Genomic DNA, 68,766 nt, shown 5'->3' with positions numbered 1-68,766 from the left:
GTATTCTCTTGAATCTCTGAATGACAGCTGGCAGTGCATATTGACCATCTGCTGCAGTTTAAAGGCACCCATAGCATTATATGCTAGAATATATCATTGGCGACTGGTAAATAAATGGGCTCCGAGCAACAATGCGCTTTTCAAGATTTCACACTTTTATTAGTGTGAAACAACAAGTTATAGGAAGCTTATTGATTTCTACACTTTAAAGTATCTTTGGTCTCTCATTTTTGCTTATTTGTTGTTTGTCTTGGATGAAATTGGATTTTTTTTTGCTTTGAAATTGACATTTTTGGGGTATTTAAAAAAAACACACACAAAAAAGACATTATCAAAATTGCTTGGAGTGAAAATATCTAACAAGTTCATTCTTTCCCCACCCGCATAAGCCCCACGTGCCGGTCCATATGGTTTGCTTTGGTATTTTGTTGCAGATATTGAACACAACAGCTTTAAATCTTAAAGGGACATTTAAGCTTTAACAGGCCTTAAATCGCCTTCTTCGGACCGAAAACACCCGCATGTGAAAATGTGATCTAAAATGGCCAAATGGACAGATAATCCAGCCAAACTTAATGTATTTGTGCAATATGAATAGGAAGATAATAATATGCAAGAAAAACACATTTTATTCAGAACATATTTTTCCTTTAGGTTACAATATACTAAATCTTTTGGGAGTGCAATGCTATACTCTTTAAAAACCTGAACATCATTTATAAGAAGACACAATTGTCTGTGTGGGCACTTGCCATGACTTTATTTTAGAATGTTTCTTTGTGCATGTAGTAGGGAAAACATTGATGTTTAACAGAAATTCACTCATTTGCTTGAAGGTTAAAGACTACATGAGACTTTGACAGATGGCGGGAAACCCTCATCCACTGGTACGAACCCGGTAAATTGATGGCTGTAAAACAGTGACCGCTGATTCGCATCGAGTTCTTTCTTGCAAAACGCATGACCCCCCTTTTTTATTGTCTAAATCATTGCGGCTTGGAATGCTCTTTAAGAAAAGGTATGGTTATGGGGGTCTCTATGCGCAAAAGTTTGACTTTATTTTTTGTTGAAGTTATTGCTTTTACATTGAATTTGTGTAGGAAATCTTTTGGTATATTGTAACCTAAACTAGATTTAGGTAAAAATGAAATATCATCTGCAAGTGCAAAATATGACTGGGAAAGCTGATTTTTGGTCATTTCTAAACAAAAGTGAAGAAAATAAGTGCCTTAAATGCATGAATTCAGATGTTTTGACCTGGAATAGTTGTTTTTCAAGTTGACCCCCCCACCCTGATATAGCCAAATAAGGGCTAAATTGCTTTCCGACTTGAATTCAAAGGCATATTGGTTGACCGTGTAGCGTTAGTGTGCTACATGAAGTCAGAATTCAACACCAGGGACTCTGTGATTCAGTAACGCAACAATAGCTTGTGCATAAAGCATGAACATTCAAACAGAGCCCCATTTCACCGACATGGAATGGCGGACATTTTTACAGTTTGGACAGTGCAGCAGACACTTAATTGAGGCAGCCTTCATATTTAGTACAATCATGAACATAACAATGTATATTACTTCCTATTATTCATAGAAATACACTAAAAATACTTCAATGCATGTTTTTTGCCATTTTATATCTATTTTTTATTGGGAATTTTGACTTTTTCAGGTAGAGGAATGTCTGCGACTAAGCCGAGGGCTACTGGATAAGGGTTGTTAATGGCAAAACAGGTAATAATACTAAATTATTATCATGTGCACAAGCAAATAAGCATATTTATGATGCTTAAGGTGTGAAATACTGTCATAATCAGGTTTGTGGTCACTCAAACCCTTGCCGTCATGCAATTCCCCGTGCAGTTTGTATGGATAGTTCCGCGTCCTGACACGTAAAGCTTGTGCTTTGTTGGCAGCAGAAGTTGGCACTTAACAGGTTTATCCTTGTTCCTAAGCATGTATGCAGTGCATCTGAGTTGACATGCTACTTGTAACCCTACAATTAGCTTGTGTTTGGTATTGTTTCTCACAATATGCTTACAGTCATGGTCCCGGCTTGAAAGGATGTGGCGTCCGACTTAAACATAGGATTGTTGTAGCAAGTGTCCCCTTCATCTTTTACCTTAGAGGGATCTTTTCGCCAAAATGTGGCACTTTCAGCAACCAGTTTAGTTTTTATTTGGTACATGCTTCTCTCATTCAGTGATTTAAGGGAAGTATTGACCTTATTTGCTTGTCTTTGCATACAAAGGTGACATGGATCAATGATATTTGTTGTGTTGAGAATTCTGCGGGAAGCTGTGTCCCAAGAAGATGTACTAGAAACCTCTTTCAGGAAGCCTGCATTGATCTGAGCTGCCTTTCTGCCCCTGTTACTTCATAGAACTTCATTTCTTAGCTTATAATGCTCTCCAACATATATGTATCTTGTTTATTTTAACCTTTCCTTCCAGTCTAAACCCCCAAAATGAGCATTTTTGTCTATCGCTCAGTTATAAACGCCCATTTTGACCAGATTGCCACCATAAAAATAGTCAAAAGTACTTATTTTGTGGCCAAAATATGAAATTTGTATTCTCTTGAATCTCTGAATGACAGCTGGCAGTGCATATTGACCATCTGCTGCAGTTTAAAGGCACCCATAGCATTATATGCTAGAATATATCATTGGCGACTGGTAAATAAATGGGCTCCGAGCAACAATGCGCTTTCAAGATTTCACACTTTTATTAGTGTGAAACAACAAGTTATAGGAAGCTTATTGATTTCTACACTTTAAAGTATCTTTGGTCTCTCATTTTTGCTTATTTGTTGTTTGTCTTGGATGAAATTGGATTTTTTTTGCTTTGAAATTGACATTTTTGGGGGTATTTAAAAAAAACACACACAAAAAAGACATTATCAAAATTGCTTGGAGTGAAAATATCTAACAAGTTCATTCTTTCCCCACCCGCATAAGCCCCACGTGCCGGTCCATATGGTTTGCTTTGGTATTTTGTTGCAGATATTGAACACAACAGCTTTAAATCTTAAAGGGACATTTAAGCTTTAACAGGCCTTAAATCGCCTTCTTCGGACCGAAAACACCCGCATGTGAAAATGTGATCTAAAATGGCCAAATGGACAGATAATCCAGCCAAACTTAATGTATTTGTGCAATATGAATAGGAAGATAATAATATGCAAGAAAAACACATTTTATTCAGAACATATTTTTCCTTTAGGTTACAATATACTAAATCTTTTGGGAGTGCAATGCTATACTCTTTAAAAACCTGAACATCATTTATAAGAAGACACAATTGTCTGTGTGGGCACTTGCCATGACTTTATTTTAGAATGTTTCTTTGTGCATGTAGTAGGGAAAACATTGATGTTTAACAGAAATTCACTCATTTGCTTGAAGGTTAAAGACTACATGAGACTTTGACAGATGGCGGGAAACCCTCATCCACTGGTACGAACCCGGTAAATTGATGGCTGTAAAACAGTGACCGCTGATTCGCATCGAGTTCTTTCTTGCAAAACGCATGACCCCCCTTTTTTATTGTCTAAATCATTGCGGCTTGGAATGCTCTTTAAGAAAAGGTATGGTTATGGGGGTCTCTATGCGCAAAAGTTTGACTTTATTTTTTGTTGAAGTTATTGCTTTTACATTGAATTTGTGTAGGAAATCTTTTGGTATATTGTAACCTTTAAGCACTTTTAACAGAAAATAGCTGAAGAACAGTGACTAGAAAAATAAATTAACTTATCTCATTTGTAATCATCACTATAAATGACAAAATTGGTCGCAAATAACCATGTTACCTGGCTCTTTTATAATGGCTATGGCTCCATTACTAGTAGCCTAAACCCAAAGTACTTGGGTATTTGAGTTAAATACTTCATTTCCACGACTTGGCTATTAAAAAAGCGCCGTTGATCCACAGGCCGTGTCTACTATGGTCGCAAAGCTGGCTATTAACATTTCACCAGTGATCTCCACACCTTGTCGCACATGACCATAGCAGTTTGCTACGCTCATATGGGACCATGCGAAGAAAACGTTGGTGACATATAAAGAGCCTAATACTGCGGCCAAATGAAATTATTAGTAAAGATAAATGTTGCCATTCAATTGCCATCTACTGTGACCATATGAGACAATGCGTGGAAATCAGCCATTCATACAGCAAACTACTTTGACTGTATGCGACATGGTGTATATATCAACGGTAATATACAAGCATCCAACTGCTGTGACCACAGGGCCGTCGTCGGACTTTTCAAAGTGGTCAGGCTCTAAGTGCCGGAGGCCTGCGAGCGCCGAATGCGCTAAGCTACTAGGGGGGGGGGGGGGGTCTGGGAGCATGCATCCCCGGAATTTGTTTTGAAACATAAAGGCTAAATCTTTACACCTGGGAGGTTTTGAGGCCAAAGTGCACGATATTACTAAGTTACACGGCACCGCACCAGGCTCCATATTATTTGCAAATGCGATAAACTAGGGAAAATAGTCTGAAGAAATCCATTTCCTTCCACTCCAGTTGTTAATTGGCTTAGTTGCAGTGCTGTAACACCTTTAAATTGTCCAAATACACAGCTGCGCCTTTCTCCTCGAGCAACAAACTCCTCTGCAATTAAGTTACGTCAAGAGCGTCCATTCTTTGCTTATGAACGTGCAAAGCCATAAGGTTGTATAGTCTAGTTTAGGCCATTTTGCTTCTCAGATATGTCCTAATTCTCCGAAGCGCAGAGAACGTCCTGTCGCTTTTGGCATTTGTAGCTTGCATTGTCAGAAAGATTCGTATAAGTGCCTCAACATCTGAGTAGATCACCCGCAATGTAGGTGGAAGCTTGCGCATATAGTCAAGTACGTGTGACAGTCGGATCTGGCCATTGTGTTGTTTAGAAAAGTGTGTTCAAGTCAACCACAGTATTAAAATATGCCGTCATTTTCATGGATGGAAGCATCAATATTCCGAGGGAAAAACTTTGATAAAGAATTTGCACAGAGGGACAACAATGTATGCCACTAATGTTGAGGAAGGGAGCATATACTAGTATACATGTATAAACTAAAGATTTACCGTACACCCCTGTCTCCGGGCTCCCTTCGCTGAAATGGCAACGAATTTCACTAGATGATATAGATCTTAACTCATTTAGCCTCTTAATTTTGTTTGATATACCATGAACATGTATTGCTCAAATAAATCTTTTGGATTTCTTTAAGTTTTTCGTGTATGTTTATTCTTGGATTTGCAAAAGAAAATAACAAATACTATTAATTTCCTTCAATATGTGTACAAAGGGCATATAGCATTTTTCGTGTATTTTTATTATTGCAACATAGCGATGCTTATCATTGTACTCAGTTCGATGTATTTCCTCGTTTATTCGAAAAAAATCGTCTGCATCTTCCGGTATAAAAATCCGGGAAATATGGAGTGTACGGTGGCTCCTTTGAACCATCGGAAAACAGCGAAGTTAGAAAACAGATAGAACTACCGGGATTTTATCACTTTTGCAACAGCACCAGTTTTGTATTGACAATAGGCGGGTTTTTTAAATAAGGAAGCATGATAAAATATGTCTGACCCAGAGGAGATTAAGCAATTCATCTCCTACCTCAGTTTTCATTTCTTTTTTTTGTCAAATAGTGGTCAGGCTATAGCCTGACCGGCCGACGGCCCACGACGGCACTGGACCATAAGCGACCAGGCGTAGATTACATTGGTGATATTTAAAGAGCGAAATACGAACTGTGTTCATACGCAACCAGGCGTGGAGGTCAGTGCCGATCTGGCATGGGATCAATTAACATCCCGCCTGGAATACAATGGCTCCGCCCACTTAATCACTTGATATAGCGGTCAGATAACCTAGAAAAGCTTACAACAAAGTGTCGTCTATGCCTATATATTACGCGCCATTCTGGATGACCTGAATTTACATATTCTTATCCCTTGTAACACTGGTAAAAACAAGGGCTGTTTGTAAAACATGCATGCCCCCCATATGGGCTGTCCGTTGTAGTGGCAGCCATTGTGTGAATACTATTTTTGTCACTGTGACCTTGACCTTTGACCTAGTGACCTGAAAATCAATAAGGGTCATCTGCGAGTCACGATCAATGTACCTATGAAGTGTCATGATCCTAGGCAAAAGCGTTCTTGAGTTATCATCCAAAAATCATTTTACTATTTCGGGTCACCGTGACCTTGACCTTTGACCTTGTGACCTCAAAATCAATAGGGGTCATCTACGAGTCATGATCAATCTACCTATGAAGTGTCATGATCCTAGGCGTATGCGTTCTTGAGTTATCATCCAAAAACCATTTTACTATTACGGGTCACCGTGACCTTGACCTTCGACCTAGTGACCTCAAAATCAATAGGGGTCATCTGCGAGTCATTATCAATCTACCCATGAAGTTTCATGATCCTAGGCGTATGCGTTCTTGAGTAATCCGGAAACCATTTTACTATTTCGGGTCACCGTGACCTTGACCTTTGACCTAGTGACCTCAAAATCAATAGGGGTCATCTGGGAGTCATGATCAATCTACCCATGAAGTTTCATGATCCTAGGCGTATGCATTCTTGAGTTATCATCCGGAAACCATTTTACTATTTCGGGTCACCGTGACCTTGACCTTTGACATAGTTACCTCAAAATCAATAGGGGTCATCTGCAAGTCATGATCAATGTACCTATGAAGTTTCATGATCCTAGCCCCAAGCGTTCTTGAGTTATCATCCGGAAACCACCTGGTGGACGGACCGACCGACCGACAGTCCGACAGACCGACAGACCGACCGACCGACATGTGCAAAGCAATATACCCCCTCTTCTTCGAAGGGGGGCATAAAAAGTGTTCGTATCATTTATTGATTTGAAAATGCAAAAAAAGGATTAGTTTTAAATAACCTTAGCTAATATACCATGGGTATTTCGGTAAGTTAAATACGCTCTCAGACGCTTGTGCGGGTACCAAAATCCCCCATGTTACTAGGGTTTTGTTGGTATTAATAATTAATTACACTTTTAACCCAATCAAATAATCAAGGTATACAAACTGACATCATTATTATGGATTTTCGTAAGCATTCGATAAAGTACCCCACTAGCACCTCTAATACAAACTTAATACTTAGGAATTAATTCAATTGCTTTCTTCTGGATATCTGACTTCCTAACAAATAGACCTTTGGAGTCCCACATGACACTGTCTTTGGAAACATCTTATTTCTGATTTATTTATGACTGCTGATTGTATAAAACATAGCACTCTAAGACGTTTTGCAGATGATAGCATCGTCTACAAAAATATCAAATACCTCTTCGACATCCATTACCTCCAGTGGACATTTGTATAAATATGGATACATTTAGCCAATCCAAAAGATAACATTATTCCGATAAAGATAGCCTAAGTCAAATACCTTGGCTAAATCCTATCCCAAACTAAATAATAAAAAAACGTGCACCTCTTCGAATATCTATTTTTTTCATACAATCACTAACAAAAAAAAAGATGTCCTAAAATTGAAGATAACCAAAACTTATCCGCTAGATTAGAGTTATGCAGATTTGTACAATTGGCTACAGCTAGATATTGAAGCTGCTGGTCGGTGGGAGAAGGAATGGTTAAGGAAATTCCACCCAGAAAAATGCAACATCTTCAGCATTACTTAAAAAAGAAATCTTGTCATCTTTTCATAAAAATCTACATGAACATATCCTTGAAAAAGTATATCACGGCAAATATCTAGGTCTTACACTCAAAAGTAACCTCAAATGGGATTAACATATTAACTTAATCACTAATAATGCAAACATGGCACTATGATTTCTTCGCCGCAACTTAAAAATTTGCTAATCAAAAGTTAAAGTTCATTGTTAAAAAGCAATAGATAGGCCTTAATTAGAATACTCCTCCACTGTCTGGGACCCAACTACAAAAGCTCAAATAAATAAACGGGAAAAGTACAAAATTCGAAACAAACAGATATCACAACACAATCTCAGTAACTAATATGATTGACAACCTGAATTGACCCACTCTTAAAACACGCAGAACAAAATTCCGTCTCATCATGCTAAATAAAATTATCCACCATGCTGTTGTCACCACTTCTCGTGAAAATCTCCTTGTTCATGTTAACCGCCGATCAAGACTCAGTATGAACACTTGCTTTCGACAAAGACAAACCTCAAAAGACTTATACATTCTCATTCTACCCAAGAACTGGTATCAAATGGAACTCACTACCCCCCTCTATACACGAGGATGCCACTGTCCCCCTTATCCACCCGTAAGCAATTACAATTTAATTTTTTTTAAATTTACAACCAACTGAGCACATTTAATTTGTACAGGTATCACCCCTTCACCGGCATATTAATTTAGAAGGGGTGCTGTATCGGAAGAAGAGGAAAAAAAGAAGAAAAAACAAATAGAAGTTTCGTTGTCTACGGACTACTTTGACTTTCATTCGGTACCCCTCGCAGATTATCAATAATTCGATGTTTGACGGAAAGGGCCGAGAATGTGCGATTGTTTTTACTTTATTTTCGATAGAATCCATAGACACCGATTATGGCTAGACTTTGGAAAATAATCGAGTATGTTTAAAAATGGTGGATGCTGTTGGTCTTATTTCCGGCGTTGTAAAGCAGACGTGACATTTGTTAAATGCTCCTTTTAGAGAGTTTATTTCGATGGTGATTTTGTAAGTTATATATACTTAACACATATATATGTCAGTGCAACATGTTAAACTTAGAAGAACCGTTTTCAAGCCCATGATAAACCGGCATTGTCCACTCCCATTTATTCTCATAACAATTAGACATCGTATTCGAAATTAATTTACTGTCATGACAAATAAGAAAAGTGTATGCCGTTGGTCAGACAGAAAATTTATGACTGACAGGAGGACAATTTGTTTCGACTTGTTCAGCGTTTGAACGTGAAAGGATCCAGAAACTAAATCTAAAAATGTGATATTGTCAGATTGGGTATTTTGGATATATCATGGACGAACCATCTTTCGAACCTCTTAATTTTTGACATGTCAAGTTGACTCAAATATAATATTGAAATTAGTGAAACATATTAATGAGTACTCTATTTGATAAATAACTTGTTTCTACATGGCTGACAACTTTAATTGCTATGTAAATCCTCTTTTGATAACAGATTTTTGCAAGTTTCCAGCACATCCATATCATGTAAAACTATCAATGCTGCCAAAACAACGAGTACCTGCTTTTGAACCCTTCAGTGTACACCATTAAAAATAAATTAGTCACATGTTTCAGGCTTTTTCCGCTCCATTTTGGGAATACGCCACACTGGAATTTTGGGAATTTCGCGTCGTGAAAACCCCCATTTTGGGAAAAAAATTATTCGCAAAATTGGCTCAATTGGGAAAAATTATTGCATGTAAATAGTGTTTCTTATATTTCAAAGAAGCCGTTAACTGGTAAATAACGACTATTTTGATAACTTATTATTAAAATTTTACAAAGTATTATGAACATGTGAGATAACTGCAGGTTTTTTAATCTGAATTTGGGGAAAAGGCCTGGCCTTTTTTGAGGTGAAAAAATTCGTGCGAAGCGCCAGATTTTGAGGAAAATAAGGAAAGTCTTAAATAATAATAACATATTTTACAGTCTTTAAAACAAATTCAAGGCAACAGATTCTTAAATTATGCAACACTTTCTATTTTCTACACCGGATCAGGTTAACTTATATATTTTAAGTTAAAAAAAAAAAAAAAAAATTTTTTTTTTTTTTTTTTTTTTTGGAATTGGGAATTTTTTTTTCAATTGGGAAAAAAACTACCAGATTTGCATTGGGAATGGGGCCGAATTTCGGACCCGTGGCATGGGGCGGAAAAAGCCTGTGTTTAGACCATGGTCACGTGACTTATTGCAGCAGCCAAAATGTGTAAATTGTCAAGCAAAGTTGACAACAAAATTTAGACCATGTTTTTATTTTTTTTTTAGGAAAATCCTTATATATGTAAAAAGCATAAAGAAATACGATGATGTTTACTTGTTTTATGATAATTCTACTTATTCTAACTGTTTTGACGCATTTTTGTCGATTTGCCAATACATATGAGTCGTCGTAAACAAATTACATATACACAAAAAACGGTGACGTAGTGCGCATGCGGGTATGCGAATAAAATGTAAACAAATGAAGGGTTCCAAAAGAGGTGAGGTTCGAGAAGAGGTACTTTAACGTTAGGGGTATTTTCAACAATCACACATTTTCTGGGATAAATACATGTGTTGTGTATGCTCGGCATTAGTAACTTTTTATTTAATTTGCATACACACAGATAACGCTATTTAAATGTAACTGTTTTTCACTTAACAAATAAAACTACAAACTCACAAGTCACATTCGTACACTAGTCCATATAAACGGACTCCCAGAGCCTTTGATAATTTTTGCTATGGCGGCTCTGGCAGTCCATATGCACCCCTTCATAAACATGGGTGCAGTTCAGCGCAGCGAATCCGTGCGCTTCACTAAACAGACCTCGTTCAAGAAAAATTGAGGAAAATAATGAATAAACTTCATAAACATGTTAAATTACCTGAATGGCAACCTACGGATGTTATCCTTTGCATGCACCCTATAAAAACACGACGATGTTTCAACACACTTTTCTCGCTGACATGTTTATGTTTAAATTTGAAACAGTGTATTCTGTATCGAATACCACATCGTTATCGACTTTATAGGCTGGAGCCAACCCATGCGAAAGACGTCGGACCTCTGACATTTCCGATAAAATTTGCTGAGGTCCGGTATCTTTCCCTAAACTGGCGGTCCTCGTGTCCAAAACGAAAAAAACAATAAGTAAAACTTTGTTTTGGTTGGAAATGAAAATGAAACTATGAATATGTAAAAAAATACTGACTGGTATGAATCAATCTACTTTGATAGACGGTTTGACGATGAAATAAAAAGATTTGTTACAAACCAGTCGAACTTGCTATCTTTACTTGTAACGTAACAAACTCGTAGTGCTATTCTTTGAAAATGTCAAATATTGGCGTTGTTTTGTGACGTAAGCGACACAACAAATTTTTAGCCGGATTTTTTTTCGAAAAAATCTCGGCTTATAGATTGATGTTGTCGGGCGGGCGGGGGGGCGGGGGGGCGGGCGGGCGGGCGGGGTGCTCGAAAATGTTAAAGTTCTTATTTCATGGTATAACTTTGGTATGCTTGGACCTAGAGTCTTCAAACTTGACATGAAGGTTGGCCAGGATTAACAGATGACCACTGGTCATTTCAAGGTCATTCATTTGAAGGTCAAGGTCACTGTGACCTTCAATATAAAAAATGTTAAAGTTGTTATAACTTTGGTATGCTTGGACCTAGAGTCTTGAAACTTGACATGAAGGTTGGCCATAACTAGTTAGTAACCACTGGTCATTTCAAGGTCATTCATTTGAAGGTCAAGGTCACTGTGACCTTGAATGTAAAAATGTTAAAGTTCTTATTTCATGGTATAACTTTGGTATGCTTGGACCTAGAGTCTTCAAACTTGACATGAAGGTTGGCCAGGATTAACAGATGACCACTGGTCATTTCAAGGTCATTCATTTGAAGGTGAAGGTCACTGTGACCTTCAATATAAAAATGTTAAAGTTGTTATAACTTTGGTATGCTTGGACCTAGAGTCTTGAAACTTGACATGAAGGTTGGCCAGAACTAGTAAGTAACCACTGGACATTTCAAGGTCATTCATTTGAAGGTCAAGGTCACTGTGACCTTGAATGTAAAAATGTTAAAGTTGTTATAACTTTGGTATGCTTGGACCTAGAGTCTTGAAACTTGACATGAAGGTTGGCCAGAACTAGTAAGTAACCACTGGACATTTCAAGGTCATTCATTTGAAGGTCAAGGTCACTGTGACCTTGAATGTAAAAATGTTAAAGTTCTTATTTCATGTTATAACTTTGGTATGCTTGTACCTAGAGTCTTCAAACTTGAAATAAAGATTGGCCAGTACTAGAAGATGACCACTGGTCATTTCAATGTCATTCATTTGAAGGTCAAGGTCACTGTGACCTTAAATGTTAAAATGTTAAAATTGTTATAACTTTGGTATGCTTGGACATAGAGTCTTCAAACTTGACATGAAGGTTTGCAAGCACACTTAGATGACCACTGGTCATTTCAAGGTCATTCATTCTAAGGTCAAGGTCACTGTGACCTTGAATGTAAAAATGTTAAAGTTCTTATAACTTTGGTAGGTAAAAATGTTAAAGTTCTTATTCCATGTTATAACTTTGGTATGCTTGTACCTAGAGTCTTCAAACTTGACATAAAGGTTGGCCAGTACTAGAAGATCACCACTGCTCATTTCAATGTCATTCATTTGAAGGTCAAGGTCACTGTGACCTTCAATGTTAAAATGTTAAAATTGTTATAACTTTGGTATGCTTGGACCTAGAATCTCAAACTTGACGTAAAGGTTTGCAAGCACACTTAGATGACCACTGGTCATTTCAAGGTCATTCATTTGAAGGTCGAGGTCACTGTGACCTTGGATGTAAATATGTTAAAGTTGTTAATACTTTGGTATGCTTAGACCTAGAGTCTTCAAACTTGATATGAAGGTTGGCCAGAACTAGTAGATGACCACTGGTCATTTTAAGGTCAAGGTCACCGTGACCTTGAATGTAAAAATGTTAAAAAATAAAAAAATTGAGATCAAACTTTCCTAATTGTCAATTCAAGTTCATATTTGTGACCTTAAATGTTATTGTTGTTCATGTATATGCATGCATTCAAAACATAACACAAGGTTTGCTCATGCCTTGAAAAGTACTTACATTTCATTTTGACCTTTGAACAATATTTCAGTAATTTAAGTATTGCATTGACAAAAACACGAAAGGTACTTTCCTGTCATTTAAATCAAAAATCCGGCTTCAATGCGGTCATCTCCGACCGCGGAACTCTTGTTGATTGGTTGAAATGAATTTTACTGGTTTCAATCCTTGTGATGATCGTAAAGCGAAAGCGGGGAACCACACGACCTTTGCCTGTTCCGTGTCAACATTGAAAGCGAAAAAATCAGCACTTCAACCGGTTGCGAATACGTGTATTTTTTATCAGGTGATTTTGTTTCATATTGTATTTGTTTTACGTTTTTGCAATACCTTTTATTTGTGTAAAGTCTTAATCTATTTATTTCTGAGCCTGAATATTATTTTGTAACTAAACACTAAAACTAGCTGTAAAGTGTGTCACTGTCAGACTCATAATGTCATTTTCATTGCTACGTTATTTTGACGGGGCTAAGTCTGGCGAAAAAAGAAAAAGCCAGGTGAGTATTGACCAAAGAGCAGAGGAAAATAAAAAGAGGTGGAAGGCTTATGAAGTAGAAAAACATGACGAAAGAGGATTTCAAGAGGTTTGGAAAAAGGACAGGACATGGCTTCAATTTAATGATGTATTTTGAATTGTAAAACATTGTGAACGAAATAATGATACAAATAAACTCTATTAAAGGTATTCTCTGGTATTTGGTTAAAGAAGAACAAGGTCCGGTAAAATCTGGTGAGGTCCTGTAAATTTTAAATGTTATAGGACCTCATGTCCTGTAAGATTTTTTAACCAGGTTTTCCGAAGGAAAAAAATGGTTATTAGATTGGCGAATGCGGGCGGGCTGGCTGGCTGGCTGGCGGGCGGGCGGAACAAGCTTGTCCGGGCCATAACTATGTCGTTCATTGTCAGATTTTAAAATCATTTGGCACATTTGTTCACCATCATTGGACGGTGTGTCGCGCGAAATAATTACGTCGATATCTCCAAGGTCAAGGTCACACTTTGAGTTCAAAGGTCAAAAATGGCCATAAATGAGCTTGTCCTGGCCATAACTATGTCATTCATTGTGAGATTTTAAAATCATTTGGCACATTTGTTCACCATCATGGGACGGTGTGTCGCACGAAAGAATCACGTCAATATCTCCAATGTCAAGGTCGCCACGACTAAAAATAGATTTTTTTAAAAACAAACTTACAAAGGGGGTTAATTTTGTTTGTTCATTTCAAAAGTTCAGTTTGAGTTTTCTCCCTTTAGCAGATTTTTTTTTCACAATGAAAACCTGGTTTTGTGACAATTTTGTCCCTTGTTTGTCTTTCGCATGGGTTGCTGGAGCACATAACTCGACGTGCAAAATATTGGTGTACTGCAACCTAACCAATATTGGGTCAATTTTGCAATATGGCGGATACAGCGTACAAAACAAAACCTAAGTCAATAAAATCAATTATTTCTTGCTTTAATGGTACCATTTGGATGAGTTTGTGGTTTAGATAGGTAAACTTTAATAAGTTCTTGCAGTTTCAGTGTTCCTTAACCCTTGCATTTTTGATAACATTTTGCACCCATGGACAAGAGAGAGCACATTGCAACTTGAAGCAGCCCATTGGGCTATAAAGCTTACAGTTGAATTATTGCAACTCATTCGTACACAAAAGTTTTCATCCATTTTAACTAATCCCTGAGTATTTTAAGTCATTATTTAACATTTAAATATTTTATTTGGAATCAAAATGTTTTCATTTTGTCTGTTTAACACACAAGAACATCCCAGAATAGCTACATGAGATGACACATTTTTGTATACTCCGGTTACAGCGTATCAAGTGGTTAAAGAAACAAATAAAAGAATTACTGAATTAATGCAAACAATGCATCAAACAACAATTGACCTTAAAGATTTATGTATTTCTCTTTAAAACCATGTCAAAATTGTTTATTTACAGCATGTTTAACCATGCAAAGCCAATAATTCCATACACACCCACTATCGGTGATTTTTTTTGCTTTTATTTGTTACAGCCTGTGCCATTTTAATTGGGAAAATTAGTGTGATAAACCATGAAATTGGGAAAAATAATTTGATAAACCATGAAATTGGGAAAAAAAAAGCATTATAAATATGATTATACGTAACAGAATTAAAATTGTTTTTAAGTGCATGTCCAGGGGGTTTTCTAGCCATTTTGGAAAAAGGAGTCTGGTCAAATGGGATTGCTTTAATTGATAAAAGCGGCAAATTTGGGAATTATTTATTGACCAAAAGGACTAAATTAAAGTTATATATTTTGTAGGATGTTAAAATAAAAAGTTGAGATCTAGAGTAAAGAAATCAAAAGTCATAAGAGACTTCTTTCTTGAAAAAACAAAAATAATAATTATTTTGTTTGGAAATTGGGAATTTTTTGGGAAATTTTGGTCAGCCTTTGGGGAAAAAACGTTGATTTTTGCTTTTGGGAAGCTGCAGACCATCGGCAATAATTTTTAGCAAAAAAAATCACTGACTATGCTCGTGTTTACCTCGTATCAAGACTTCACACCAGAAAGGGAGAGTGCTTGATTGTATTACGCCAACTAAACTGAAAAATTTGATTCAGCCAACTATTTAAAAAAATTGATATAACAAACATCCTATTGGAACGGGGGTTTTAGCGTTTTTCCTCATCACTTTGGGAATGGTACCGGTACTGGTCAAATTGTGAAAATGAGCTTTGTTTTCATCCAAATTGGGAAATTTATACTTTATGCTGAAAACTTCTTAGAGCATTTACAAATAATAATAAGTTGCATTAAACAAACTCAAACAAAGAAACAGTTTACCATCTAGTTTATTTTATACATGGCTCAACAATCAATTTTATAGGTTAATGTCTGATCTTCAAGTTCCTTGAAATTTCCCCTAGGAAACAGGCACGGTGCCTATACTAGGTGACTTTTAAAGATCTGTGTTGGGAGAATAAAGCGCGACCCAGTTAACATTTTTAATGATGTCTTTTTAAATATTTAATCATTTTTAATGAGATGAAGTGGAGAGTCCGCTCATTTGTAAGAGTTTTCTATAGGTATCATGATCTTTTCAAACAAAAAAGTATTTTTTCAGTTATGTGCAACTGCGCTTTGTAATATGAAGTCCCCACACTGATCCGACATGTGTCTAACTGTTCAAACGCGCAGTTGCACTTTACTGAAAAAATACCTATTTGTTTGAAAAGATCATGGTTAACAATCACTGATTTGAGCTTCACTTGATTGTGGTAGCAAAGCAAAAGTGTAAATATCACCAATTTTTTTTCCTATGAATTGGGAATTTTTTACGTCAATTGGGAATTTTCAATCTTGTAATTGGGAAAAATGGTCGCATTGGGAATGGTGCCGTTTTCCAGTACCAACTTTATATAGAGGAAAAATGCTGGGGTTTTCCCACTGAACACGCGTATATGGCTCTTTTCTAGAATCATCTATGATTCCATGCAACATTTTCTGAAAATCAAGAGAAAGTGAAACTAATTAATTTGAAGTTGTGTTACTACTAGAGTAGTGCAGTCATCTGCTTCACTTTGTAATTTACCGTACATTCCTTTGTATAGCGCGCAGTTTTTAACCTCCAAATTTCAATTAAAAAGTTGATGGGTGTAATACATTGAAACAACGCTTTCCTTGCTATAAAATTGCGAATAATTCATTTCATAATCGTACATAATCATAAAATCCGCCATTTTTGTATTACAGAAAACAACACCCTATAATCTTACAGACTGAAGGGGCTGTTGTTGAAACAACAAAAAGTCGGTAATGGCAGATATGAACGGTGTCGCATTTGTTATTAACAATAAAATAAAATGTTGGAATAAAGTATGCGAACATTTATTTGTCTGTGTTTGTGCAATTCTACATTGGCAGCTTACCTTGAACTGGTAAAGGTATTTGGTCATTTTTGCAGGTAACCGTAGGTGTTAACAGGGACTTTTCAAGTGTTTTCTGGTTTGGACCAGGTTTTTAGCGCATTCATTGTTCATAACATTCACGCCTGTGTAACGCGACAAACAATAACCCTACTTGGCCAACATAATAGATTAACAGTTTTACGTTTATACTGACATGTCTCAACAACTGTCTCCCATGGGCCACAAAGTTTTATTCAGCATTCAAATTTAAAGCTCATGCTTTCCCCAAGGAAGAATGACATGATGTACATGAATTCTTATTTTCTCACGTTTTACACGAAATGCACGCGGACTGTTAATCTGTTGCTAGAAAATTACAAAATTGTCAGGAAATATTAGTGCTATGCAACCCATGCTCCTAATCATAATGACGCTTCCTATTTTTAATGCTTACCGGTAATTAAGCTTTCCAATGCCCAGGATTATTGGATTGCGCAATAGTAAAATGGCGGCCATTTTCGGTCCGAGTTGGTGGTTTTATTGTCATTAAAAAAATGTATCCATTTTTGCATGAATAAAACGGCCTGCGCGCTATACATGGGAGCGCGCTTTACGAGGGAAAATTCTGTATGTGGAAATTTAATGAAAATTACCAATAAAATGTATTGAATATGGATAAATTTGGATTATTTTAGTGTAAGTAAGATTTTGAAATCCAGTTATAGTAAAATACCTGTTGTTCCTTATTTTGGTTGTGTTTGTGTTTATTTTCAAGCGTAGTAATGGAAGTGAAATAAAATAAACTAGAAATGGCGTGGCAGAGGCCGACGCGTATCCCCACGACGCATGTTTGACCCAGGTGCGCCCCAGGGTTGGTAATGGGGCCATGCATAGTTGAGATTGACCGTATTGTCATAAGAGAAGTTCAGTATCAATTAGAAGTGAAGCGGTGTAGAAATGAAGAAATTATAGTAAAAGAAAATTTTGGGTGGGTGTGGCCTTTTATGGGCGGGGCGCCCCAGGGTTGGTAAATGGGCCATACATAGTTGAGATTGACCGTATTGTCATTAAAGAGGTTCAGTATCAATTTGAAGTGAATTGGTGTAGAAATGAAGAAATTATAGTAAAAGGCAATTTTGGGTGGGCGTGGCCTATGTGGGCGGGGCGCTCGACGGTTGGTAATGGGGCCATGCATAGTTGAGATTTAAACTGTATTGTCATAAGAGAGGTTCAGTATCACTTTGAAGTGAATCTGTGTAGAAATGAAGAAATTGTAGTAAAAGGCAATTTTGGGTGGGCGTGGCCTATGTGGGCGGGGCGCCCCAGGGTTGGTAATGGGGCCATGCATAGCTGAGATTGACCGTATTGTCATAAGAGAGGTTCAGTATCAATTTGGAGTGAATCGGTGTAGAAATGAAGAAATTATAGTAAAAGGCAATTTTGGGTGGGCGTGGCCTATGTGGCCGGGGCGCCCCAGGGTTGGTAATGGGGCCATGCATAGTTGAGATTGACCGTATTGTCATAAGAGAGGCTCAGTATCAATTTGAAGTAAATCGGTGCAGAAATGAAGAAGTTAATGTAAAATAACATAAAAAAATAAGTGAAAATCTCTGACCCAGCCCCGCCCCAACCCCCATTACTTTTGACCCAGGGGTCATATCAAAATTCTGTCACTGTCACCGTCGCACATATGCTCATAGCTACCATGTATGTAAGTTTCAAGGTTCTAGTGCTAATAGTGTAGGAGGAGCAGGTGGCCAGGATGGACGGACGGACAGACGCACATCACCACAATATCCCCACTTTTTCTTCGAAAAACGTGGGGATAAAAATATCTATTTTACTTAAAAATGATATCATTGCATGTTATGAAAGTTTTAATTAATGAGTGCGCTTGGCCTTTTTAAACAACTATTGCTATAGGTTTTATGGATTCTTTCCTCTTTCCAGAAAGCACATTAAACTATTCAAATATTTTTGGAGAGTAATATGAAAATGGTTATAATGAACATAGCACTACACAATTTTCAAATAATATCCATATTCCAGTTCAAATTGTATTTAAAAAAAAAAATTAAGTTTAAAGAGCTTCTATTTTCTGTGCTGTATAATGGAGTTGATTGTGACCATGGAAACTAATGTACAGAACATTTGCAGTGAGAGACTATTTTGTTCAAATGTAAACCAACTTAAACATGTTTACTGTTAGTATTTTTGGAAACATTTGTCGGTAATGTATTTGTTTTAATTACTAAGATTAATTGTATGTAACCTTTTGCATTTTTATCATCATTTATCTATAGAAGCCTTACACCATCGAAAATATGCGAAATATGTTGGAAAAAACCCCATATTAAACCTAATCACCCTGAAGAATTATTTGTGAAATTTCAAAACATCCCGTCCTTAGCGCCACCTCGGAAGTAGCATTGGCTCATTTAATAATGCATCACAAAAATGAGGTGGGGTCAGTGATTAACGTCCGTGAAATAGATTCAGTTTGATTATTTACAACAGTTGTAAACAATTTAGAAAAAGTTAAACAAATATCTAAAGTATGGGAAGCTTCACTACTAAGAGGACATGTGCATATTATCAGCCGGTTCTGGTTGGATGATTTATAGCTCCACTGGCCAAAGGCCAGCGGGGCTTATGTCATGGTCCTGTGTCCGTTGTGTGTGCGTCCGTGCATGCGTGCGTCCGTGCGTTAACTTTTTCTTTAAACATCTTCTCCTAAACTACTGGTCGATTTCTGATGAAATTTCTCAGGAATGTTCATGTGTTAAACCTCTTTCAAATTTGTTCAAATTATGCCCCTGGGGTCAAATTTGACCCTGCCCTAGGGGGTCAAAAAATTGAAAATTTGCTTATATAAGGCCTATTTTGTGCAAACTTTAAAAATCTTCTTGTCCATAACCATTGGGCCTAGGGCTACCAAATTTAGTATGTAGTGACATCTTATAGTCCTCTACCAAGTTTGTTCAAATTATGCCCCTGGGGTCAAAATTGACCCTGCCCCGGGGAGTCAAAAAATTGAACATTAATTTTGCTTATATAAGGCCTATTTTGTGCAAACTTTAAAAATCTTCTTGTCCATAACCATTGGGCCTAGGGCTACCAAATTTGCTATGTAGTGACATCTTATAGTCCTCTACCAAGTGTGTTCAAATTATGCCCCTTTGGTTAAATTTGACCCTGCCCCGGGGGGGGTCAAAAAATTGAAAATTTGCTTATATAAGGACTATTTTGTGCAAACTTTAAAAATCTTCTTGTCCATAACCATTGGGCGTAGGGCTACCAAATTTGCTATGTAGTGACATCTTATAGTCCTCTACCAAGTTTGTTCAAATTATGTCCCTGGGGTCAAATTTGACCCTGCCCCGGGGGGTTAAAAAATTGAAAATTTGCTTATATAAGGCCTATTTTGTGCAAACTTTAAAAATCTTCTTGTCCATAACCATTGGACTTAGGGCTACCAAATTTGGTATGTAGTGACATCTTATAGTCCTCTACCAAGTTTGTTCAAATTATGCCCCTGGGGTCAAATTTGACCCTGCCATGGGGGGTTAAAAAATTGAAAATTTGCTTATATAAGGCCTATTTTATGCAAACTTTAAAAATCTTCTTGTCCATAACCATTGGGCCTAGGGCTACCAAATTTGCTATGTAGTGACATCTTATAGTCCTCTACCAAGTGTGTTCAAATTATGCCCCTTGGGTTAAATTTGACCCTGCCCCGGGGGGTCAAAAAATGGAAAATTTGCTTATATAAGGCCTATTTTGTGCAAACTTTAAAAATCTTCTTGTCCATAACCATTGGGCGTAGGGCTACCAAATTTGCTATGTAGTGACATCTTATAGTCCTCTACCAAGTTTGTTCAAATTATGTCCCTGGGGTCAAATTTGACCCTGCCCCGGGGGGTTAAAAAATTGGATATTTGCTTATATAAGGCCTATTTTGTGCAAACTTTAAAAATCTTCTTGTCCATAACCATTGGACTTAGGGCTACCAAATTTGGTATGTAGTGACATCTTATAGTCCTCTACCAAGTTTGTTCAAATTATGCCCCTGGGGTCAAATTTGACCCTGCCATGGGGGGTTAAAAAATGGAAAATTTGCTTATATAAGGCCTATTTTATGCAAACTTTAAAAATCTTCTTGTCCATAACCATTGGGCCTAGGGCTACCAAATTTGCTATGTAGTGACATCTTATAGTCCTCTACCAAGTTTGTTCAAATTATGCCCCTGGGGTCAAATTTGACCCTGCCGGGGGGGGGGTGTAAAAAAATTGAACATTTGCTTATATAAGGCCTATTTTGTGAAAACTTTAAAAATCTAACTGTCCATAACCATTGGGCCAAGGGCTACCAAATTTGGTATGTAGTGACATCTTATAGTCCTCTACCAAGTTTGTTTAAATTATGCCCGTGGGGTCAGATTTGACCCTGCCTCGGGGGGGTCAAAAAATTGAAAATTTGCTTATGTAAGGCCTATTTTGTGAAAACTTTAAAAATCCTACGTCCATAACCATTGGGCCTAGGGCTACCAAATTTGCTATGTAGTGACATCTAATAGTCCTCAACCAAGTTTGTTCAAATTATGCCCCTGGGGTCAAATTTGACCCTGCCCTGGGGGGTCAAAAATCGAAAATTTGCTTATATAAGGCCTATTTTGTGCAAACTTTAAAAATCTTCTTGTCCATAACCGTATGGCATAGGGCTACCAAATTTGGTATGTAATGTCATCTTATAGTCCTCTACCAAGTTTGTTCAAATTAAGCCCCTGGGATGAAATTTGACCGTTCCCCAGGGGTCACAAAATTGAACATATGCTTATATTGGGCCCATTTTGTGCAAACTAAAAAAATTCTCTTGTCCATAACCATTGGGCCTATTTCTACCAAATTCGGTAGGTAGTGACATATAATAGTTCTCTACTTAGTTTGTTCAAATTATGCCCTTGGGAACAAATTTGACCTTGCCCCAGGGGTCACAAAAATGAACATATGCTTAAATAAGGCCTATTGTGTGCAAACTTTAAAAATCTTCTTGTTCTTAATTATAGAGCCTAGGGCTACTAAATTTGGTATGTAGTGATATCTTATAGTCCTCTACCAAATTTGTTCAAATTATTCCCCTGGGCTCAAATTTGAACCGGCCCCGGGGCTCACAAAACTGAACATATGACGTTTACCAGTGGAGACTACTGCGGCCGTTTGGCTGTTACCAACAACAACATCAACATCTTGAAAACATGAGATAAAACCCTGTCATTTAGTGCCATTTTAGATCAGATGGTGACTGCTTACAAAGGCATTGAAGTAAGAACATGTGTTATGAATGTTTTTCTTACAAACTGAAAAATGTCGGGTTTTATTTAAATATGTCGAAAGTGACCGGACGAAAATATTTTGGATGACATGTTAATTTCATGTCTTTTTTGTTGTGTTTAAACCAGTTTAATAATATGTTATTGATTTTAAAAACACAACTTCCATGAATATAATATTTCAAGAAAAGTCAATATATGATACTGCATGGTAAACTCAAACTTTGTATCCAAGAGAAGGTGTTGAAATTAATGAAGTGCAATGTTCTTAACTTCGAATATGCTGCTTTTTTTTATAACTAATGATTCATTGATCCATTTGTGAATCGTTACTCATGAATTGTGGATATGATTGTCAATTGCTCAACAATCCATATATATTTCTGACCATTTTATAATTTTCTTAATATAAGTTATGAATTGATCTTAGAAGTCAAATGTATTACTTAATTAAATACATTTATAAATATAAAGAAATAATCTTTAGATAATCATAATATTCTCAGGCCTGTTGGTCTTAGGGATGTGTGGGTTGATGAACAATGTCTCCTTTTATCACAATGATTTCTACCCTACCTGATCATTTCCTTCATATTCCATTTTAATTTAATTGACGTCTGCAACCTCTTTCAAATTGGGAAAGTCCAAAATGTGTCGTTTGGTAAAGGTTTAAGGCATTTTGATTCCTATGGGTCTTGTGAATCTGTTTCAAATCAAATGCGTAGATTTGATCTTCAGCATCTAAAAATATGTGACATAGAAACAACGACAATATCTTTTGGAGAGATAAATGTACCTACGTTATAAGCAAAGGACCTGTGCAACAATTCCCGGGCTTTTAAGTCTGTTTAGTTAACATGGTAGTAACTTTTTCCATATATAAAAATGCTCACCCTTCCAACTTTAAACCCCCAGTGGGACGAGGGATAGAAAGAGAAAGTCACATGCTTGAGTACATTTCAACCCATGCGCATTGCACGTTTTTTTTCGCAAAGAAAAAACAGTGGAGCGATACAGGGTCATCATGGCCCTCTTGTTCACAGACTTATGGCCCTTTGAAATTTTCCATTAACTGTACATATAGTGCAATTCTTGTCCGGGTGATTTCTCAGCAACCAATGACTGGAATTCAATGAAACTTTATGAAAAGATAAACTACCAAGAGGAAATGTGCATATTTTCAGCCGGTTCTCATCGGATGATTTTTCACAGAGTTATGGCCCTTTGAAATTTTCCATTGTACATATAGTGCAATTCTTGTCCAAGCTATTTCTCAGCAACTTATTATGGGAATTCAATGAGATATATTGCATATTTTAAACTTGGGAAAGCATCTGGTTGCGATGGTATAAGCCATTGTATGTTAAAAAATACATCCAAAACAGTATGTGTTCCACTTTGTATATTGTTCAATATGTCTTTAAATCAGTGTCAATTTCCAACACTATGGAAAAAAGCATATGTAATTCCATTGTTTAAGAAAGGCGACAAACACGATTGCAGTAATTATCGCCCTGTTTCACTACTCTCATGTGTTGGTAAAGTATTTGAAAGAGTATTATTTAAACATTTTTATAACTATATGTTGGCTAACGATCTATTTCAAAGTTCCCAATCCGGATTTCGACCGGGTCATAGCGCCGTCTATCAACTGTTAGAAATGTACGACTCTCTATGCAAAAATCTTAATGAAAAGAAGCACACTTGTCTTGTTTTTTGTGATGTTTCAAAAGCATTTGATAGAGTGTGGCACAGAGGTCTTATTCATAAACTTGAAGCTTATGGCTTTACAGAGGCGTCAAAAATCAGGATTATGCCTGAAATCAGGATTTTGGCCCTTAAGGACCAATTTTGATATTGATATAAATCAGAGGATTTTTTATCTGGAATTTTAAGATTATGTCACAAAATGTCATCTTAAACACAAATTATTTTAATTTGACATATTGTTTACAAAGTTATATACAATAGTACACAAAGTTACATGAATTATTAACCCTTTTTGCTCTGGCCCCAAAATGATAAGCCTATTTTCAGGATTTTAGATTTTGGCCAATTGACACCCCTGCTTTAAAAATGAATTGCTATTATGGCTTACTGATTATATCTCAAACAGGTCACAACAAGTTCTTATCAAAGATACCATCTCTGACAGTAAGCCTATTAAAGCTGGAGTACCCCAGGGTTCTGTCCTTGGTCCTCTTTTATTCTTAATCTATATTAATGATATATCTGAAAATCTGGATAGTGACTTACTAGACTGTTTGCTGATGACACTTCTCTTGCGTATGCTTCTAAAGATATTTCCGAAATAACCGCAATTATTAACTCTGACCTTGAAAAGCTTGACTGTTGGTCCAGGAAATGGCTTGTGTCTTTTAATCCAAATAAAACTGAATTCATTTTTGTGTCAAACACATTATCCGGAGAAGCGTTAAAACTGCAATTTCAAAATACCGTGTTATCATCATCAAACACCCATAAACATCTTGGGGTTACATTAAGTTCAAATGCCAAATGGTCTGACCATGTAAATAATGTTTTTGATTCCTGTTAAAAGAAAATAAATGTTCTTCGAAAACTTAAGTATATATTATCGAAAAGTAACATTCTTAAACTCTATCGAACCTTTATTCTTCCAATCTTAGAGTATGCTAGTGAAGTTTGGGACGGTTGTACTGAATATGAAAGCAATAGGCTGGAACATTTACAATTGGAAGTTGCTAGAATTGCATGTGGGTTACCCCTCTTCTGTAGTAAAGAGAACTTATATAAAGAATCTGGTCTTGAACCCTTAGCCTCGAGGAGACAAAGAAAAAAACTAGTAACATTTTATAAAATTCACGCTCATTTAACACCCTCTTATTTATCAAATCTACTTCCACAACATGTAGTATATCACATTACAATCTAAGAAATCAAGGAAATTACTCTATGCCCCAATCACGATTAACTTCATACAGTATATCGTATTTTCCATCTACATTAAAATTGTGGAATGACCTTAATATAGACACAAGAGAAAAACCTACAATATCTTCTTTCAGATCAGCGATAACCCCACAGCCACTTGTGTGCCCAAAATACTATAATATAGGCAAAAGAAAAGTAAACATTGCTCACACAAGACTTAGAAATCTGTGTAGTAGTTTTAGCTACGATCTTTATAGATCAAATCTAATCGCTGATCAATCTTGTTCTTGCGGAGCTCCTTGTGAAAATGCGCGGCATTACTTTTTTGAATGTTTAAACTTCGCACACATAAGAGGACTAACTATAAGCAAATTGAACCATAACCTTAATGTTAAATTGTTGCTATGTGGGGACCCCAACATGTCTTTGGATTTTAATGAAAAGGTGTTCAGAACAGTACAGTCATTCATAGCGGGCTCAAAAAGGTTTTAAATTTTGTATAAAATTGTCAATGACATGCATACAACGGGAGATAACTATTCTCAATAACTTTACAATTGTTAACCTACTTTCATGTCTATTTATCTGTGTATAATTATGTTAAACTAACTGATTATGTTGTTGAACTATGAATAATGTATTTTAGTAAATTATGTTATATAATTATCTGGGAGAGGATCCAGATAATGTTGCAAAAACTTGTAATCCAATCCCATGCAATTGATGCAATAAATACGTTTAAACTAACTATTCAATGAAACTTTATGGGAAGCTTCACTACCAACAGGAGATGTGCATATTATCAGCGGGTTATGGTCGGATGATTTGTCACAGAGTTATGGCCCTTTGAAATTTTCTATTAACTGTACATATAGTGCAATTCTTGTCCGGGCTATTTCTCCCCAACTACTGACTGGAATTCAATGAAGCTTTATGGGAGGCTTAACTACCTTGAGGAGATGCGCATGTTATTTGTGGGTTCTGGTTTGATGATAAATTTAGAGAGTTATGGCCCTTTGAAATTTTTAAGTTGCTAAACCATCCATCGTATTATTTTGTCCAAAGTTATGCCCCTCAAGACGTTTCCTTTTATCTGAATATATAGTGCAATATTGTGACAAAAAAAAACTTAGGGGAGCAACACCCGTCTCCGACAGTTTCTTGTTACATAAAGGTATAATTATACCCTCAGTTCATTTTTCAGGATAATAATCAAAATTCTAAATATAGTTTAATAACTCACTTAAATGCATTTACAATATATCAACTCTTTCAATGAATTTTAACTTGTTATCAAGAGTATCAATGCCATATCTTTGTTGTCCTTTTAATGATTTGACAGCGTTTTGTATTGTAATTGGGTCATCAAGTCAGGATGAATTATGTTTTTTTATTAAAATTATTATATTAATTGAAACATTTTGCATCATAATTCACTGATTAATAATTGTTTTTACTCAAAATATTCTAGCATAATTTTCAAATAAGTTTAATATTAATGAAACATAATTTTACTTAAAAGTTTTCAAAGATTTATACTTTTAAGTGTTTACCGAAATTTTCCAGGTTTGCTTTTATGCAAATAAGCAATTTCAGTCATTCAATTCATGTGATTGGATGTTTTTGTTATTTAAAGTGATCTTATGCGCAGCTTACAGTTAGAGCTGTAACGATTCACCCATCATTCGATTCGATTCGATTTCGATACCAAATGGTCCGATTCGATTCAAATTAAACTATTTGCTGCTTATTTTGCAAACTATTTCATGTTTGGTTAATTTAACATTAAATTCACAATGTATCACATGTGTTTAACAAAATATAAAAAAAACATGTAAGTATATAAACAACTTCTAGTTGACTTTTTAACCGAATGCACACAATTTAGTAAAGAAACCATATGTATTTGAGGGAAAAAATGAGATCAAAAAATCACATGGTTATCATTTAGTAACAGGTACTTTCTGTTATCAAAATGTAGGTGATACAAATCACATCTGAAATATCAACCGAGTGTTTTCTCTTTAAATGTTGCCTCCGATTTGTAGTGCTTCCAGATTTAGGGTAACTTACGTAAAAAAACATGTTTTGCAAGTTGCCTTTGCATCAGAACCTTCGCGAAATCCGAAATGTTCCCATACTTTTGATTTAAATTTTGACGGTGCGTCTTTCAGCCTGTTTGAAGAAGCCATTGTACCGGCTGATGTAATGCTCAGCATGTTAATCATTCATTCATTGGATGCCATATTGGCTATTGACCAATCTCAAGACGTATTACAAATGGCAAGAACGTTTAGACAACGGATTTGGAAAGTAAGGTTTAAAATGCGGATCAATCGGGATAACAGTGAATCGAATCGAAATTTGCCGTATAGGTATCGAAATCGAATCGGTGGTGTTGAACCGTTTTTTTGATGCATCGAACCGAATCGTTACAGCTCTACTAACAGTATATGCTGATATATACTGTGTTAATAGGTGTTAATCGCATTTGTTGTTTATTTTTGGTGTTTTTACTTCATATACACTTATATTTGTTAATGCAGCCTCAGAAAAATAATGCATTTGAATATCAACCGTACTTTTGTTTTGGCAACCGACGACATTAATGATTCGATGTACGATGTGAATCTAAATTGAGTTTTAGCGCAGATTCGTTCATACAACACAAAGACACAATTTTGTTTTACGGATCATTTCGGCTTAGAGGACTGTACAGTCATGTAAAATATTAAATATAATATTTTTTATAAACTACTGGTAGCAAGATGAGTTGTACATGTAGATAATTGGACAGTTACCACATTTTAAGTAACTCTTGACCTGTTAATTATTTTCAGCTCAATTCATAGTGAAAAATGCGCATAATATCACTTTAAGAATGTTCTGTAATTTATATGTAATACAATTTGTCAATAATTACATACATGACCTGAATAGGTTCCTACCACTGCACATTGATAATGTATTAATGTAATAATAATTAATGTATATCTTTATTTGCATGGTCAGTTTAATTAACTGAAACAGGTGTATTTCTTAATTTGATTATTATTTTGGAAATATATTTAATCTAATAATGCTACATACAAATTACATTAAGACATAGTTACATTGAGATCTCAAGTATTTTTTTATCATGGCTTTATAAAGCTGTCTGTTTTGTCTGATTTTAATTCAGTTTCTATACTTCTTTTCAGAATGACTAGCTACAAAGGCATCCAGATGTGCAGTTGAAAGAGCTCATTACAAACACCACATAATTAAGAACAGCTTTTTAGGAAGGAAATTCGTTCAAGTTGAGAACATGCGAGAATATAAAGTGGTGGTTTTGGGAAGTGGGGGAGTAGGCAAATCAGCACTGACGGTGAAATTTGTCTCGGGGAATTTCATGGAAAAATATGACCCAACTATAGAAGACTTTTACAGGAAAGAAATAGAAGTGGACGATGCACCGTCTGTTCTAGAAATACTCGACACGGCAGGGACAGAACAGTTCGCATCCATGAGAGATCTGTATATAAAAAACGGCCAGGGATTCCTTATAGTGTATAGTATCACTAGCTTTCAAACCTTCCAGGATATTAAGACGATGAAGGAACAAATCATCCGGGTCAAAGGTGTGGACAAGATACCGATGATACTTGTGGGTAATAAGTGTGATCTTGAACATCAAAGGGAGGTAACTGTAGAAGAGGGCGTGGCCCTATCCCAAATATGGGCCTGTCCGTTCATGGAGACATCAGCCAAGAGCACGAACAATGTGAATGAGGTGTTTATAGAAATTGTACGTGAAATGAACACTAGCCCTGTGAAGAAGAAGAAATCTTACTGCACTGTGTTGTAACGGAAGAGAAAACCACTTTACATTATTGGTTTGTATAGTTTGACTTTTTAACTTAAAGTTGTTTTTTAATGTTAAATAACTATTATTATAGTACATGAACTTGATGCTCTTCAGGTACATGTATATATAGATCCAGTTATTCTTTTGTTGTCATAATATGGCAGTAGTATTCTTAACCTTCTCTAAATTGATAGGTTAAAATTTATGACATGGCATTTAACAGTTTTAAATACTGGCAGGCCTTTTACTGGTCATTTTGGGAAAAAAGTTATTTCAGGATTTGTTTTTGAAATTTGGGGAAAAAAGTTCAAAGTTGATTTTTTTTACCTTTTCGCTTCTGGAATGTGTACATTTAAAGGACCCGTAGAAACACCAGTAAAAGGCCTCTTTAATGTGCATGAAAACTTAAAAAAAAGTATTGAATGGCAGATAAATCATAGAACCATGCGGGAAAGTGTATTACATGAAGTTGTGGTTTTGATTTAAATTATCACAATGATCTGGCTGACATATAGTAGACATAACTTGGCTAGGGTGTTTTCCTACAGATTTATCTTTATTTCACCTGTTTTTGGCCTTAATTTTAACAGCAGCAGACTAAATTGAAATTGAAAATGGTGAAATTTATTTTTTTAATTTTCATTCCACCAAATAGTCCTAGCTATACGTCTTACTCAAACTGCGCTGTTTGCGTAATACTGTGGTCAAGGTAAACATCGTGAGCTTTCTCCATGTCACTGTTTTTACTACAGGTATTCATTTGAAATGTCATGCACTACTACATGGGGTCATAGTGTGGTATGGCTGACCAAGTTATATAACTACAAATGTATGGCCTGCAATTAATCAGAATTATGCCTATTTTCTCCTAAGAAAATTGGCTAAGGTTAACAATAATGCCATTTCTCTTCCATCTTCACTTAGCACATGTGCTTAGGTCATTGTGTGAGGTCCATGTCCAAGTTCCATAATGACCATAACTCTGCAAATCAGGCTTGGCGAAATTGCCGGTCCGCCGGTCCTGACCGGCAGATTTCCATTTGGTCCGGCAGGTTTAACAAGAATGTCGGTCCTGGCGACCGGCAAAATGTGAAATAAATGCAAACAAACCTTTTTTTTTCAAAGTTTAAAATTCGAAGAGGAAACCGCTTACAACAATTACATCATGAAAATGAAATCGCTCATTGTTTTGATGTTTGCAATAAGTTTGTTACGTACAATTACCAAATCCAACTGGTTACACAACACCTACTTCAAACTCAGTAGCAAAATCGGCATCTGCGTTCTAACAAAAAAGATCTTGATAGCTTTGACATATTTTCCGAGTAAATAAGGACATTAAAATATGAATTTCTTTATGAAGCATGGCTTTAAAAATGTTTTTTATTCAATATAACCAATGTTCTTGTGATATCTTTATACAAATGTAACATGCACTCATCATAGGTCTCCAAAAAAGTTATCATTTTACATTGTACAAGTTAGCGTCCGTTAACCGCAATTTTATTTTCGATCCTTGTTCATACTTTAGTTTATGTTGTTATAATGCCTGAATGGATATCATTGGTCAGTTAAATATAGTTTGACCAATTCGATGCCCTAGCTGTTACATATTTCGTCATCATCCAATATGTCGTTTTTATGCCCCCATTTCGAAGAAAAGGGGGTATATAGTTTTCGCACTGTCCGTCGGTCGGTCACACTTTGTGTCCGCTCTCTAATTCAAATAGTTTTCATCCGATCTTTACCAAACTTGGTCAGAAGTTGTATCCAGACAATATCTAGGTCAAGTTTGAATATGGGTCATGCCGGGTCAAAAACTAGGTCACGGGGTCACTTAGTGCATTTCAAGGATTTAGCATGGTGTCCGCTCTCTAATTGAAGTCGTTTATTAAAAAACTTTTCATCTGATCTTTACTAATCTTGGTAAGAAGTTGTATCAAGACAATATCTAGGTCAAGTTCGAATATGGGTCATGCCGGGTCAAAAACTAGGTCACGGGGTCACTTAGTGCATTTCAAGGATTAAGCATGTTGTCCGCTCTCTAGTTTATGTGGCTTTCTGATTTATTTTGACATTTTTATGCCCCCGAAGGAGGGCATATAGTGATCGGACTGTCCGTTCGTCTGTCTGTCACACTTTGCGTTTAGATTTCGAAAAATGCTCATAACTTCTATGTCGCTTCAGATAGCAATTTCATATTTGGCATGCATGTGTATATGTACAAGGCCTTTCCATATGCACACAAATTTTGACAAAGTTACAGTTGGGGGCATCCGTGTCCTGTGCACACATTTCTTGTTTATGTTGTTTTTTTCGGTCCGGCAAAATTTTTTACAGACCGGCACATTTTCTGAAATGCCTGTCCGAATGACCGGCAGATTTTTTCCAATGCAAGCCTGCAAATTGGCATAATAATGCCCGTTTTTTGTACTTAGAAAATAGGTTAAGGTAAACCTGCAGCATTTCCATATCGCTGTTTCTACATCAGGTAGAGACCACACATCAAGTTCCATAACTCTGCCCTACAAGTTAAGCAGAATTGTGCCCTAATTTTGGAGGTTGATTAAAGTCAGGTCAAAGTGTAACATCTCCACAATTTACTGTTATAAATAAAATTATTTAATTGAAATTGCACTCATCAGCGATTTTTGCCTAATTGGGGAAAAAAACTGGTACCGTACCAATTTTGAAAAATTAGTGCGAAAACCGCTGAAATTGGGAAAATTTGCGTCCTGAAATGGTTAGATTGTGAATTGGGTCTATTTATTTGCTTGTACAAACCTATTCAAATATTTATTAATTAACATGCAGTTTGGCTTCAGATGTTCAATTTCACTTCAGTGCTCATTTTATTTGTTCACATGCACATAATGCACTTATGGTACGAAATTGACAGAGTTTTCCTTCCTTTTGGGATTTTTACAGAAATTTTCAGAAGGCAAGTGAATTTTTAGCTCATCTATTTTTTGAAAAAAAATTATGAGCTATTGTCATCACCTTGGCGTCGGCGTTGGCGTCCGGTTAAGTTTTGCGTTTAGGTCCACTTTTCTCAGAAAGTATCAATGCTATTGCATTCAAACTTGGTACACTTACTTACTATCATGAGGGGACTGGGCAGGCAAAGTTAGATAACTCTGGCGTGCATTTTGACAGAATTATGTGCCCTTTTTATACTTAGAAAATTGAAAATTTTGGTTAAGTTTTGTGTTTAGGTCCATTTTATTCCTTTAGTATCAAAGCTATTGCTTTCATACTTGCAACACTTACTAACTATCATAAGGGGACTGTGCAGGCAAAGTTATGTAACTCTGACTCAGAGCTCCAGATAAGGGTCGTATTTTCGTAATTACGAATTATTTTCAAGTCCGTTAGGTATTTATTTTAAATCTTGTCGTACCATTAAGAATTACAAAATCAAGTTACGAATATTATTTTTACATCGGTTCGTATAGATTTTTATTGAGTTTTTTTCGCGTATTAAAGATCTTTGCGGTGCTTATATAGAATGGTTATCGGGTTTGTTTAACAAAGCGCATTTTTTCCAATAAAAGCGGCGTATGCAGTCTATCTGTCAAAAAACAATGGCGGCGTCCAGAGAGCGTCCCTAAAAAACTGCAAAGCGTCCAAAAACACGCTTTTAACATATTGTACGCAAAGTGAGCCAAAGTTAAATGTTTAGAAAGACATTATAGAAAAGATCTTATACGATGTTGTATGTTCAGTTGCCGACACAGTCAGAAAAGCTAAACAAAAACGCGACACGACGGGTCCAAACTTAAACACAAAAAAAACATTGAACGAGTGGAAGGGACAAGTCCCATGGCTAATCGTTGAAAAGATTGAAAGGGAGACCCGTTTTAATTGTAAAATATGTAAAAATTCATCTAAGGCATGCAATCTAAGCACAGTTTGGGCATATGAAGGTATTTGAAAAATAAAATTGTATAATACTGAAAAGACACTGTTGAACTCGTATAAATAAAGTTGCTAGTATGTTTATTTTGAATTTTTTTGCATGAAAATAACTAGGGATGGCAAAATTATTCTAATAATCGAATATTTCATTGAGTGGTCAGCATTCGAATAATAAAAATGATATTCGCATATTCGCATTTTTTTCCAAACGTAATTTCACCAATATTTAATGACCTGCCAACCGCGTACTAAAAAGCAACCGACATCACTTGGGAGTAACATGTTTGACGTGATGTTCTTCGTGTCAAACTGATAACGCGGCCCGTATCAGTGTTGATTGCGCAATGCAATATACACGCTCTAAGAAAGGCCCCGACTGTTGTTTGCCAATGGGGTGCCAATTAACGGTTTCAATTGACTGGCGAATAATAATTAAGTTTTGTGATCACAGTATGTACAGCCATTAAAATGTGTGAATTACTCAAATCGCGCAATGCAATATACTTACTATAAGAAAGGGCCCGAACTGTTGTTTGTCAATTAGGTACCAATTAAAGGCTTCAATTTACTTGCGAATAATAATTTAGTTTTTGTGATCACAGTTTGAACAGACATTTAAATATGTGAATCACTCAAAAGTAACAGATGATATAAATTTAACAATCATCAAGGAATCATAATTCAAATCTGAAAATGCCACCAGCCCCTTCTGCAGTATGGAATACTTTACACGGTCTGTGGATAAGAAGACCGCAATGTGTAATGTGTGTAAACTAAACTTAGTTTTACATATGCGCGGTCTGCTACAAATCTGGATTACCGGAATAAACCCCCTTCGGAAGAAACCCCCTTCCCTAAAAACGGCATAGCGGAAGAAACCCCCTTTCACATTTTGCATACGCAGAAGAAACCCCCTCGCTAGTTTTGCATAGGCGGAACAAACCCCCTTCGAGTTTTCAGACAGGCGGAATAAACCCCCTTCGTGTTTTCAGAGAGGCGGAATAAACCCCCTTCCTAAGTGTTAAGTCTTTCCCGCAGAGGTAGTAAAATCCTGACTCGAACGATTCCCCAATACATCCGTTTCAACCCGACACTATTACTGCATCCTTGCTACTTTTCAAGTTTATATTCATTTCCCGATAATCCCGTTTATAACATTTTTAAAGCACTTTCTGGTTAACATTAACGATAAAAGCTCTCAATAATTTCTTAACACAAACCTTGCCATTTTTAGCTCATCTATTTTTTGAAAAAAATTATGAGCTATTGTCATCACCTTGGCGTCGGCGTCTGCGTCGGCGTTGGCGTCCGGTTAAGTTTTGCGTTTAGGTCCACTTTTCTTAGAAAGTATCAATGCTATTGCATTCAAACTTGGTACACTTACTTTCTATCATGAGGGGACTGGGCAGGCAAAGTTAGATAACTCTGGCGTGCATTTTGACAGAATTATGTGCCCTTTTTATACTTAGAAAATTGAAAATTTTGGTTAAGTTTTATGTTTATGTCCATTTTATTCCTTAAGTATCAAAGCTATTGCTTTCATACTTGCAACACTTACTAACTATCATAAGGGGACTGTGCAGGCAAAGTAATGTAACTCTGACTGGCATTTTGACAGAATTATGTGCCCTTGTTATACTTAGAAAATTGAAAATTTGTTTAAGTTTTGTGTTTAGATCCACTTTATTCCTACAGTATCAAAGCTATTGCTTTCATACTTGCAACACTTATTAACTATCATAAGGGGACTGTGCAGGCAAAGTTATGTAACTCTGACTGGCATTTGGACAGAATTATGGGCCCTTTAAACTTAGAAAATTGAAAATTTGGTTAAGTTTTGTGTTTTGGTCCACTTTACCCCTAAAGTATCAAAGATATTGCTTTCATACTTGGAACACTCGCAAACTATCATAAGGGTACAGTAAAAGGACAAGTTGCATAACTCTGGTTGTCATTTTTACGGAATTATGGCCCTTTTTTTACTTAGTAACTTTGAATATATGGTTAAATTTTGTGGTTCGATCCACTTTACTTCTGAAGTATCAAGGCTATTGCTTTCAAACTTCAAATACTTTCATGCTATCATGAGGTTACTGTACCTGGAAAGTTGAATTTTACCTTGACCTTTGAATGACCTTGACTCTCGAGGTCAAATTATTAAATTTTGCTAAAATTGCCATAACTTCTTTATTTATAATTAGATTTGATTGATACTTTGACAAAACTACTCTTACCTGACATACCACTATAGACTCCACCCAAACCATCCCCCATGCCCTTACCCCCTCCTCCTCCCCGAATTCCCCCCCCCCTCGAATCCCCCCCCCTCCTATTTTTTTTTTATCATCTCACAAATGACCACCACACCCTCACACTATACCCCCCCCACCCCACCCCCCCCCCAATTTTTTTTTAAACGGTTAAAAAAACCCAATATTGTTTTTATTATTTTATGTTTGAAATACCGTCCAACCATCGCACCCAAGAATCTCCCTTACCCCCCTCCCCTCCCCCCACCCGAATCCCCCTCCTAATTTTTTTTTTTTTTTTTTTTAAGATCATCTCACAAATGACCACCACACACCCTCACACTATACCCCACCCCACCCCCCCCCCCCCTAATTTTATTTTTTTATTTTTTTTGAAACGGTTAAAAACACAAATATTTATTTTTATTATTTTATATTTGAAATACCGTTCAACCATCGCACCTCCCCCCCCCCCCCCCCCCCCCCCCGCGAATTTTATATATTTTTCGCATTTTTGGAAAATAATGTAATATGTCCACACACCCACACTATACACCCCTCTTCCCTCCTCCTTTGTGATTGAAAATGAGAGTCCCTTCACCTTTAAAAAGAAAATAGATGAGCGGTCTGCACCCGCAAGGCGTTGCTCTTGTTTCTCTTGTATCAAATAAATTTCGGCATCAGTGACTATTTATAGACTTGACGAAATATTCTCTCCGAACATACATCAATCCCCTGACTAGTTGTGTGCTTGTTACAACGCTCAATACACCCACGCTTTCTATGCTGCATAATTTTCGCGCCCTTTTTATTGAGAAAAAGAGTCAACACAAAATAGAATTTACAATGCAAAAATATTTCAATGTTGCGGTAACATTTACACTCGGAAGTGTGTTTCGTATTAAAAACGCGTTAACACCAACTTAGGGAGTGTGTTTCGGATTTACAGTAAAGAAATGTACCGGCCGTTTGTTCACAAGTTGTTAATGAAGTTGTTAATGATACACACTAAATATTCAAACTGTGAAACTCAAATATCGTTATCGTGATAATTGAATGAAGGTGCGAAAATCTGATTAAAGGAATGTACCTGCCATTTGTTCACACAAGCTGTGAAGAATTAATGAAGATGGTAATAAAACGAATAATGTATGAATGGGTGAAAGAATTATTATTGAAGGATAAAATAGACAAAAATAGAATGAAATATATTAACATTTATTTACAAAGATCAAGCAAGCATATACTAGAAAACATTAAACAAATTGTCGTTGCAAAAAAGGACACGCATTTAATGATAAAACAGGCATATATTTACATCTATTTACAAAGATCTCAAACAAGCATATATTATATTAAAAAGCAATAAACAATTTGTTGTTGAAAAAAGACAAACATTTATTAACGATAAACAGGCATATATTTACATTTATTTACAAAGATCAAATCATTCCCTAGAATCACACAATTATAGCCGAATGCTAATGTATTTAAAAAAACTGTACATAACTTCACACGAGCCGCAAAGGCGCCGATCATGACACAACTTCTCATCATTATCTACAATAGCCGGTGCATTAAAGGACCTTTTATATAATTAAATGAAGGTGCGAAAATCTTTTTCCTAACTGTTATGTGCTGAGTAAAGAGGTGTACCGGCCGTATGTTTACAAGTTGTTAATGATGAGATGCTCGTGTGAATTTGTCTTGCAATCGTTCAGTGAGATTATACCATTTTATATGCGTTAACTTGTACTAGATTGATAAAAATAACAAAAACACAAAATTAGCGCCCAGAGCCGTTAGTGAGGAAGATATTTCGTACATATTTATAATAACCGAAGCATTCGTCTTTAAAAAAAAAATTGAATCATGCTTCCCGGGAACTTTCTGAAAATGAAAGTGAATTTCTGTATACAATTACCGTGCGTTTGAATGTAACTAAATCGTCTGGAAGGGGGTTTGTACCGCTATGGAAGTTTTTTTTTTCCGCCTATGCAAAACTAGCGAGGGGGTTTCTTCCGCCTATGCAAAACTAGCGAGGGGGTTTCTTCCGCGTATGCAAACTATGAAAGGGGGTTTCTTCCGCCCTGCCGTTTTTAGCGAAGGGGTTTCTTCCGGAAGGGGTTTCTTCCGTACACCACAAATCTGTGGAATCATAAAAAAAAAAATTCTATGACACAATGTTTTTCATTCTATTTGTTCCCGATCACAGTATCGGTCATAGTATTAGTCGACAGCGATACAATTATTCGATAGCAACGTTAATAAACAGCCTCGTATTTAGCAAACGGATATAACATACAAACCAATGGAAATTAACACATAACAAGGTAAAATCAATCCAGCCGTTTTATGCGAATATTCGAATATTCGATTGAATGAATTTGCGAACATTCGAATACCGATATTGGTATTCGATGCCATCCCTAAAAATAACCATTATTATTTATTTTTAGGTCATTAAGAAAAAATAAGTATTATTTTCCAAAACTTAGTAGTAACGTTAAAAATAAAATTTCAGAGTTGAGAATTCTTTTTGAAAATCTGGTAGTAATTTAAGAATTTCACAAAACCTTATCTGGAGCTCTGTCTGACTGGCATTTTGACAGAATTATGTGCCCTTTTTATACTTAATAAATTGAAAATTTGGTAAAGTTTTGTGTTTAGGTCCACTTTAATTATAGGCCCTTTATACTTAGAAAATTGAAAATTTGGTTAAGTTTTATGTTTTGGTCCACTTTATCCTTAAAGTATCATAGATATTGCTTTCATACTTGGAACACTCGCAAACTATCATAAGGGTACAGTAAAAGGACAAGTTACATAACTCTGGTTGTCATTTTTATGGAATTATGGCCCTTTTTTGACTTAGTAACTTTGAATATATGGTTAAATTTTGTGTTTCGATCCACTTTACTACTAAAGTATCAAGGCTATTGCTTTCAAACTTCAAATACTTTCACGCTATCATGAGGTTACTGTACCTGGCAAGTTGAATTTTACCTTGACCTTTGAATGACCTTGACTCTCAAGGTAAAATTATTCAATTTTGCTAAAATTGCCATAACTTCTTTATTTATGATTAGATTTGATTGATACTTTGACAAAACTACTCTTACCTCGAGGGCTGCCCGCAAGACTGTCTTAACTGTCTTTTTTGAAATTTTACAGGAGAAGCAAAAAACATCACATTTTCTCCATTCTTATTGTTAACAACAAAATACTTCACATTTTATTACAGAATGGAGAAACAGACATATTTCACATAATAAAAAACATATATCTTAAAAAATAAAATAACTTTGTAGAATTAATTGACTTACTACACTCTTGCGCTGAAATTGGACATGTTCGGGATTTTGAATTCCCTGCAATACTGTAGTAAGTCAAGTTACTACAGTATTGCAGGAAATATTAATTGTAAGCAATACTTTTTTTCTCTGCAATACAAAAGTAAGGGTTCTAGAAATAACATTAACATTCTTAAAAAGGGATTTTTTTTATTTTTTTACTTTTTCAACACATGTTACTCTAAAAATTTGCATATTTGCATATATTTGGCATTTGGTGTGATAAATTTAACAAAGTTGAATGGTATTGTCAATATTTTTATAAAATTCCCTGATCCAAGTACATAAACATGGAAAATACTGCAAATTGATTATCATTAACCTTATTATCTTAATAGATAGGCAAAAACATTTCATATCTTAAATATTTCATGATTTGCTTCATTTTGTATTATAAAATCAGAAGTTTCCAGTAATTTCAATAATTCAGTGCACACATTAGATAGAACTTAAACTGATAAAATAACAATAGTAACTGACAGCCGGCAAATCTTTTGTAAAATAATTTTTCATTTTTTGTTAATGTCAGAAAATATAACATTTATTACTCCATTTTAATATTATATACTTATTAACTGATGTAGTTCTCAGAGATTCTGTAAGAACTAAAACCTATATTTTTTGACTATGTCAGACATACCTGATCAAGTTAAACAATAATTAAGAAATAACAATAAAACTCATTTCTGAACAATGTTTAAAGCATTATTCAAATTAGAATAATAATGTCTAATGTATGTAGCATTTATATAACAAGACATTGTTCTTGTCAATAAGTATAGTTGACAACTATAACAACAAGTATAGTTGACAGGTCTGTAGATACAAATCAACAGCACTTATGCAAATTCATGATTGTATTCTAGTTTATTGTTATCCATTAAAACATACTGGTGAATAATTGTTAGTATTATTCATACATTAACGTCAGTATCATTCTGTATAATATTGCCATGCTAAAATATGACAGATTTGAGTTACTGGTGGGGTAACAATAGATAATTATCAAATACACCTTTAGACAACCATAAGGCCAACCAGAAAACACGTGCAGTAGGCCCCATGACGGCTGCTGATCAGGAAGTCAGCAAAATGGACACGAGTGGTGAGGTCATCCCGACCACCGGCCACGTGGTTCCGGTTGATAGCACCGCAGTAACCAACCGTGACGTGTCTAGTTATTGGAATCCCCCCGGCAACAGCCAGCAGGAGTTGTCCAGCTATGGAAGCACCACGGCAACCACCCGAGAGGTGTCTGGTTATCTGAATCCTCTGGTAACAGCCAGCAGTATTTGTCTAGCTATGGAAGCACCGCAGTATTCAAAGGAGAGGTGTCTAGATATCAGAATCCCACTGGTAACATCCAGCAGGAGTTGTCCAGCTATGGTAGCACTGCGGAAACCAACCGTGAGGTATCTAGTTGTTAGAATCCCCCTGGTAACAGCCAGCAGGAGTTTTCCAGCTATGGTAGCACCGTGGTAACCAACCGTGAGGTGTCTATTTATCGGAATCACACTGGTAACAGCCAACAGCAGTTGTCCAGCTATGATAGCACCGCGGTTACTAACCGTGAGATGTCTAGTTATCAGAATCCCACTTGTTACAGCCAGCAGGAGTTGTCCAGCTATGATAGCACCACAGTAAACAGCCGTTAGGTGTCTAGTTATCGGAATCCCATTGGTAACAGCCAGCAGGAGTTGTTCAGCTTTGATAGCACCGCAGTAAACAGCTGTGAGGTGTCTAGTTATCGGAATCCCACTGGAAACAGCCAGCAGGAGTTGACCAGCTATGATAGCAGTTTGTAAAGCCTTTGTTCCCCAAGCGTCTGTTGTTGCAGCCGGACCATGTGGTGGTAACAGGCATGCTGATACTGTTTGATGTTGCTGATGTCGCATCAAGCGTCCTCGTCTCGCTCAAGTCGCTAGAGGCCCCTTCCACGGCCCATTTGTCAGGTACGCACCAGAGCACGGTTGACGGTCAAGAAGTGCAGCCGATATCCAGTGAAACTCCCATGGAGGCGACGCACCCCCACCCTGTCCCAACAATCTACCTGTTCTGAGTAACACCCCTACCCAGTGGGATCGGGATGTCCTGACAAGGCTGCCAAATAGCGGGCTATATGATGTGAGGAGCAATTGGTTTGTATTTAAAGTAGCGATGGCATCGAATACCTATATCGGCATTCGAATACTCGCACATCCATTCAATAGAATATTCTAAAATTCGCATTAAACAGTTGGAATGTATAACCTTCTGTTTTCAGCAATGTATAACAGGGACGTATCCAAATTGTTTGTATAAGTCCCTGGTAATAACCATTTGCCGATTACTTAGAAGGTTGTTGCTTTTTTTATCTTTGATATAGAGTAATCTTATCGGTGCGAACTGAATATATGACTGACACTCAAATGGGACACAAATAAAAGGATAAAAACAAGATGTGTTTGTGAAACACAATGTCCCCCTATATGATGTTTGACCTTGAAGGATGACCTTGACCTTGACCTTTCACCACTCGAAATGTGCAGCTCCTTGAGATACACATGCATGCCATATATTAAGTTGCTATCTTCGATATTGCAAAAGTATTTATAAAATAAGCGATTTGGGCCACATATATCTGACCTCTGACCTTGAAGGATGACCTTGACCTTTCACCACTCAAAATGTGCAGCTCCATGAGATACACATGCATGCCAAATATCAAGTTGCTATCTTCAATATTGCAAAAGTATTCATAAAATGAGCGATTTTGGCCACATATATTTGACCTCTGACCTTGAAGGATGACCTTGACCTTTCACCACTCAAAATGTGCAGCTTCATGAGATACACATGCATGCCAAATATGAAGTTGCTATCTTCAATATAGCAAAAGTTATTACAAAATGTTTAAGTTGGCGCAAACAGACCAACAGACCAACGGACCAACAGACCAACAGACAGACAGGGCAAAAACAATATGTCCCCCACTATTATAGTGGGGGACATAACAAGTCATAGAATTGTAATCATTTACATTTGAATTTTCCATAAATTTAATAATGGGGATAACATGTCTGTGTGTATAAAAAGTATCATTTCAAAGGGTAATGCAAAATTCATCGCAAATAATTTTAGCAATGACTGCATGTTTTTTGTTTAAACCCACATTTATATCATTTGTCAACTTTGACTACTTAAAACATTTAATGACTGTTCAAACTGTGATCACATCATTTTCACTATAATTGTTCGCTAGTCATTTTAAGGCCCTAATTGGCAGCAAATTGACAAACAAGTTGACGCCCTTTCTTTGGGTGTGTATATTGCACAATTGAAGCTGATATGAGCACTTTATCAGTTTGACACGACAAGCGTCTTATCAAACATGTTAATCCCTTTTGATTTCGGTTGACAATTAGTTGTAATTGTTGTTATAATTAATAAGCAACTTGAGGGTAATTAATTAAAAAACACAAAATCGATTGAAATAGTAAACTTGCGAATACTCGAATGATAACTCTGCCATTGGAATACTGACGATTCAATCGAATATTCTATTCGATTATTCAAATAGTTTTGCCATCCCTACTTTAAAGCAAAACTTAAGTGGTACGCCAAGATAAATGGCTGGTTGGAAGTGATAGGCTGACTGTCTGGGCTGGTGCCTCACGGGTTACAAAGGCGGTTGACTTTTAGGCATTGCTCACTGAATGGAGAGGGACGGTACCTTACGATGAGCTTATTCAGCGGCTGCAGGAGTGCTTTGGCGCCAGGGAGCTACCCGTCACTGTGGAGGGGTTCCATGTTGCCCATCAGGAAGTAGGTCCCTAGACGATCGGGCGCTAACGCTGTCAACCACTGCGTTTCGTGATATGCCCTACACATACGCCGCTAAGCAGGCAGTGGCGAAGTGTTTTCAGGGTTTGCTTGACAAGGAGGTCGGCAAGCATGTAAGCCTGCAGTTACCCATATCGATGGTGGATGCAATGCACCATAGGATGAAAATATATAGCCATCTTCAGTCCGCTTGCGCAGTGGCTCCAATGGATCCCCAAGAGGATGAGCAAGAAGAATCGAGGTGGGTTCACGAGGTGAAAAAGGCACCCACTCCAGATGTGGTCAGTGGCACGGCGGTCGACAAATTAACCCAGGTGGTTGAGCAGCTGCTGGATGCTGTGGAGCTATTGTCCAACTCTTTTGGAAGTTTGGGTGTTGATCCTTGTGACGACCTATGAACGTGGTCCTGGTCCTAATGCTTTCAAAATTGGAGCCAGAAACAGGCGAAACAATGGTTACCATATTGGGAACCAAGGTTCAAATTTCCTTAGGGATCGAAGTGAGATGAAATAGCTCCAATTGGGGAGAGTATCCTCGGCGGGACATATCATGTCTTACGTGTGGTGGTTTGAGACATTTCTAGCATACTTGTGTGACCAATTAATATTTTTATATGTGCAAAAGAACCAATGCTTTTATACCTGCACAATTGATAATTTCAGATTAAGTAAAGCTTAAATCTCCTGACATACCACAATAGACTCCACCCAAACCATCCCCCGTGCCCTCCCCCCCCCGAATCCCTCTCCCCCTATTTTTTTTTTTTTTAAATCATCTCACAAATGACCACCACACCCTCACACTATACCCCCCCCCACCCCGCCCCCCCCCCCCAATTGTTTTTTTTGAAACGGTTAAAAAACACAAATATTTATTTTTATTATTTTATGTTTGAAATACCGTTCAACCATCGCACCCAAAAATCCCCCCCCCCACCCCCCTCGAATCCCCCCTTATTTTTTTATTTTTTTTTATTTTTAAGATCATCTCACAAATGACCACCACACCCTCACACTATACCCCCCCCCCCCCCACCCCACCCCTCCAATTTTATATTTTTTTATGAAACTGTTAAAAAACACAAATATTTATTTTTATTAATTTATGTTTGAAATACCGTCCAACCATTGCACCCAAGAATCCCCCCCCCCCAACCCACCCACCCCCAACCCCCCCCCCCCACCCCGATTTTTTTTTTTTTTTTTTTGCATTCTTTTCCAGCATTTTTGGAAGATAATGTAATAAATGTCCACACCCCACACTATACACCCCTCTTCACTCCACCCCTCCCTCCTTTGTGATTGAAAATGAGAGTCTCTTCACCTTTAAAAAGAAAATAGATGAGCGGTCTGCACCCGCAAGGCGGTGCTCTTGTTTATAGTTTGTCCTCCATTGGGAAAGTACCTTTTACTTTAGAAAGAATGAAAAAAAAATGCTGTACATATGTATGGGGTCATTGTGTAAAGTCTTTGACCGAATTCCATAACTCTGATAAGGAATTTAGCAGAATTATGCCCCTTTTTGTACTTTAAAATTTAAGTTAACTTTTTATGCAATACTCCATATCTCTACATGTGTATGTCGACTACAGATATAGAAAATGGAAATAAAACTATACATATTTGAACATTGGAAATAAGCATTCATTGTCCAAAACCAATTTATATGACCAGCTTTTTATTACGTTTATGTCCCCTTTTGTACTTATAAAATTACGGTTCAGATTTACTAAAGAATTTGTGGGTCAAGTGCCTGGCCTAAATGTAGATGTTTACATTCTCACTTATTATCCCAACTTACATGTACACACAGTGATCATGTCATGACTTTTACAAATACTCATACATTTAGCACACTCAGGAGTGTTTTTGAGTCCGTTTTGGTAAGGTCATTCATTTGATGTCAAAGAATTGTTGACAATTAATTTATTATTAATATTTATTTTTTTACTTTCAAGCAATAATTTGTTCATCACAGAATGCTAGGAATAAATGTATAATATTGTGACTTGTATTATACAACATATATATCAACAATATATTATAGGGTTGTTTTGAAAACATTTAGTGTGTCCTGTTTTTTGTGTTTTTGAACAGTAAAGATGAAGTCTTAATGTTTTTGTGATAGGGTGACAGATAGCCTTAGTTAGGTATGTACACTTGGTGAATTTAGCATGGTGAATCTGTGCAGATAAGCTCATTTATTCATTTGAATCAATTACTGTGAAGATGTTTTGCATTTGCGTGTCTAGTCAAGGCTATCCCAATGAGTCAGGACTTCATCTTGCTTTGGGCGAGAGTTTTCCGGTCTGCCCCAACTGGATTCGTAAGAAAATTAACTCAAACATGACCAATATTATAAAAGTGATAAACTGTAGTACAAGTTACACAGACTTTTATTGCATTCAAATCTAAATCATGATTAAACATAATGACTTTATACATGTATTTGCATTATTATATTTAAAAAATGTTCCTTTTAATTAATATAGCATTTTTGTAGTGATCAAATTATTATTTAATAATATTGTTTATGCTAATTCTGCTGTATCAGAAAATTTAAATTAAAAAATTGAGTCTCAGTGAATGCCTCATTTTAGACTTCTAATTTAATGAATGATTGATTTACAATAAAGTACAATGTCATGTATTTGTACTAATGTATATTTATCAGATTGAAGTACACACTGACTTCCTGTAAAAATTGGTTCATTGTGAGATGGGATTACGCCAGGGTTTTTTATCTGATTTTGGCGAAAGGGCCTGGCCTTTTTTGAGGGGAAAAAAAATTGTGCGAAATGCCGGATTTTTTGGGGAAAAATCACGCGAAGTACCGGATTTTGGGGAAAATAAGGAAAGTCTTAAATAATCAATTCAACATATTTTGCTGTTTTTAAAACAAATTCAAGGCAACAGATAATTTAATTATATTTTCTACACTGGATCAGGTTAACTTAATATTGATTTAAAGTTAAAAAAAAAATTTTTTTTTTTTTTTAGGGGAAAAAAAATGAAGTCTGGGGGAAAATTTACCTGCTGAGGGGGAAAAAAAATCCGAGGGGAAAGGGCCGATTTTCGACGGGTCCCAAAGAAGGAAAAAAAACCTGGATTACGCTGAGATGTTTGTTTATTGCATGAATTCATTTAACTATCTGTCAGTGTTTGACACTAATAATCTGAGTAAGGAGTCCTTGGTAAGGAGTCCAAGGACTCCTAACTTTTGAAATTTAGGAGTCCGTACAGATTTCAAGGAGTCCAACAATTAAGACACTTTTATAGCATATTTTTTGGCCATTAACACATGTAAATTCATAAAATGTTAAATTTTTATTGCATGTTTGCTTTTAGATCAAAGTTGTAAGTGACTGCTGTTCAATATTTGTTATATCTCCTTGCAAAATATTTAACGGATTCCAGTAATAGTTAAGTTAATCATTTACTTAATCATTGTAAGATTTCAACAAATACTATTTTTTATTATGCATTATGATTGCTTGTTTAACCTCAACATTAGGGTTAAAAACATTATCGGAGCCTTCTGTTTTGTTAGTTGTCATAGTTACTAAATCACAGCGTAAGGGTGTAACAACCCTATATTTCTCATTGCTTTATATATATTTTTTATAATACATGTATTTCCAAAAACGTGGAAATTGGGAAACACAATATAATTCTAATTGTATTGTAATTTCATCATTGGGTTTTTACACCATGAAAACATGTTTAGACAATATTTTTCATGCAAAGCACAATTTCCACGAGGATTACACCCTGTTGCCATCATCAGTCTCTTAAGTAACTTGCTACCATTTAATCGTGGAGGAGTCAACAATTTAATCATGGAGGAGTACACGGTAGGAACTGATTAGTGTGGTTGGTATGACAATGCCTACAAACTGCAATAAACAACTGAAATCATTGATTGATACTGACACGGGTCATTCACGCTCAAATGATTCACAGCCGGTCCGATCTTCAGTACCTTGTTGCCACAAAACGTATCATGTGTAAAAAAAATCAGGTCTGTGATGAGTTTTATAGTAATGAGAAACTGTTTGGCGAAGCTAATTTACAACAGAAAAAATATCAGGGGAAAAAAACGGCCACGATCGTTTCATAGTTTGCATGTTCCCCCTATTACTACACGCACTGACAGTGACAGGGAACTAAAATAAATAATTTTGGATTCTTTTGTTTTTGTCAATGTGTTTAAGCATAATGATTTGTGGCAAATGTTTCGGATCCACAAAAGTTAGGACATTCAGATCTTGCGAAACAAATAAGGAAATCAACTGATTTTTTTTAATTCAGAGATGATTTTAAAGGAGTCCGACGGACTCCCCTGACACATAAACAAGGAGTCCAAGTCTCATTTTAAGGAGTCTCGGACTCCCGCACTCACGTTAGTGTCGAACGCTGTCTGTGTGTATTTCTGAGTTTATGATATCCTTTCCGAGCCAGAGGCGACATTATGTGTGGAACGTGAGTGTGCCCTGGCACTCCTACCTAATTAACTAAGACTCACAAAAGTTGGAACGAATTTTTAATTATAGCTGCAATTTCCAGCTAATTCGTTGTTACTGTAAGTTATTCAATTTTTGTTTGGTCTTGTGTTATGAGGGGAAGCCGGAGTACCCGGAGGAAAACCCACTTGTCCGGTATGGTGACCACCAACCAAACTCACATGCTTCCGGGAAAAGGCATTGAACCACTACGCAAATAAGTACCTGTATAAAAAATAAAAAAAACTACACAAAAATTAATAGTATAAACTTGGCAAAATATATATGGTTTTCACATTGGAAATTTTTATAAAATTTTATTTACCACATGTCTGAGGTAACCACATTGAGTTGGTGTCACTAACATTATTTTCATTTCCTTACATGTTTAAGGGTGCAGGCAAGCCTGTAATATTTAAACCAAACTGAATATGTTAACCATATTGACAATTTAAATTTACAGCAGTGTACATGTATAAAAGGCAATTGCCAATATATTATAATAAAAATTGCAATAATATTATTATTGCATTCAGATTGATGTAAAGCCTGCATATAAACTATGAACATAGTTGGCAGATAAAGTGTTGACTTGAATACCAAGTTAGTCTTAGCTGCAAATTAAGGCTCCCTGCATGCCAAATGTGTGCTAGTTTTTGGTCAGTCAGTTAAAAAAAAGTTATAATAATTTTGTATGTTATGGGGAAGTGAGCATTTACAACACAGTGAATCAAAGTTTGACTTTAAAGTTCACATGAGCACTTGATGATATATAGGTATGATGATGATTAAGAAACACTCAACCTCTTTGTCAACTTGCTCTGTGAACATAAAGTTGTTGACCTTATACATATTATAAGTTCATAATTATGAAGCTGCCTTGTTCAAAAAGGATCGTTATGGGTTTTCCCAAGAAAAGTAAAATGAAACTCCTCAGTTATTGTTTAAGGATGAATTTTCATTCATCTAAAATGTCAAAGTTAACATTATCATGTGCGTTTGTAAAATCTGAAACAAATATCTCATGATCTTTTGTATAAAAGAGTTAAAATCTAAACATGTTATGATCAAGTGGGATGATTGGATTATATTGCAGACAAATATAGCCCTTTCTCCATCAGAGGCGAAGTGAAAATGGCTTTTGCAACCAGCATAAACTGAGAACAGCCTGCGAGTATATCGCAGTCTTCAGGTTTTATGCTGTTTGCTGCTCATCACTATCTAAGGGTTGGAAATGAAGCCTTTAAATTAATACTTGAAGCTAATAAAAAAGATCTTTAATTAAAATTAACTTTTTAAGTGACTACAAATGTGCGAAATACGTATCTATGTGGTTAAGGGATTGTGCATATTTCACAAACTTTTCTATTAAGAATGTGTTCTTAATTTCTTTTAAAGTTTCCCTAGTATGGAAAATGCATAGGGTTTAGTGTGGATTAATAATATATGATCGAATTACAGCAGTTTTCCATTGAACCCTTAACATCTAAATTTTTACTTTCCTGTTGGGTTCTATTTTTTCAAGTGTATCAATGACTCTAAGAAGTCATGAACTTTTCTTAAGAATGTGTTCTTAATTTCTTTAAGGGTTTCCCTAGTATGCAAAATACATAGGGTTTAGAGTGGAGCAATAATACCTGATAGAAACAAAAGCAGTTTTTCATTAAACCCATTACATCTACAGTAAATTATTAGTTTCCTGTTTGTTTTTATTTTTTCAAGGGTATCAATGAGTTGCCTATAAGAAGTCATGAGTAGTTCCAACATAAAGTAAGGGAAATGTACTAAGCAATTTACATATAAACGGTTAAGAAACTTTAAAGCCTTTCCTAAAAATGAAAACAACATAGACTTTGTTCAAAGCTAGTCATTTCTAGATTGAGTTTTAAACTGAGAACTTTTGTACCATGACATTCATGTTATAAGAAGTAGTTTAACATATATCACCAGGGCCCTCAATCTGTCAAATTCACAGCCGAAATTCGGCCACATTCCCCCACCTGAAAAGTATACTTTTTTCCCCTTTTGGCGGGAAAAATTCCCCCTAAAAAAAAAAACTTTTTTTTTTTTTAATAGATATATGTGTCTCATGATTATTATATCTCAATTCTTTTTTAATTTAATCTCGTCAAATAAACTTAATTATGAAAAAAGCAATGAATAAAGTGCAAACATGTACAAATGTAATAATTAGAGAGTAAGTAAAAATTTCCCCAAAAAGGGAAACGGCGCGAAAATTCCCCCTGCTATGGGTAGCGACCTGCTTCCCCTAAAATGGATTGAAGGCCCTGATCACAATTGCATTTTATTATAATGTACATGTACTTGTACTATTATATTAATATATAACCAATTAAGAAGTATCAGCCGTAGTATTAACAATTGTATGGTTTGAATGCTTAGAATATCACAAGTTTATCGGTACCTGACACGCTTTAAACATTAAGAACTTGTACTCAATGTGAAGAAAACATCCACATTAAAGTTCAAATATGTTCAGAACTATTATTAATGAGCTTCGCCAGGGAAAACTTGGCTTACTGCCTGTGCATGAAAAGCCGTCTCAAATTAGCCTGTACAGTCTGCACAGGCGAGACAGAGACAACACTTTTGTCCGAAACTGGATTTTGAATAAGAAGATACTTTCTCTAAACAAACAATTCATAAATTATAAAAGCTGAAAGTGTTGTCCCTCATTTACATGTGCCCAGTTTTTCTAGTGTGAGGGTAAAAAAAATTTTTTTCTGCTTTCAGACTGTGTTTGGACCATGTTTGTGTCGCCATCAACCACTGAACGCTATCGTAGGAGGATGCTCCATCCTTTCTTTATGGATCTTTGTGCCAAAACAGTGGACCTGCATATTGACAAGACCCAGACATTCATAGCTTAATAGTTATTTATTCTTATTCCTGGTTCTTTATTCGTAAAGCTCCGCAGGGTGATCATAAAGTGGAACATTCAAAACAAATTGTCTATGGTAAATCCTCAGATTTGTGTTTACCAAACAGTAACATGTGCAACCTTTGAGCAATATGTACTATTTTAAGGCTCGTTGTTGTAAAAAAGCAAGAGAATCTTGTCATTTTATGAATTACAGTACAAATTTCTTATTTTAGGTGTGTGACTACAGATTCAGTGAATGAACATGAATTTGAGCATTTGACAAGGGAAGTAATCCAGTACAAAATTAGTGATGAACCCAAATGGGATTTAGTCCCCTTGCTTTTGCTTTTTTGAGCCTTTGTCCTTTGGTAAATGTTTGTGATTTGTACTGAAATTCATGTTATGAAACGTATTATCTTCATTGAAACATTCTTTACTGAAGTTAACATTTTTTGATAAAGAAACATAGTTTGTAATAAATTAAACAAATAAAGAATGTGCAATTATTACAGTAAATTACATATACCTGGTATGAATCATTGAAATATTATTCTAATTATAACAGTAAATTACATATACCTGATATGAATCATTGAAATATTATTCTAGTTTTGTGCATAGTAGCTTATTGTAGAAGTCATGCTAACATGTTTTGGTTTAATCATTCCTAGCACGTTTACCGTAATTCACATACATTTTTATGGCTGATGTGCATAATTCATTATCAAAATTAACTTTAAATGGTTTGTATTTGTCCACAATATGCGCATTTAATCCCGTTAGCGTTTCCAATCACCAAAATCACCATTGCCCACAGCGCACTTAGCATAACGTTAAATATATTGAATTAATGTGTGAAATGTAACACTTTATAGTTATGTTAGATAGATAACCTCGCTGTTGCATGTAGCTTAATAGAAATAAAATACTGTACCAGTACTTGTGATTCTAATTAAATTTTTTCATGAAGGAAAATAAGAATGAACATTTGCCTACTGTCAGACAGTCACAGGACTAAATGGTTTTCTTTGCACACTTCAAAACTATTGTCATGGTCTCAATCTGCTGTGGTTTCATTACAGAACTTTACATGCAAATTATTGCATGACAATCCTTATTAATAACTGGCAAACATTGTTGAATTGGGTATATTGTATATAAGATTCCACATGCGAAAATGGTTCTTAGGCCATAAACCAGAATATCTCAAGACCAGCCTGCGCATCCACTCAGCATGGTCAGGAGCTATGCTGTCTGCTTATGACTTTATAGAGAACATGTTGCTCCTGACTGGGCTGCTCAGGCTTGTTTTGGGCTACGCTGGTTGCATATGGTATAAGAAGCATTTTCACATCACTTAGGTCAAATCATGTAGGAAATGAATTTTGACAATTATAATTCTTAGACATAATCAACACTTTGGAACAGTTATTATTCAACTGTGTGCTTAATTTGTGGTATTGCATATACCTTCTCTAAAATAGAGAATGCTAAGTCTCTTTCTAGTTCATAATAAAGAACACCAAAGATCAATACTGTTATTTATTCACAGCAGTTAAACTGCAAATAGTTTTAATTTATTTAAATGAAACTTACATTTTTGGGGGTGGGAAGGAGAAGGGCGCTTATGAACGTAACAAAAGCATATGTGTTTAAAAATAATGTACTTACAGCCTTTTTGCTGTAAAGACATTGTAAAGATTTATTATTTTGTTAGATTCTTTTTGTTAATACCGTTGATAGTTATATACATCATTTCGTTTCGAGCCAGTTTTAAGGTTTTCTATATGCAGAACAGCACTTATAACTGAACACCTGCAAACTTGTGATAAAATGTGCGATTTCCAAGAAACTATTTCAACTTTAAAATGTAGCCATAAATTGTATGACACATTTTTGTATAGCATTCACTATTTAGATTAAAGTGCTCTAAACATAAAAGGAAAATATACAGAGCGGGGGCATCCATTAGTTACACTGATATATTGCTGTTAATTGTTTTTATCATAAACAGTAAAACTGTGTATTAAATGAAATAAAATTGTACATAAAGGCTATTAAATAAGTCATTCAATAAATTATAATGTTTATTGAAAGTTTAATATTTTATCACAAAAAGTGCGTAAGTGTTTGGTTCTTAAGTTTTGTTCTGTATAACTTGCAATAATGTATATATAAGTGTGAATATACATGGAGTGATTACATGTAGGAGATGCATGCACATGTATAGGGTAATTTAATGGCTAGATGTTTCACAATTGTAAAATTATTTTATTCAAACTGTGTTTTTAACATTGGTGTAAGATTTATAGTTTTTTTACCATGCTGTATTATATTAAATATGACCTTTTTTCTGTAACTTAACATGTAAGGACAGCAGGTTTATTCCATACATAAAGTTGCCAGTAGTTTTAAATGGTTGTACACGTACTTAAGAAAGTGATCACAAATTCATGTTGTCCATTTTCAGCTCACCTGAGCACAAGGTACTGATTGTGAGCAATTGTGGTCAAAGTGTGTTTGAAGTCTGTCATCAAGTGTAGTGTGTTGTCAACTTTTAGTCGATTAGATTTTTTATCCAATCTTGATAACACTTGCTCAGAATGTTTATCTTGACAATATCAAGGACAAGATATGATCTGGGTCTCATGCGTCCAAATAGTCGGTATATGCATCAAAAAACTGGGTCACCAGGTTAAATCCTACAAAAACCTGGTCATCACTCTAGAGTTCATAATAACAACTCAATATTGAAGAAACATTGCCAGAAAGTTTTTCTTGATAATATCAAGACTGAGTTTTAATCTTGGACATGTGCATATACAAATCTAGGTCACTAGGTCAAGTTTCGATAATTGGTTTACCTCAACCTCAAGTGAGCGTTTCAGGCCCTCAAGTTACAGGAAGTTACTTCATCACAGTGCCCTTTTGTAACTGGTCTGAAGCAATTCAATTGGAACATTTTTCTTCACACATGCAAAATGTTTGGTGATGAAAAATTATTTTTAATTGCATGTATATAAGCAAAAATCCTGCATTTGTGTTCAAGTGTGTGTGTGTTTTTTACATGTTTTTGCACTAGTTGCACTGGTGCAAATGTGCAATCATGTTTCATGTATGTTTTCAATTTTGAACACAAGTGAGTGTATATGGTTTACATTCCCATTGAACAAATAAGCTGAATATAAGTATAACCTGTTAACAACTTAAACTAACGATGTTGTATTACAAGTACATGCAAATGGAAATATGTTTGCCATGTGTATAAATGCTAAGAAAATGGTGTCATTAATCCCTCAACTGATGTATAAGATATAGTTCATGATATGTTATGTTATATTAAATTGTAAGATTTGGTTGTTAAGCACTCACAGACAATCTTATAAAATATGAGTGTTAGAAATTAATTAGTACAGCTAAGGGTCATGAGGAGAAAAGCACTTTTCAGAAGTTACTATACACTAAAGTCTGCACTATCTGCTCTAGAAATGTTTGGTTATTCTTGCTTAGAATCTGGAATATATATTGTACATCTCTATATCAATGTTAAGGACCCAAATAACTGTAATATTTTGGAAATGCTTGGCTAATATTTTTGTTGAGCACCATTGCATACAGCTTGATATGACAGTCACTATGGTTAATTTCATCTTCTTTGTCATATTAAATTGACTGTTAAACATTTCATTATGTTTCATGTTTTGATATCATATATTGCCAGCAATGTTAGGTAACTTATCAAGATTATCTTAAGCATTATTTGTTATGTTAATTATGATATTTCTAAATATATTGCATATTCTAAACATATACATTTATAGAATTATGTATATATCAATTTATTTACAATTTAAAGGAAATAAAATCAGAGGCCATTTGTCATTCTGTTTTCAAAAGTCACTGATTGCTGTTGTCTGGGTAAGACATTTAAATACATATGAACCGTGCTCTGTGAAAAGAGGGTTTAATGCATGTGCGTTAGGTGTCGTCCCAGATTAGCCTGTGTAGTCCCACAGGCTTATCACGGACAACACTTTCCCCACTAACTGGATTTCTACTAAGAAGAGACTTTCTTTAAACAGATATTATCATAAAAGCGGAAAGTGTCGTCCCTGGTTAGCCTGTGCAGATTGTACAGGCTAATCTGGGATGACACTTTACGCACATGAATTAAACCCCTTTTTCCCAGAGCACAGCCCATATTCATATGGAGTAATTTCTCTAATTTTTTATTTCACAATTTTAAAGTGCATCATCAGTATTATAAAAAGCAAGATGCATGTGTGCCCATTACATGTGTGTGCTCAGGGCTTTTTTCCTTCTTTAGCAATGGCCTTATAAAGGCCCTTTCCCCCAAGAAAAAGGCCAGCACTTTCCTCAAATAGAATTTCTATAAAATAATGCAATTTTCCCCAAATTTCAAGCTTACTTTGGAAAATATTTTCCCCTTTCTCAGTTTTTTCGATATTTTTTTCCCAAAATGGAAGGCAAGGCCCTATTCCCCAAATCAAGAAAAAAGCCCTGGACTGCTGTCTCAAATAATATGAGCCATGCTGTGGGAAACCAGGGCTTAAAGCATTTTATGACATTTGACACAGGCATTGAGCTTAGTGTTCCAAGAGTGAGGTATATATGTATATTTCTAGTGATGTACAATTTAATGATGGTTAAGTGTTGGAACACACAAATTATTTAGTTATCAAGTCTACATTTGTTACATGTAGGATTAATGAAGTACTTCTGTTTGCAATTACTCAGATTCAACTGTTTTCAACTTGCCATTAAAATCAATGGATCTCCAGGATTCTTGTGTTTTCTGTCCTGGGTGTAAAGATATTCAAATGGTAATAAGCATTCAAGTTCAACCAATTTACAAAGCCTGTTCGTTTTTGTCTGTTTACAAAAATACAAAGTTTTTTCGCCAACTATTTCCTGTAAAATGTATTAACTAGTCTACTGCATGGTATATTATTGTTATCAAAGTACTCAGATATGTCTTCCAATACATGTAATTGAAATCTTATCAGAACTGATATATTAATATACCTTAAATGTGTTTGTTTGTTGTGTTAAGATCTCTAATTGAGAAAAGTTTATTAAATACAAGTTAATTTGTATTTTATCTAGTTAGTTTTTTACAATTTTTAAAATGTATTTGGTGGTATGGATTTACCATAGCTTCTGATTATGTCAACAGTCTCGACATCTATTTTGATGAGTATTTATTTTCAAGTCATTTTCATGTATTATTTGTATTTTATAAATGTTGATAGTTAATGTACATGATTGTATGCCTTACCATGATTGATGCATCTGGTTATACTGTGTTACCTTTGCAGTATAGTATTTATGAAACGCGTATTTGTTGTATTCAACATTTATATGGTACATTGTCTGGAGTTATTGCTTTTCAGTTAGTTAATTGATGTCTAATATCTAGAATCATGGACTTAATCTTATCGTTTTGAATTTGAAAATTTCCTTATCATCCCATTTTAGCGATCATCTAAGATTTCTGAATTTTCTCTCTGGTCCTTACACAATTTTAAAATTGTTTTAGAGTGCATTGTGTACAGAGTGTGTCTGGATGTTGTAATTGCCCGTATCCGTTAATGCCTTAAGTGTATAACTATTTCTTTCAGTAATCACCAGAATTATAGAAAAGTAGGTTGTTCTGTGGTTATTCCTTTGTCATATTATATAAATTTGTAATTTACCAATTTATTGTAATATTTTTGTATTTCAGTTGTATAACATTATAGAATAAAATCTTTCAAACTTTAGAAGTCTGTTTCATATCGGTTTGCAAGTTGTTCGCCATGTTTGCAACTTATTTGACATTCATTGATTACACCTGGTGATTGGAATACTTTTATAACGGACGACACTTCGATCACAGAGAACAACAAAAGCTTTGTGCTTTTTAGCTCACCTGTCACGAAGTGACATGGTGAGATTATGTGACCTTGTGATGTCCGGCGTCCATTGTAGTGCATGCGTGTGTGCCTGTGTCTGTCAACAATTTGATTGTGTAGACAGTAGTGGTCAGAGTTTTCATCCAATCTTTATGATATTTGGTCAGAATGATTATCTTGATAAAATCTGGGTTGGGATTGTATTTGGGTCATCTGGGGTTAAAAACTAGGTCACTAGGTCAAATAATAGAAAAACCTTGTGTAGACAATAGAGGTCACAGTTTTCATCCAAACTTTATGAAATTTGGTCAGAATGTTTATCTTGATGAAATCTGGGTTGGGATTGTATTTGGGTCATCTGGGGTCTAAAACTAGGTCACTAGGTCAAATAATAGAAAAACCTTGTAAAAACCTTGAGTAGACAATAGAGGCCACAGTTTTCATCCAATCTTTATGAAATTTGGTCAGAATGTTTGTCTTTATGAAATCTGGGTTGGGATTGTATTTGGGTCATCTGGGGTCAAAAACTAGGTCACTAGGTCAAATAATAGAAAAACCTTGTGTAGACAATAGAGGTCACAGTTTTTATCCAATCTTTATGAAATTTGGTCAGAATGTTTATCTTGATGAAATCTGGGTTGGGATTGTATTTGGGTCATCTGGGGTCAAAAACTAGGTCACTAGGTCAAATAATAGAAAAACCTTGTGTAGACAATAGAAGTCACAGTTTTCATCCAATCTTAATGAAATTTGGTCAGAATATTTATCTTGATGAAATCTGGGTAGGGATCGTATTTGGGCCATCTGGGTTCAAAAACTAGGTCATTAGGTCAAATAATAGAAAAACCTTGTGCAGACAATAGAGGTCATAGTTTTCATCTGATCTTAATGAGATATGGTCAGAATGTTTATCCTGATAATAACTGATTTTGAATCGTAACAGGGCTCTCGCTGCAGTTCGCCAGATTCGCCATTGGCCAAAATTTAGCAAATTCAGCGAATAAAATAATAATGATTTTTTTCCTGACAAATGCCGTCCCAGATAATAAACTCTTTCAGCTGTAGACTGTGCTTCAATACATTGCGGTGTTATTGACCTGAAAAATTGATATGCAGTCGGCATTAACACCTTCAGAACCGGTCATCGAGACAAAGGAAAATGACTGGTATGAAAACAAAACAATGGTGTAATCATACATCTTAATTACATCTGATTTAAGATTAAAGATTGCTGCCAATTTCAATTAATTTGAGTAAAAGCCGTCGGCAAATTATTAACTTAGTCACACAATGAACGTAAGTAAAGAAGTTGATAATTGATTTTAATTTTGAGAAGTTCGTAATGTTTGTAATGATTAAAGGCTAAATGTGTCACAATTGTGAATGACGATAGATGAACGGGTATAAAACCCTTGACATTTTTCGGCAAAAGTGTCGGAAATTGTGACTGCCATTATGGCGACCATAGGCAATAAGCGTCCTTTGGACTCTGACGAATCTAATGACATGGTCTAAAAAATCAAATCTGATATTAGATCATTCAAAGATGTTTGGCTTTCGGAATTCAATTTGTTAGACCATAATGCAAAATCAAAATCGATGTATTGCAAGATATGCATACAGTTTCAAAAATCAAATTCATTCACTGGGTGTAGTATGTTGAAAAAAGACAACATTTCAAAACACGAACAAATCAAAAGGTAATAAAAAAGAATGACAATCAATATTAAAATGAATATTCATGAACAATTTTTATATTATTAATAATATATTAAAAATAACAATAATATTTTGTAATGTTCATAATAAAAATATATATTGACACTTTTCAAAATGAGCTTTTTGTTTTGAAATTTAGCATATTTTTTTATTTTTATTTCAGATCACAAAGAGGCCTCACAAGCTTGAAGTCTGAAAACATCAATGACAAATGCGCAGGCTGCAGCAATATCCAAAAGTGAAGCCGCTGTAGTGTCGGCTATGACTAATGTGTACTTTGCTGCACAAGATACTCTCGCATCATCGCTGGTTCCAGACCTGAACAGATTGTGTGTCTTGCAGGTAAAAAAAAAAAAGAAAAATAAATAAAAATTTGATTTGTTTTAAATTGATTGATAAAATTTGATTTTGTTTAAGTTTTCTACAAATATTGAGCAAAATATACTTGAAATCATAAATTATATTTTCAGGATGCAAATTTGTATTAATATATTTTCAGGGTGAAACCCAGCTCAATGACCTTCGAGTTGACAGCCACACGTCATATGAACACAGCTCCAGTATGTCAGAATTTCAAAACTGTATGGCAGACGTTCTGAAGAGTGATCATCTCCAGAAGATACAGACATCATGCAAGTACAGTATCATGAGCGATGAGAGTACAGACATTTCAGTAAAGCAAAATTTAGTGACCTATGTTAGACTTTTGGAAACTGATGAGTTTGGAATGGCTGAACTTCAAAGAGCAAATGCAGAGAACATATATGAGAATGTAGTTAATTTGCTTGGTAGAAAGGGAATTGACATTCAACATCTCTCAGAAATTCTATTAAAATTGAAAACTTGGAGAACTTGTTGATTTTGTCCATAGAGAGCCCACCAATGGAAAAGTTTGATTTCAAACTGCTTTCAAGATTTGGGCTGGATTGAAGTTGAGGCGGATTATGGCCTTCTGCTAAAATGTATGTTCAGGATATCATGTGCTCATGTAATGTAACTTTATCATGTGCTTATTTTATGAACATGTGCTTGAGTTATGATGTGTGTATATCTATAAATGTTTTGTTGTACTGTTGTTTTTTTAGCTCACCTGATTGCTCAGGTGAGCTTTTGTGACCGGTCTTTATCCGTCGTATGTCCGTCTGTTAACATTTGCTCGTTAACACTCTAGAGGCCACATTTCTTGTCCCATCTTCATGAAACTTGGTCAGAAGCTTTGTCCCAATGAAATCTCGGCCGAGTTTGAAACTGTGTTGGGCCGGATAACACTAGGTCACTAGGTCAAAAAAAAGAAAAACCTTGTAAACACTGCAAAAGTCACATTTCATGCCCAATCTTCATGTAACTTTGTCAAAATGTTTGTCTTAATGATATCTTGGTTGAGTTCAAAAGTGGTTCCGATCCGTTGAAAAACATGGCCGCCAGTGGGCGGGGCAGTTTTATTTATTTGGCTATAGAGAAACCTTGTAAACACTCTAGAAGTCACAATTTTTGCACAATCATCATGAAAGTTTGTCAAAACATTGGTTCAATTGATGTCCCAGATGAGTTCGAAAATGGTCGAGATTGGTGAAAAAACATGGCCGCCAGTAGGCGGGGCATTTTTCTCTATATGTATATAGTGAAAACATGTGAACACAGTAGAAGTCACATTTTTGGCCCCCAATTTTCATTAAATTTGCTCAGAACATTTGTTTCCTTGATACAAGAGTTCAGTTCAAAATGTTTCCGGTCAGTTGAATAACATTGCTGCTGGAAGGGGGGCAGTATTCTCATTATGCCCCCCCCCCCCCTTTCGAAGAAGAGGGGGTATATTGTTTTGCTTATGACGGTCCGTCAGTCCATCAGATGGTTACCGGATGATAACTCAAGAGCACTTATGCCAAGGATCATGAAACTTCATAGGTACATTGATCATGACTCGCAGATGACCCCTATTGATTTTCAGGTCACTAGGTCAAAGGTCAAGGTCAAGATGACCCGAAATAGTAAAATGGTTTCCGGATGATAACTCAAGAACACTTATGCCTAGGATCATGAAACTTTATAGATACATTGATCATGACTTGCAGATGACCCCTATTGATTTTCAGGTCGTAAGGTCAAAGGTCAAGGTCATGGTGACCCAAAGCAGTAAAATGGTTTCCGGATGATAACTCAAGAACGCTTATGCTTAGGATCATGAAACTTCATGGATACATCGATCATGACTCGCAGATAACCCTTATTGATTTTCAGGTCACTAGGTCAAAGGTCAAGGTCACGATGACCTGAAATAGTAAAATGGTTTCCGGATGATAACTCAAGAACACTTATGCCTAGGATCATGAAATTTATAGATACATTGATCATTACTCGCAGATGACCCCTATTGATTTTCAGGTCACTAGGTCAAAGGTCAAGGTCACGGTGACCCAAAGCAGTTAAATGGTTTCCGGATGATTACTCAAGAACTCATATGCCTAGGATCATGAAACTTCATGGATACATTGATCATGACTCGCAGATAACCCCTCTTGATTTTTAGGTCACTAGGTCAAAGGTCAAGGTCACGATGACCCGAAATAGTAAAATGGTTTCTGGATGATAACTCAAGAACGCTTAGGCCTAGGATCATGAAACTTCATAGGTACATTGATCATAATTCTTAGATGACCCCTATTGATTTTCAGGTCACTAGGTCAAAGGTCAAGGTCACGATGATCCAAAATAATAAAATGGTTTCCGGATGATAACTCAAGAACGCTTAGGCCTTAGATCATGAAACTTCATAGGTACATTGATCATGACTTGTAGATGACCCCTATTGATTTTTAGGTCACCAGGTCAAAGGTCAAGGTCACAGTGACCAGAAATAGTAAAATGTTTTTCGGATGATAACTTAAGAACGCTTAGTCCTAGGATCATGAAACTTCATAGGTACAATGATCATGACTCGCAGATGACCACTATTGATTTTCAGGTCACTAGGTCAAAGGTCAAGGTCACGGTGACCTGAAATAGTAAAAAGCTTTCTGGATGATAACTCAAGAACGCTTATGCCTAGGTTCATGAAACTTCATAGGTATATTGATCATGACTCGCAGATTACCCCTATTGATTATCAGGTCACTAGGTCAAAGATCAAGGTCACAACGCCAAAAAACTTATTCACACAATGACTGTCGCGGTCAGGGTGACTCAACTTAGAAAAATGGTTTCCGGATGATAACTCGAGAATGCTTATGCCTAGGATCATGAAACTTCATAGGTACATTGATCATGACTCGCAGATGAAATAATGATGAAACTTGACCAGGATGTTTGTTTGGACAATATCTAGGTCAAGTTTGACATTTGGTAAAGATTGAATGAACTGACTCCTCTCAGGTGAGCGAACTAGGGCCATCTTGGCCCTCTTGTTTGTTATGCAAACATGATGTGGATAATGGCCTTCTGATTAAATTTATGTTCAGGATATCATGTGCTCATGTAATGTAAATTTATCATATGCCTATTTTATGAACATGTGCTTTAGTTATGATGTATGAACTTCTATAAATGGTTTGTTGTAAACTGTTAATTTTTGTTATGCACACATGATGATTATAGTAATAAACATATTAAAGCTTTGTTTTGTAGTTTGTTCTTTTACACCCCTTACTGCCTTAGCCTAGACTTACAACAGGTGGTTCCTAATGCTTTGCTAAAACTTTGGCTACAGTTTCTAAAATTTGGCTACAAAAAATACATTTGGCTGAAATGTTGGCTATAGAAATTTTTGGCCAGGGGGAGCCCTGATCGTATATAGGTCACCGGGCCAATGCTAGTAAAACCTTGTGTAGATGAAAGAGGTCACGGTTTTCATCACGTCTTAAAGAAATTATGTCAAAATATATTAATTAATGAAATCTGGCTTGGGTTTGTATATGGGCTGATAGAATATAAGTTGATGTGGCAAGGTTAGTCAGGTGAGCGATTCAGGGCCATCATGGCCCTCTTGTATGTTCTGTCCTTTGTTTTTTTAGAAACGGAACATTATTTGGTCGATTAATGGAATAGCACTTCGTATTGCGAAGAAAGAAATTCGCGGAAAACGGTTGATGATACGAAAAAACGATACAATTCCATCGAAAATCAGCATGGACTGGATTATCAGTACATACGAGTACATACGTCGAACCAAATAAAAATACTTTGAAATAAAGCAAGAACGATTTTACTATTCGAATGAAAAGATTAATATGTCTTTTGGTGAAATAAAATGTTAAATTTGTCGTATACTGACGCATTTGAGTTAATTCAAATGTTTAAAGAGTCGGATGCCACATTTTCATGGACACCTCTTTAGCCGATCATCTCGATGACAATGACACTTCTGTTCACGATTACCCGACACTTTTTTAACAGACAACAAACTACTTTTAATGAACCAGAAATGCAAAATTCGTTGCTGAATACTGCTATTGTAAGCGGGCAATAATTAACATTTTTGTACTGAAGTAAATTAAAAAAGAATCACCGAAAATTTGCTTAATATTTCGTATCCATTTGGAATATACGCACGATTTTTTATGGCATATTCAATGAAGACACACCAATTTTGGAATTAAAATACACATGTGTGACCATTTTATCGTTAAGTTTCAATTTATTTTTCTTATATCGATTGTAACAATTAAAGCTTGCATACATTTCTCACGATGTCTTTTTCTGAATACTACACAGGTACTCTCGCCTGTCTACAACTTAAAAAGTCTCCGTTATCCGACGTGTCCGTTATCCAGAATCAAAGTGTCTACACTACCATGCATACCACCTACTAAACATTATCTTCGTTCATATTTCAGTGGGTACTATCACAATTTCAGTATTTCAAGCAGAGTAATCACTCTACATGCGGAAAAAGCAAACACCTTGGTAAGAATAGTAGCAATATAAATAAAAGCATTTAAAGTAGAAGATACAATTCGGATATCAGAAAGCCCAAAGAGTTGAGTCTCCGTTATCCGACGTGCCCTTTATCGGGTATTAAAGTGTCTACAACATCATGCATACCGCTTTTAAAACACGCTCTATCTTCGTTCATATTTAATTGAGTACTATCAAAATTTCAGTATTTCAAGAACAGTAATTACTCTACATGCTGGAATAGAAGCAGTTTCTTGCAATATATCTTAGTATGTTTATTTTATTGAAATGTGTACTGATCATCAAGTTAATGATATTTTCCGATAGTACTTTCTCAATTTTTGAAAAAACCTCTACCATTCTTCCTTGTAATTCTTTCTTGACAATACAAAGGGAAAAAACATTTATCAACCACACCGTGTACCGTGTCTCAAAAACTAATATTTAGGCTATACACTAAATAAAGCGAGGAACCTATGTTCAGCGCGTGGCTATTGTTTGCATTACCAGCATGTTGATATTGGATTGCGTTATGGCGGGTGAGCGGTGGGCATGGCAAGCGGTTCGACGCATAATCCCAAGAAACTAGGTTTCTCATGAGAACCTAGGTTCTAGAAATGAAAACCTAGGTTCTCCTGAGAACTATGGTTCCCAAATGAAATCTTGGGTTCTCATGAAAACCTAGGTTATCAGAGAGAACGACGCGAAAAGCTGTCGAGAACCTAGGTTCTTGTGAAAACCTTGAATATCAAACGAGAACTTAAGTTCTTCGAAAGAGAACCAAGGTTCTCATGAAAACCTAGTTTCTCATGAGAACCTAAGTTCTATGTGTCTATGAGAACCTAGGTTCTCATGAAAAACCTAGTTTCTCATTTGAACCTAGGTTCTCTAGCGTAAACCAAGGTTTTCAAATGAGAATCTAGGTTCTCATGAGAGCCTAGGTTCTCATGAGAGCCTAGGTTATCATGAGAAACCTGATTTCTTGGGATTTCATAAACCTAGGTTCTCGTGAGAATCTGGATTCTCATGAGAAACTAGGTTTCTTGGGATTTCATAAACCTAGTTTCTCATGAGAACCTAGGTTTTCATGAAAACCTAGGTTCTCATGAGAAACCTGGTTTCTTGGGATTTCATAAAACTAGTTTCTCATGAGAACCTAGGTTCTCATGAAAACCTAGGTTCTCATGAGATACCTAGTTTCTTGGGATTATGCGTCGAACCGCTTGTCATAATTAACCTCCAGTTGTCTCCCATTGCTTAGAACACGCTGGCGGCATATGTGTAGAATGATAAGAAATAGACGTGAAACAGTGAATGTGACTACCCAAAAACATTTTTGAACGATGCTCAGACAATTCTAAATCTGTACACGTTAATAAAAAATTATTCTGTTTATGAAATACATCTTTAATTGTAAATATTGTTTTGAGACTAAAATTGTAACAAATTAAGATCAATCGTTATACATAATTCATTGTTACAGCATTAAATGAGTTGCAGATATTCAGTTCCCTTGTTCGGGTACAGTTTTCTATTTTAAGTATTCTGTGATATAGTAAGCGATCATTATGGTATAAATAGAAGTTTAATCTGTATTGATAATGTGTAATAATGTCTTATTCAATCGTAAGATATCGGTCCACATTGCAAGAAAAACTTATGCACTAAAGACGTTGCAAACATATTTCAATAACTTGAGATATCTGCAAAAATAAAGTTGTTAACGGCGTGTTTTCATTCTGTCCAGCCCGCGTGTAATAACCCATTTATGGCAAGCGGTTCGACGCACAATCCCAAGAAACTATGTTTCTCATGAGAACCTAGGTTCTCGCTTGAAGATTGCACATGGCTTCAAGAACCCAAGTTTTCAAATGAGAACCTAGGTTGTTCTCATGAGAACCTAGGTTATCATTCTCATGAAAAACATAGTTTCTTGGGATAATGCGTCTAACCGCTTGCCATAGCCGTGATTTTCATTTGGGAACCAAAGGTTCTCATGAGAACCTAGGTTTTCAGAATTACGTGTCTTTAATACTAAATCCGTGGTTTTCATTTGGGAACCATAGGTTGCCAGAATTACGCGTCGGACGGCGTAAACTTGCTCGTTTGGAATACGGGACACATTATTCAGGGCGCAGGATCAATGGGGTTCACATATGATTACACACGGGCTGGACAGAATGAAAACACGCCGTTAAGGACTTTATTTTGGCAGATATCTGAAGTTATTAAAATATATTGGCAAAGTCTTTAGTGCATACGTTTTTAGCTCACCTGAGCTGTGCTCATGGTGAGTTTTTGTGATCGCCTTTTGTCCGTCGTGCGTCGTGCGGCGTCAACATTTGCCTTGTGAACACTCCAGAGGCCACATTTATTGTCCGATCTTCATGGAACTTGGTCAGAACATTTGTTCCATTGATACCTCGACTGAGTTCGAAACTGGGTCATGCTGGGTTAAAAACTAGGTCACTAGGTCAAAAAAAAGAAAAACCTTGTGAACACTGTAGAAGTCACATTTGATGCCCAATCTTCATGTAACTTTGTCAAAATGTTTGTCTAAATGATATGTTGGTTGAGTTCAACAATGGTTCCGGTCCGTTGAAAAACATGGCCGCCAGGGGGCGGGGCAGTATTCCTTATATGGCTATAGAGAAATCTTGTGAACACTCTAGAAGTCACAATTTTTGCCCAGTCATCATGAAACTTGGTCAAAACATTGGTTTCATCGATATCTCGGACGAGTTCGAAAATGGTCCAAATCGGTGAAAACACATGGCCGCCAGGGGGCTGGGGCACTTTTCTCTATATGTATAAAGTGAAAACATGTGAACACTCTAGAAGTCACATTTTTGGTCCAATCTTCATGAAATTTGGTCAGAACATGTGTTTTCTGGATTTGACGGTTGAGGTCGAAAATGGTCCAGATCGGTGAAAAAACATGGCCGCCAGGGGGTTGGGCAGTTTTCTCTATATGTATATAGTGAATGCATTTGAACAGTCTAGTTGTGATAAGCCATAATGTTAAAGAAAGATAACCTGTACATACTTTCTAATAGTTAACTAATAGATAACTCTCTTGTATAAACCTGGGACTTCTTTCATAACATGTGGTGTACATAAAGACAGTAGTGTGCATGCAATTTAATAAACCTATGCCATAAAATAACTGTACATGTACTAATGCACTGTAGAGCCTTATCTTTGATCTTTACTGATAAGCCAAGTTAACCTACTGTGTTTGGTGTATTTAGCAGACTACTGTGCTATGAAACTGTTTCCATTGCAACCTTGTTATTTGGCATTTTCTAAATAAGAAAGACTCTTTTGATTAAAATAACTTTTGTAAATTCTTCTTATTTTTTACATTTGAGTCACTAGAATTTTCCACTCTCCATAAATTGTGTTCTTTAGATTAAGTTAGACTTATTTTATAAACAAAATGTTTGAAGCAACTTCTATACTAACAGTAACTAATATTTATATCGTTTTTTTGACAGATTGTGAACTTCTTTTTACATTCATTTGACAGATTGTGAACTTCTTTTTACATTCATTAAGGTATTTGCTGTATGTGTTCATTTTTAAGGATGCATAGATTCTTTAGACTAAAGTTAGTTATTTTCATTAAAGCTGCTTTGGTTTTCACTTATAGATTAATTCTTTGAGTGTATTCAGGCGTATCTGACTGGACTCCTTTAGTTTATTGAATTACAACCAGTAAGTGTGTTAGAAATAAGCGTTCTTCAATCAGCCTCGATAAATATTTCCGTTTTACATAAGTGCTCACACAGTTACATAACTCGTAACCGTCCCGTGACCGGTTCACTTGCGTAAGCGAACGAGACCGCACTACCACAGTTGTTTATAGAAAAATATTGTGAATACTTTTAGTCACATTTTTAGTTCAATCTGAATGACACTTGCTGATCTTCACACTTGGTGACAATCTTTATGAGCATAGTATTTTTTGCTCATGGTGAACTTTTTTGATCACCTTTTGTCAATTGTCTTCCGTTGTGCGTCATGAATATTTGCCTTGTTAACACTGTAGAGGCAACATTTATTGTTGGATCTTCATGACACTTTTTCAGAAGGTTTGTCCCAATAATATCTTGGACGAGTTAAAAAATGGTTCCAGTCTGTTGAAAAACATTTCCGCCATGGGGCCATTTGTTGTTCATTCTTCATGAAACTTGGTTAGAACATTTGTTCTATTCATATCTTGGGCTGCAAAGAACAGGTCATTCTTTTTATCTCAGATGAGCGACTTTGGGCCTTTCAGGCTGTCTTGTTCTTGCAGTGTGAGCCGATATCTTACGATTGGATTAGACATTATATTACACATTATCAATAGAGATTAAGCTTCTATTTATACCATAATGATTGCTTACTATATCACAGACATACTTTAAATAGAAAACTGTACCGTACAGTCGTTTGAGGCCCGAACAAGGGAAATGAATATCTGAAACTCATTTAATGCTGTTACAATGAATTATGTAACGATTGATCTGAATTTGTTTCAATTTTTAGTCTCAAAATAATATTAACAATTAAATATGTATTTCATAAACAGTTTTTTTTTATTAACGTGTTCAGACCAATGTCGACCGATTACTTTACTAATTTCATTCCTCAAGAAGTTTCCTCCAAGTTTCGTTGCATATTACTTAGCATTGTCTGAACATTGTTAAAAAAATGTTCTTTGGGAGTAACATTCACTGTTTCACGTCTATTTCTTATCATTCTACACATATGCCGCCAGCGTGTACCAAGCAATGGGAGACAACTGGAGGTTAATTATGGATGGCGGTTCGACGCATAATCCCAAGAAACTAGGTTTCTCATAAGAAACTAGGTTTATGAATTCCCAAGAAACCAGGTTTCTCATGAGAACCTAGTTTTTCACGAGAACCTAGTTTCTCATGAGAAACTAGGTTTATGAAATCCCAAGAAACCAGATTCTCATGAGAACCTAGGGATAAACCTAGTTTCTCATGAGAACCTATGTTCTCATAAGAACCTATGTTCTCATGAGAACCTGGTTTATTGGGATTTCATAAACCTAGGTTCTCATGAGAAACTTATTTTATGAAATCCCAAGAAACCAGGTTTTTCATGAGAACCTAGGTTCTCATGAGAAACTAGGTTTATGAAATCCCAATAAACCAGGTTCTCATGAGAACATAGGTTCTTATGAGAACATAGGTTCTCATGAGAAACTAGGTTTATGAAATCCCAAGAAACCAGGTTTTTCATGAGAACCTAGGTTCTCATGAGAAACTAGGTTTATGAAATCCCAAGAAACCAGGTTTCTCACATTTATGAAAAAAACATGGCCGCCAAGGGGTGGGGCAGTTTTCTCTACATGTATTTAGCGAATGCATTTGAACAGTCTAGTTGTGATAAGCCATAATGTTAAAGAAAGATAACCTGTACATACTTTCTAATAGTTAACTAATAGATAACTCTCTTGTATAAACCTGGGACTTTTTTCATAAAATGTGGTGAACATAATGACAGTAGTGTGTATGCAATTTAATAAACCTATGCCATAAAATAACTGTACATGTACTAATGCACTGTAGAGCCTTATCTTTGATCTTTACTGATAAGCCAAGTTAACCTACTGTGTTTGGTGTATTTAGCAGACTACTGTGCTATGAAACTGTTTCCATGGCAACCTTGTTATTTGGCATTTTCTAAATAAGAAAGACTCTTTTGATTAAAATAACTTTTGTAAATTCTTCTTATTTTTTACATTTGAGTCACTAGAATTTTCCACTCTCCATAAATTGTGTTCTTTAGATTAAGTTAGACTTATTTTATAAACAAAATGTTTGAAGCAACTTCTATACTAACAGTAACTAATATTTATATCGTTTTTTTTTGACAGATTGTGAACTTCTTTTTACATTCATTTGACAGATTGTGAACTTCTTTTTACATTCATTAAGGTATTTGCTGTATTTGTTCATTTTTAAGGATGCATAGATTCTTTAGACTAAAGTTAGTTATTTTCATTAAAGCTGCTTTGGTTTTCACTTATAGATTAATTCTTTGAGTGTATTCAGGCGTATCTGACTGGACGCCTTTAGTTTATTGAATTACAACCAGTAAGTGTGTTAGAAATAAGCGTTCTTCAATCAGCCTCGATAAATATTTCCGTTTTATATAAGTGCTCACACAGTTACATAACTCGTAACCGTCCCGTGACCGGTTCACTTGCGTAAGCGAACGAGACCGCACTACCACAGTTGTTTAAAGAAAAATATTGTGAATACTTTTAGTCACATTTTTAGTTCAATCTGAATGACACTTGCTGATCTTCACACTTGGTGACAATCTTTATGAGCATAGTATTTTTTGCTCATGGTGAACTTTTTTGATCACCTTTTGTCAATTTTCTTCCGTTGTGCGTCATGAATATTTGCCTTGTTAACACTGTAGAGGCAACATTTATTGTTGGATCTTCATGACACTTTTTCAGAAGATTTGTCCCAATAATATCTTGGACGAGTTAAAAAATGGTTCCAGTCTGTTGAAAAACATTTCCGCCATGGGGCCATTTGTTGTTCATTCTTCATGAAACTTGGTTAGAACATTTGTTCTATTCATATCTTGGGCTGCAAAGAACAGGTCATTTCTTTTTATCTCAGGTGAGCGACTTTGGGCCTTTCAGG

General features: G+C 35.8%; 1 protein-coding gene across 1 annotated transcript; it reads left to right on the top strand.

Annotated features, from left to right (window-relative positions):
• Positions 1-8,575: 8,575 nt before the first annotated feature.
• LOC127847571 (ras-related protein Rap-2c-like) lies at positions 8,576-55,345 on the top strand. Its single transcript, XM_052379583.1, has 3 exons — positions 8,576-8,722; positions 28,186-28,860; positions 49,430-55,345. The coding sequence occupies exon 2, from the start codon at positions 28,293-28,295 to the stop codon at positions 28,830-28,832; it is 540 nt and encodes a 179-aa protein (XP_052235543.1). The 5' UTR covers positions 8,576-8,722; positions 28,186-28,292; the 3' UTR covers positions 28,833-28,860; positions 49,430-55,345.
• The last annotated feature ends 13,421 nt before the right edge of the window (positions 55,346-68,766 follow it).

This window comes from Dreissena polymorpha, chromosome 10, assembly GCF_020536995.1.
Source record: "Dreissena polymorpha isolate Duluth1 chromosome 10, UMN_Dpol_1.0, whole genome shotgun sequence".
In the NCBI taxonomy this organism is placed as follows: Eukaryota; Metazoa; Mollusca; class Bivalvia; order Myida; family Dreissenidae; genus Dreissena; species Dreissena polymorpha.
Note: the sequence above shows the minus strand (reverse complement) of the source record. Positions and strands in the feature narration are given on the sequence as shown.

Bases quoted from the DNA above. Each gene is read 5' to 3' on its own strand.
- LOC127847571 (XM_052379583.1), top strand. From the start codon at position 28,293: ATGCGAGAATATAAAGTGGTGGTTTTGGGAAGTGGGGGAGTAGGCAAA.